The 69,596-nt window shown below is 47.5% G+C and overlaps 4 protein-coding genes across 5 annotated transcripts; all 4 read left to right on the top strand.

Moving 5' to 3' along the window:
• Positions 1-8,677: 8,677 nt before the first annotated feature.
• LOC119452855 (BTB/POZ domain-containing protein KCTD9-like) lies at positions 8,678-14,954 on the top strand. The gene is made up of 6 exons (XM_049667158.1): positions 8,678-8,687; positions 9,719-9,786; positions 11,082-11,231; positions 11,543-11,657; positions 14,056-14,189; positions 14,843-14,954. Exons 1-6 carry the CDS (start codon positions 8,678-8,680, stop codon positions 14,888-14,890), a joined length of 525 nt encoding a protein of 174 aa, XP_049523115.1. The 3' UTR covers positions 14,891-14,954.
• Positions 14,955-18,683: 3,729 nt separating this feature from the next.
• Positions 18,684-38,696, top strand: LOC119452735 (BTB/POZ domain-containing protein KCTD9). Of its 2 annotated transcripts, XM_037714689.2 has the most exons (9): positions 18,687-18,842; positions 24,975-25,055; positions 25,382-25,578; positions 27,245-27,312; positions 27,531-27,659; positions 31,269-31,418; positions 33,378-33,492; positions 36,631-36,764; positions 38,456-38,696. In XM_037714689.2, the coding sequence occupies exons 2-9, from the start codon at positions 24,985-24,987 to the stop codon at positions 38,501-38,503; spliced, it is 912 nt and encodes a 303-aa protein (XP_037570617.1). In that variant the 5' UTR covers positions 18,687-18,842; positions 24,975-24,984; the 3' UTR covers positions 38,504-38,696. The 2 variants fall into 2 exon arrangements, with proteins under 2 accessions (XP_049523033.1, XP_037570617.1); XM_049667076.1 differs by lacking the exon at positions 33,378-33,492 and having other exon boundaries at positions 18,684-18,842.
• A 4,099-nt stretch (positions 38,697-42,795) lies between these two features.
• On the top strand, positions 42,796-48,724 carry LOC119452734 (polycystic kidney disease protein 1-like 3). The gene is made up of 4 exons (XM_049667157.1): positions 42,796-43,071; positions 46,031-46,379; positions 46,581-46,801; positions 48,116-48,724. Exons 1-4 carry the CDS (start codon positions 42,796-42,798, stop codon positions 48,722-48,724), a joined length of 1,455 nt encoding a protein of 484 aa, XP_049523114.1.
• A 2,408-nt stretch (positions 48,725-51,132) lies between these two features.
• LOC119452733 (uncharacterized protein D806_0078-like) lies at positions 51,133-68,400 on the top strand. The gene is made up of 6 exons (XM_037714687.1): positions 51,133-51,579; positions 54,193-54,417; positions 57,140-57,511; positions 60,506-60,733; positions 63,679-63,924; positions 68,125-68,400. Exons 1-6 carry the CDS (start codon positions 51,133-51,135, stop codon positions 68,398-68,400), a joined length of 1,794 nt encoding a protein of 597 aa, XP_037570615.1.
• Positions 68,401-69,596: the final 1,196 nt, after the last annotated feature.

The raw sequence follows: 69,596 nt of genomic DNA, 5'->3' as shown, positions 1-69,596 counted from the left end.
AGCGCCACCACTCACGGCCTTGGTGGCGGATGTAGCCCATCCTTTCCGCCGCAGGCGTCACGTCTACACTTGGACTTTTTGGGGGTGAAGGCAACTGAGTGGGCAACACTCCCAGGGTTAGTTCTAGTAGGTAAACATAAATACCCGAGAAAGTGGATGGGAAAACGGCGCCGCGGTAGCTCAGTTAAGAGCGCGGCACACGTAATGCGAAGACGTGGGTTCGTATCCCACCTGCGGCCATTTGTATTTAGAGCGCAGCTCGATCTTAGGCGTCCGTTCCAGCGGCGAGCGTCGGCGTTTTCCCTCGCAATCGACCGAACGAGCACAGCGAAGGATGAAAGCGAACGCGGAGCGCAGCGGGAGATGAAAGACGGCGATAGCGAAGAGAGCGGAGGAGGAGGAGGCTAAGGCGAAAGCGTGGAAGAAAAGCGTAGTGATGCGCCCGACGGGCTTTGCGTCGACGATGGCTACGAGATTCCGCCAGAGTCGCGCGCGTCGTCTGTTCACCCATTATGCTAGTGATAAGGCATGCGGCGAGCGCGTCCATCGATATTATATACGGAAACAAAGCGGTGCATGAGCGGAGGCCTGTCTTCGGCAGTTGATGTGAATCGCGCCCACGCGTCACCCACGCTCTGCCTCTCGCGATCTCCCGATTAGCGAGGCAATCGCGCCACACTTCGTTCTGTTTGCAACGTGCCGCACGAGACAGATTGTCCGCGCCAGCCAATATATCGCGAAATGGAAACACGTATAGAGCTGCTCTCAAATTTCGCATTAGGGAGCATCGTAGTCGTCGGTAAATGTTTTTCAACCACTTTCATTTCTATTTATTTATCATTTCTTTAATTCAATTTCCCCTATGCTGTCCTCGGTGTCATTGTTTGTTGGGTTCTTATGATAAGTCAATTTTTCTCCGCAGACCAATCAATCAATCAGTCAAATCAAGTTCGCGCATACCGATTCTTTGTTCTTGCTAAAATTTCCCAGCAAGACCGAAATTTATAGTCCGCATCGCTCAATGTAACGTGACGCTGTTATTTTCCTGGTTTGTCAATCAGAAACTGCGAATTGGTCTTCGTGTCCGCCCCTCGCTGTGAGTAATGTTAAAAACATGGTGGCTATGTCTTTCCCGGCATCCACAGTGCGGCAAAGCATGTCTCGGCACCGCGACAGCTGCCACCAAGCACGAGGGAGGCAGTTCACAGAAAAGCACGGCGAACCGCACCGGCCCCAACTTCTACACTCTCAAACTAAGTGTGATTCTGAACGGTGCGGACCATAAAACGGGAGATCTGGTTTCGAAATTTGAGCAATTTTAGAGCAGCGGCAAGCGCGAAATTATTTTATTTTACCTGCAGAAAAAAAAAAAAAAAAACTCAAGTCTCTGTGTTACTTAACGTATAGCGCACGTAGCCTGAGGGGCAACGGTCGTTAACTTATATACGGCAAAATTCCGTGCCTTTCAGGAACATGGATGTCCTCTACGTCTCGTCTGGTGAGGACTTCGTTTCCGGTAAGCTGCAGCTTGTTTGTTATAGATTCTCGCGAAGGAAAGAGACCAAATTTCTTTTGCATTGCCCGCCTTATGTATTGCCGAGCGCTTATAGTAGCCGAACTTGCCTAACAACTCGGTGACATGCCTATAAGTACCAGCTCCTACATATAGCTTTGGCGAAATCATTTGTTAAATTGAATTTTAGAAATGATAAGCAAAAGGAGAAACCAGAGTCTTCGAAGCGATAACTTGACGCAAATGGGAAGCGAACACACACGTTCCGCATGTGTTTACACAACGTGTACACAATTATGTCGCGCTTAAATCGCAATACGTTTGATTTTATCGACGCCGACGGCAGCGAACGAGTAACTAGTGCCGCTCGCGGCGATGGCAGCGAATGCGGAACGAGTTTCATGCAGACTCTGTGCTTTTCACCGCAGGCGTCACGTCGTACGTGAGCTTACGAGCCGCCCGGTTGATGGCTAATAACAATTAAGCACACTGAAGACGAAGACGAAGGAAGACGTAGACACAACACAAGCAGCTGAACTAACAACTTTCTTTAAACATTTATTTAACGACTAACAACGTACGTTTATTCAGAAAACGAGTTAATACACACTTCAACCGTGCATTTTGCGGCAATGCACCGAAAGAACATGGCAAGAGGTCGTGTCTAAATTAGTTGAGTTAAAATATATATAGAAGAGAAACTGGAAAGATGACAAAACAACTGAATCAGTATAGCGCTCGCCTATCACCGATCTAGAAAAAGTGTTCTTTTTCTAGGACGGCTATCGAGGTCGGACTCGCACAACTTGGTCCTGCTTTCAATATGCTATAAGCCTTACAAATTTTATGCTGCAATTGGCCGACACAATGGCTTGTGCTGTGTCTACGCCTTCCTTAATTCGTATTCGTTTTGTGTGCGCTGGTGTTATTATATCCATGAACCAATGCCACCTTGCCCAGTCTTCTATTCACATTAAGAGCAGGCGACTGGCCAATGAGCGCTCGTATGCTAACTCGTGGCATCGGGACTGCCAAAACTCGGGCGCTCGCCTCTGCGGGAGCTGCGGGTATGGGACTGATGGATATACATATATATAGTGCAGGGATTCACCGAAACTTCGTCCTTCACGCTTTTAGAAGCTTTGTGACATCAAACGCTGATCAAGCTGTAAACGAAACATTGAGTTTCATAAACACAAGTCACAATGTTAGGCCCGTGTGCAGAAATTTACTGCATTCACGTGTCTACAATACGACTACCTTAGGGAGCATACATACAGCGCTTGCATGTAGGCTCCCTAGACTACCTTGAAACGCAGAGACATCTAGCGTTATAAATAACGCCACAAGAGCGTCTGCAGACACGAGCTCGGAGATTAGACAAATTCGCTCGCCACCAATCATTGACGTGACATCTGAACGACTGCAGCGCTAGAGTTCCCCTAGTGGTTTTTTTTTTAGGAAACACGCATACCTATAAATTTTCGTAGGAATGCGCATGGCCCCCCGAGAGCTGTGCTTGCTCTGGAAAACCGCACAGCATCCATGGCCTCCGTGCCTCACGCTGATCTCAAGCTATCGTAAACGAAACATTGAGTTTCATAAACACAAGTCACAATGTTAGGCCCGTGTGCAGAAATTTACTGCATTCACGTGTCTACAATACGACTACCCTTAGGGAGCATACATACAGCGCTTGCATGTAGGCTCCCTAGACTACCTTGAAACGCAGAGAGACATCTAGCGTTATAAATAACGCCACAAGAGCGTCTGCAGACACGAGCTCGGAGATTAGACAAATTCGCTCGCCACCAATCATTGACGTGACATCTGAACGACTGCAGCGCTAGAGTTCCCCTGGTGGTTTTTTTTTTTAGGAAACACGCATACCTATAAATTTTCGTAGGAATGCGCATGGCCCCCCGAGAGCTGTGCTTGCTCTGCAAAACCGCACAGCATCCATGGCCTCCGTGCCTCCGCACTCCAAAAACGTAGTTCCCGACAAACGTTCTCCTCTGCCATGACGTCACGGAAATGAACGAACGTAATTGGCTGGCGCGTTCTATGCGTGCTTATATATTTGCTTTGACTCGTGAATATCGGCGTGGAGTGCTGCTGCGTTCAGTAGAAATAAAGCCGCGGGGCCGTAGGTTGAAAAAAAAAAAAAAAAAAAAAAAACACCTCTTTAATCGTAGTCCTTACTCTTTTTTTCTTTTATTGCAACGGCAGTGCCTGCTCTGCCACCTGGCGACCCGGAGTGGGTTCTGCTCAACGTGGGCGGTCAGTATTTCGCCACCACCAAGTGAGTGATCATTATTTTGTGACACGCCATAGGCATGACGGTGATGCTTCACCGGGAAAGGGCATGTTTGTGTGGGAGGGTTGTCGAATGTCTGGATGAGTAGTTATGTGTACGTTCTGTATTTGTGAGCGGCGTACCGATGGCGGGTACTGGGGGGGTGGTGGGACGTTGACGGCTGTAACTACCCCCCCCCCCCCCCCCCCTATTTTACTTGAAGGTTCGACGCTTGTTTTTGTCTTTGTACGTACGCCTTCGCTTTATAACCTAACGATATATATATATATATATATATATATATATATATATATATATATATTTATTTATTTATATAGGGAGTTCTTTTAGCTGCACCGATTTTTCAAAAATTGCCTTTGGCACACGCCAAAGACGCCACCCTTGATCTAAATTATTCGATTAGGTGGTCATTACTTCTACGAGAAATAAAAAAATTCCTTAGTTGAGTAAATAAGATAATTACACTAGTTAACTTCTTAATTATTGACTTTACGGCACATATTTCAATCTACGAATTGTAGCTAGTGAGTATGCAAGGCTACCGATTTAGAACGAATTATGTATATGGCACCGGTGTTTCGAGATATGCGCCGTCAATCTAGCGCTAAGAGTGCCCCGTTCCACCTTTTTAACGCAATAGCAAGGTAGCGAAGCTTCCATCGAAGCCGATACGTTCAAAACATGGCGGCTTATCGGCGGTTCATGGGGCTTAGCGCCATCTGTGTGAGGAGGGAACACTTCCGGCGGAAGAAAAGATAATTTTACGTCATATCCGTTAAAAACAGAAGTGACGTCATTTTGTTTTCAAAGGCGCGAAACTTGTTTTCGGAGGCCTGCCATATTAGAGCTGCATATTCAAATGCCCCGCCATTCGACTTGATAGGCTTTCCGAGCTTTCAGCGCGGAAAGCGATGCATGAAAAGGTCAGCCGTACGGGTGTTGAAATCGCATCGCTGCACAGAACATACTTTCTTTGAAGGCCGACGAACGCTTTGGGCGTAGATTGCGTAATTACGTAGAGTGCTCGTCCTTTCGTCGGACGCCAAGCCCGCCGGCCAGCACTGTCGCACGAAAACAACTAAAGTGAACAAGTATCTGACGGTCGCAACTCACTACTTTTGACTGCACAGGTTAAGAAAGAATAAAACTACCCGCGTCACCTAATTCAGACAAACGTCGACATACAAAACAACACATGTGAGGGAGGCGTATTGTAACAGGTGAACTTTACGAGCGCGCCTTTCCACGCACTCCAAGAGCTGCGTTGCATTGCAAGTGATAGCGGCGTCAACGCCCGCCGCTACCGATGGTCTCTCTCACGGTGGGCGCTGAAAAAAGGTATTTATTGATAATGATCAATAGAGTTGTGTCTTTTTTTTCTCGCCATGCGTATATAAAATGGATTAGGAAGTTTATTTTCGTTGAATGAATCTAACTGCGTCTCGCTTTAATTAAAAGAAAAAACGCTTTTTTCTTTCTCAGTGTTTATTCCCTCCAAACATAGTCGCGCTTCAATCGCTGCTCCCATAACCACCCTTGCTGATATCGGTGACAGTTGGTTCTGAACCGCTTTTCGCCTGAAGCTTCGCGACCTATGTGGATCAACCTTGGCGATAGCGTTTAGGGCCCCGTGTCGCAGAAAATCCGGCGTCGGCAACCGGCGTGTGATCGCGGGTGGCGGAGAAAAATCATCCAACCACATCAACCACGCAGGCCCTCCACGGGGTGCAAGGTTTTGATGAACAAAAAATGAATTTCTCACAGTGAAATCCGTCAGAAAAATGGTAAAGTACGACTTTACCATTCGGCGTCAGATTCGCCGTCGCATTGTTTACCAATCGGCGTCGGCGGATTGTAATTTGAATGTACGAGAAAACCTAATTCTGCTACGAGGAAACTCAAACATTTCTACCAGACCTGCGCGCGTCGGGGCAAGAGCAAACAATTAATAAAATAATAATAAAAAATATGCCAGGGCCTTCACATTTTAATATAAGACCACTTATATTGCCCCTGGAAAAACGTCTTTCCAGCAATGCATTTCACTTTAAAAGTGAAGCCGACTTTATGGGGATCGGTGTAACCTTGGTTTTTGTAAGCTGGCTTTCCCATGTTCAGTGTTGCAGTGAATAAAGCCTGCTTGCCGTATGCGAACGATGCGATGCGAACAGGTCCCGATAATGCCATAGCGTTCTACTCTTAAAGGCGAAGCTTAAGTGTCCTCAAATTTTTAAAGAAAGCACTGTTTTATGCATTGAAGCGCAAAAGTAACTGGAACACCACTGCATTTCGTCAAACAGTTTCCAAATGCATACCTCAAAACTGGCGTAATCATTAAAATTATTTCCCAGTCGATATGCCATGCATCCTCACTAGCTACAATTTGTTAATTAAACAGCTAAGTAGCGTAATTATGTTAATTTTTCGAGTATTTTGATTTATCGTCGAAGTAATGCCCACCGCATCGAATAATTTAGATTAAGGATTAGGATTGCGGTATCTGCCACAGGCAATCTTAAAAATGTTGATGCAGCTAGTAAAACGGCGCCAACGCTTAAAAAACATATTTCGCGCAACATTCTAGCCTGCCTCCCCCGGACACAAATCCTGCGAGCTAATGTTCTGTATTTTCCTTATTTTCATTCAAATGTTTCCAAACAATGTGGTATTCGTTTGAGTCGTATAGAGCGAAATTATAATAACGAAGAAAAGAAAAGCACTAGGCTGTTCCTATGACGTGCGTACATGCAAGTCGCAGTTTCGCCCGAGAGGCGAAGCATAGATTGCGATAGCAAATTAGTGCACAGCTATACGGAGTAAGGATAGTAGCTTTATTGGCCGTATAAACATGCAAACATTCGCTTGCTAACTAAATTAACCAGCATCGTGTCACGTGCGCACAAGCACACATGAACACATCTCACTCAATGCCTGCGGACGCTCGCGGTCAGAACGCTGGAGTGAGCAAGCGCGGCGGCAGCAGCGAGCGAATTGACCTCCGTGCCCTCTCTCGCTTCAACGCGAACTAAGCGGCGAGAACGCAGTGCACACGAAGCTGTCAGCCATCGGCGCACATTGACTCTGTACCCATCTCAGATCGCTTTCAAGATAGGACCCGCGTGGTCGCACCATCCGCAGCCGGAGTAGAACCGTAGAATGCTGCCCCCCCCCCTCCCGGGCCTTGAGCGCGATAGAAGACGGCGCGCTACCTCCCCGCATTCCTCCTATGCGTGCGCGAGACCGAGCCAACATCCTCGGCCCACCTTCGCACGCTTTCACTCTCACCCACAGCATACGGCTTGCGGCCGCGATATTATCGCAGTTCGACTTTATACGGAACATCACGGTGACGCCGATGGCGGGTGTGCGCCTGGAGTGTCCATATATTTACTATCGCAATAATACTATACTTTAATATAATAAATACAGTTTTAATTGAATAATAACAACTCTTATAACCAACTGTTCCGGCGTGAATCTTAGCCGGCAACAGTTATAGATGTTGTATAAAAAATCGCAACAAAGTTCATTGAAATCAATTGAGCTGTTACTGGATGAAAGCATTACGGCGTTTTGCTTGTACTTGAACAAGGAAATAGTCGTCCCCTAGCTAAAGCATCCTGCTAAATAAATATATCTGATTCCTGCAGTTGAATTCGAGGGCGATTTGAAAGAAATTTGTTGCAATTGAGAAGGTTAAATTATAGCTTCTGTAGTAAGCATCATCTTCATATTGTTATAGGACCTCATAATTTAATAACAATGGCAGGACGCTAAAAAATTGAAGCACGCAGTTTATAAATCGCTAACTGAACACCAAAAGCAACAATCGTAATTGTATATGGCCGAGGTCCGTCAATAATAGTATAATTATTTATTAAATTTATAAATTGCATCTGTTAGAGAATCTGAAATAGAGAAGAGTGACATATGAATGTGTTACAGTGTTGACGATGGTTTTCGCAAGTCCTACTCGCAAATTAGTGGCGTAGTCGAGAGCCGTGTACAATACACCAATTTTGTCCGCTGTAGATTTATTGGCCTGCGTGGTGTGCATATTTGTGGTGTAGTTATCTAATACCGAGTTTCAGAATTGATAACTTGGTGCTTGATATTTTTTTTCAGTTTTGCACATATCAACAATTTTCTTAAAGGATTGACGGCCTAACAAACAGATTCTGTTTGGTATACAGTTACTATAGACTTTACCTTCTCTTATAAGTAACCAACTTAACTAAAACCGGTGCAGTGTATGTGGCGAGTAAAAAGATTTATCACTCCCCTCGTATTTACATAGGGTCATCCGATACTAAACCATCCTTTCTTAAATATTTTGAAGAAGAATATCTCTGAAGAAGAAAGTGCTCTGTTGTCTCTTCTGTCCCCTCTGATATCCTTGCGCTGTTAATGAAACTTTAAAGCATGTTTCACTAACAGGCCCAATCTTACCCCTTTCAATTACTCTCTTAACTAACTGCTCAGTCTTGTCCCAGGACCACGCTCACTTCCTCGGACCCCCGTTCCAAGCTCGCCGGCATCTTTTCCCAGGGACCAAATGCTGCAGACTTCAATATCAAGAGGGACGCTCAAGGCGCCTACTTGTTCGATCGCGACCCGGTGTACTTCAAGCCGCTGCTCAACTATCTCCGCTACAAGAAACTGGTGCTCGACAAGGCGGTGTCCGCAGCAGGCACGTTCTTTCCTTCCGGGACACCGCGTGGGCGCCGTGCGGATATCGGTTCTAGAGTGCAGCTCTCAGGCGCCTGCGGCGACCGTCGGCGTCCTACCTTGTAACCGAGCGAGCGAGCACAGCGAAAGATAAAAGCGAACGCCGAGCGCAGCGGGCGATGAAAGACGGTGAGAGCGAAGCGAGCGCAAAGAGGAAAGCGGAAGAGGAGGGTGCGGCGGAATAATGAGGCGGAAAGTGGAGGAGGAGGGATCGTTATGGTGCCTCGATGCGCTCGCTCGCCTCCGCTCCATTCGCAGGAGCGCGCGCATCGAGGCCCCCCTACGCGTCGTCTGTTCACCAAAGCGCTGCATGAGCGGATGTCTGTCTGCGGCGGGTGCTGTGAATCGCGCCAACGCGTCAGCCACGCGGGGCCTCTCGCGATCTCCCGATTAGCGAGGTAGTCGCGCCACACTTCGATCCGTTTGGAACGTTCCGCACGAGACAGATTGTGCGCGCCAGCCAAGAAACGTATACAGCTGCGTTCAAATTTCGCATTAGGGAGTATCGTAATCACCGGTGAGTTTCTTATTCTACGGATAAAAAAGGGCAGGGCATTGGTTAATGCAAACCAAGCAAATCATCACAGTTATTACTCTACAGAAACGTCATAGAGCAAATAGAGCAGGCATAGTTTGGCGAAAAAAAAAAGAAATTGCGATTGAAAAGAGTGAACAAAAATAAATTTAAGTAATATATGCTGATAGAGCACGAAATATTATAAGCAGGAATAAGAACGCGCGCGCACAGCACAGACAGACAGACACGGAATGAAACGCGTCATTTTAGGGATAACTACCTCCTATTGACCATATCCAGTTTGGGTGACATACGCGTAATTGTAACTCGCGCACTATAAGATCCATCGTCACCTTTAGGGACCAGGCCCCCGGCCGTATTCACAAAAAGCTCTAGCGCTCGAATTGTTCGAAATTCCAGCCAATCCTGGTGCTGAAAGTATTATTTTAGCGAAGAGCGTTTTGAATTCAGCGCCAGATTCGTATACGGCGTAATAACGCCGCATTCTCTAGTAAATGCGCGCATGAGGTGAGTCTACGTCAAGGCTTCTTTTTTTTTTTGTCGCGTTTCATCACGTGACCTATAAAACTGCGTTTACTGGAGTTCCGAGAAAGTTATTTTAGAAGAACCTGTTTCATTGCAGGTGTTTTGGAGGAGGCCAAGTACTTTGGGATCGAAAGTTTGGTCAAGGATCTCGAAGCCCTCACCAAGGTGACGCACTTGTGGTTTGCGCGCTGTGTTTGCTCGCAGGGTGTGACGCAGTGCTTTAACCACCGCACGGCTCAGAGTATTTAGTCAACCAGACACTAAAGGAAAACACACCCGCCGCTGCAGCCCAGTTACTGTGGCATCGGCGGCTGAGCTCGAGGTCGCGGGTTCGAACCTGGCCGCGTCGATCGGCCGCATTTCGACGACTTGGAAGTAAAAAATGCTCGGGGGCGTGCTTAGATTTAGGGGCACGTTAAAGAACCGACGACATAGAGCTTGGCAGCGCAGCGTCACACCCACTGAGCTACAGCGGCGGGTTCTTTAAAGTCCCGAAGCTGTTTGAAGCCAGAAAGACGAAGTCTACCGTATAGACTCGTGTAAGGGCCGCACACCCAACCGGGGGGGGAGGGGGGGTGCGGAATTTCACCACCTTGACTAAAAGGTTCAGTCCCGTGTAAGGGCCGCACTTCGTCAAACTTGGGAAAAAAGTGCGGCCCTTACACGAGTCTATACGGTATGCACGTCCATGTTGTACTAGTGCTCGTCTTTGCATGGTGTGCCGAACCACTCCATTCGCAGCTCCCCTATAACTAGCGCCATAGTTGCCCCTAGTGATTTTTGTAAGGAACTCTAGGCGATGTAAACGACTCGCAGGAGGAAGAGAGAACGCACAACAAGGGCGACGCCCAGCCCGGTCTCAATCCGGGCCCGGGAGACCGCGGAGGCAACCGCCCGCTTACTCGGGATGACGTCATATACGCCATTGCGAGAATGCCCGTTGCCGATCTTCGTTTCCAGGTATTTATATCTGCTTTTGCGAATCGTAGAATAATGATCAACAGTCGTCGAGTAAGGAAGGTCTTCCGTGGAGCAGGCGTTCGTATAGCCTTGTTGAAACGTTGGCTACAGGCACATTGCTTGTTCGATGACCGCTGGTAACCTTAAAGTGTCCATATTCCTGTGGACCTCGGTTTTGTTCCTGTAGGCACGGAATGTTCCGCCAATACAGCGCCAGGTATACATTTTGCATATTCATTCCAGCTTTTTTTTTCTGTGATTTATGCACCTGTTTGCAGATCGCCTCATCACTTAACTATTCCATGTAACCTTGTACTGGTATATTTTTGAATGAATCCTGGCTATAGAGTGTGGCATTGAATCCAGACGAATACGTGACAATGCTAGTTGTACTAACACAAATGATGGCAGTCAATTTAATGGAAATTGACCCGTCCAGCCAAGGAAATAATAGTTAAAGCTCAATGAATCAATCGAAAGTGCCCTGCTCGCGAACGCAGGCCGCTGACTTCACTGGCGCCGATCTCTCGAGCCTGGATCTGAACCGCATCAACTTCAAGTGGGCTAAGCTGCGCAACTGCAACCTATCCCACGCAAGCCTCGGCCACTGCAGCTTCGAGGGCGCAGACTTGAGCGGCGCCAAGCTCGAGGTAACGATGATTGTTCATACGGAGAGCGCTGCACTCGAAATTGAGAATTAGGGCTTCTTCGAACACCGAATATTCTGATCGAAATCGAAAACATTAATTAAATACCCGGAGCAGTTCTAATATTTTTCTCTCTCTCATTGATGCGTGCAATTCTTGCATTCTAAGCGAAATATCTCTCTCCCTTATCGGTTGTTACGATGTTCGTCTCTTGCCAGTTGATGTTCCCCGATGACTGAAAGAAAATATGATAGGGATGATGATGACCTCTCCAGGTTCTCCTCGTTAATGCCTGCGTTGCCCTTTTTTTCCAGAAAGCTCAGCTTCTAGGAGCAAAGATGAACAAGGCCAACCTGACGGGAGCCACCATGAAGAACTGCGTCCTGGGACAACAAGGCGATATCGCTTCCAACATTGCTAACCTCGAAGGTAGGCCGCTTGCTTCGCTGGGGCCTGCGGCATTGCAAGTTTTAATGCGTTAGCATTAGGAGTGTCAAAGTGAGCTCCTAAACAACACGTATGCTTTGCAACGTGGCAAACACGCTTTAAATCATGGATGCGGGACCTCAAAGAGGTGGGACGGAATGCTATCGCATTTATCTCGCATTTACCGCTCAATCGATCACCACTGAGTCTTGTTGTCGACGTCGGTATTGCCGACTTCCTTTTATTCGAATGTCCTTCACAAATTTTATTCCTACCCACCAAGATGCGATTCCAGGGATTCGATTCCCAGCCGCGCTGGTTGCATTTCGACGGTGGGCTAAATACAAAAGCTGTCGTGTATCTGGATTTAGATATACGTTTAAGAACGGCAGATGATGAAAATAAACCCGGAGCTCTCCGTTGAGGTTTTACATGCCGAAACCACGATCTGATTATGAGGCACGCCGTAGTGGGGGACTCGAGAATATTTGGACCACCTGGGGTTCTTTAACGTGCGCCTAAATCTAAGCGCACGGTTGTTGTCGCATTTCGCCCCCATCGAAATGCGGCCGCCGTGGCCGGGATTCGATCCCGCGACCTCGTGCTTAGCAGCCCGACACCATTGCCACTAAGCAACCACGGCGGGTGTTGCGGCGTCTATCATAGTCCCATATTGTTGCTTTGGGACGTGAGCTTCAATTAATGAACGAACGAGTAAATCAATCAATCAATCAATCAATCAATCAATCAATCAATCAATCAATCAATCAATCAATCAATCAATCAATCAATCAATCAATCAATCAAGTTTTGTTCTTCCGCTTCTTAACCTCAAATATATGGCTAGCCGTGCTGAAATGAACACTGAATAGAGGCATACATAACGTTAACATGTGTTAGTAAATTACGATCCTGCACCACTAACGGCACCACTTTTACCCGTTGGAGGAGCCTTAATTGGTAATCCAGGCAGTACGTAGTTACGGGAGAGGTGAAGCGAAGCCGTCTTAAATTGAATTGGACATTGTCTGCTCGGGTCGCGACTTACAGCGACATACCAGTACGCGACATACTACGTTGTGATCGCGAGCTCGAGTGGGATGCTGTGACCGCTGGTCTAACAGCGCCATGCTGCTAGTTCGATTAATTCTGATTTGAGACACCTTCCACGTAATAAGTGCGTCATGTATTGTGACTAGAAGTATGATACATAATGTTACATCGAGACATATAAATGTCTCCTGCGTATATTATGTGTGACGCACTATTTTTGTTGGCGAATGCGAGCAGTGGGAGGTCTAGCCTCCGTAAAGCATTGCTTGGTATACGTATGTAGGAAACAATATGCATATGTGATTATGCCGCCGCCGATGCCTTTTATTGCGACAGCACTTATATGGACACTCCGAGCGGATTTCTGCCATCGGCGTCGTCGTCGCCGTCGCCGCGAGGTTCCGTATAAAGTCCAAGGGCGATAAAATTGTCACCGAGCGCCGTGCGCTGTAGTGAAAGCGCGCGAGGGACGCGCGCTTTCACGGAGAGCGAACGCACGGCGGAGAGCAAACGCGCGTCTGCCGTTGTGCGAAAGGCCGGGGGGGGATGAGAGAGGGGGAGGGAGGGAGGGGAGGCGACGTTTAGCTGCGGCACCAAAGGCGTATCTTGCGACCGGGCGCAAGGGGAACTGGAATCTCGCAGGCGATGGGGAGCCTACATGCAAGGCTCCCTAGCAGGCGAAAGGAGGAAAGCGGGAAGGCAGTGCGGGGGAGGGAGGGGTTGCGGCTTCTGCTCTACGAGCAACTGCGTACTTTGCGCGTTCGCGCTCACCGTATCTTGAAAGTGTTCTGCAACACGGCTTCTACCTTTGTATTCGCTGTGCTTTCGCCGCTCAGTTTCCGTTGAAGCGATAGACCGCACGAACCTTCGCTCGCTGCTGCTGGCGCGCTTGCTCACGCCAGCGTTTTGACAGCGGTTGTCTGCGGTCATCGAGTGTGATCTATTCATGTTTGCTTGTGCGCGCTGACACCATGCTTGTTAATTGAGTTAGTAAGCGAATGTGTCCAAGTTTATACAGCCGATAAAACTACTATCCTTACTCGCATAGCTCTCTATTAACTTGATATCGCAATTGATGCTTCACCTTTCGGGCTAAACTGCGACTTCTTTGACAATCAACCTAGTATAACACTAGCCCGTGATAGCAATAATACTTTAGTGCGTTCTCGTTAAACTCATCCTCACAAGATAGCGTCACCAGCTCTTCTACTCGGCGTCTGCGTCTCCCGCATTCCGTAAACGGCGATACGTTAATTATGCTGTATAGGAGCATCTAACGCTCGCTACTGTCTCTTTAACAGAAGAATGTCCTAATAAACTGACTGACCCATTCAAACCGGCATCACAGGGGCCAACCTGCAGGATGCCGTGCTGGACGGGAGCAAAATGTACGGCGTCAACCTCAAGGGGGTGCTTCTGAGGAATGCCAGCATGGTAGGCTGTGACATGCGCAGCGCAGTCCTTACCGGTGCTACCATGGTGGTGAGTTGGTGCTTGATTCCGGCTTACAGTTCGTAATAATCGACACAAGCACTGTGTGAACTCTGTCCAGGCATCTCTGGGGCCTTTCTATGACTTCCTGTATACACTACCCGACTTGTGCACTATCTTACACGTATATTTACGTATCACGTGCGACAGCACAAGCACGAAGAATTGACAAATGCATGCACTGCCTATAGTTCTGGTGATAGCAGAACACCAGTGGCAGGTTTCACTCTAATATATTTTCGTTAGGCTAGATGAATGTACACACACACACAGAGAGAGAGAGAGAAAAGGTAAAGGAAAGACAGGGAGGTTAACCAGAGGTTATCTCTGCTTGGCTACCCTATGAATGTAGAGCCTTTGGGAAATCTATACGGGCTACTCTGCGCCTTCACCATATGTGTCGTTTGGCTGTGTGATGCGGTGCCCGTTGTTATATCTGCTCTGCGTAATTCTGGATGGTGAGTAGGTACAACATTTCAATCCCCAGGGCTCTGGAACTTACGGCATTCCACAGGAACTTACTTAAGCAGCCTGTAGTTAGGTTGGTGGAGGCGAGCAACATAGCCAATATACTGTCGACAAAAACTGTACCTCTTGTCCCTTTTCCCCTTCCTTGAGACACCATGCATCATTGAACTTTGCAGGACTGCAACTTGTCCAGCTGCAACCTGCAAGACGTGGTCCTCGGCTAGCGGCTGGCGACATGCGAAACGGCTTCCCGTGATCTCGGCCTAGGAGGCGCACCATACTGCAATAATCTAAACGTCCAGTATATATGGCGTAGATAAAACACCATGACTCGACGTGCCTACTTTCTTTTTTTTCATTTTTCAAGTTATTAAACATTCTATCTATCTATCTATCTATCTATCTATCTATCTATCTATCTATCTATCTATCTATCTATCTATCTATCTATCTATCTATCTATCTATCTATCTATCTATCTATCTATCTATCTATCTATCTATCTATCTATCTATCTATCTATCTATCTATCTATCTATCTATCTATCTATCTATCTATCTGTGTGTGCGTGTGTGTGTGCACGTGCGTCCGTCCGTCCGTCCGTCCGTCCATGTCCGTCCTCTTAAAGACAAACTACACGCACGCCGCGTGCCGGCGCGCGAAATCTCGCGCCCACGCGCCAGCACGCGTACGTGTAGTTTGGCCTTTACGTCGACCCAGTGACCTATCTTGTCTGTTATCTTGGGCCACTATTTACGTGCTTGTGGTCGGGCTGCCGTCGTGGTGATTCCATCGTTCAGTCATCCGACTCTCGTCATCCCTTCGTCGTCACGTGGTCGTCGTCATACAGTTGTCGCCATCCCATTGTCGTCATGCCAACGTCATAATTTCAGAAATGCCATTCCATTTGCCGCCTTCGTCGTTCTATACCAACGTCATTTCTTCTTCATGGTCATACAGACGTCGTCATGCCGTCATGGTTTAGGCCGACCCTGGCGAGCGAGTGTCATAGCAAAGTGGGCCGATCCCGGAGACGGCCGTATGTCGCACATAGCTAAAGCGATGGAAATCTCGGAATGATCACTGCATTTTTACTTGATTCGGCGTATAGCCGAAGCCATGAAAATCTCAATGACCGCTACAAATTGTAAACGAAGGCGTCTTCAACCTGTTTTTTTTTCTATCCTTTATATGCATTCTTTGTCGCGATAGCTAGAGTTCCCTAAAAGAAACGCGCACGAATGCACGCGCACAAAAAAAAAAAAAAAAGAAAAATTAATTGGTTATTTCATCGTCATGATTGTTTTTTCATCGTCATCGGAGCTGCCAACTCGGGCGCTCTTGTCTACGCAACGTTCGAAGATGGTAATGATGGGCATTACTTGGATTCGCCTAAACCTCGTGCTCCTGGCTTTGAAAGGATTTGCGACTGTGAACGTTGATCAATCTGTAAAAGAAAGAAACAGGAATAAACTAGATGAGTGCAAACAGTTATTCTTGAGGCCGATTTATATACGACTCGAATATCGCCAGAAGCGAATTGAATCGAATCAATAAAATAGTTTTCGAACAACGAACAACCGTTTTCACGATTACTATAGAACCATGTTCACATCCTAGCATACTGAAAACTTTAGGAAGCTTATACGATTGCATTGCTGATTCTGAGACGTTGATTATTAATAACACAAATAAAGTATTCTGAACTAACGCGCAACTTGTTCGCATACTCGGGACTCTACGCTGAATGCGATTGATAGTGGTTTAACCGGGAATAGGCTACCTATATGAGGGAAGTACAACGTGCTCAGCTAAGTAACTATATGTCTACCTATCTACTACAGCCACTGGGAAAAAATATCACTTTACTGCTATTTGTTTCATCGCCCTCATTTGACAGTTTAAAATATTCAAACATTGCTCGAAAAAGTTTTGGCTTTACAAATAGTGGCTATTCCATTCGAAGGCCGACTCTTGACAATATTCGATTAGCTATTACTTCGTATAATTCGAAACTTAATTCGAAATGTTCGAAACTGTAAAGTTTCGAACATTCGCTGCACGCTATTTTAAACACAATGAGCAATGTGCAGTGTAGTGCAGTGGAGTTAACAATGTGCGTCAATGCAGAACCTATTGAATTCACGCGTTTAGAACACGGCTTTGAAACGTGGAAAGATAAAGTGTATTAAATGACGCCACGAGAACGTCCGAAGCCACAAGTTCGAATGTTTGACGAATCCATGTACAGCTGCAGCGGAAAAAAGATTAGCACAAGTGGCCCGTGACCGGAGCAGGGAAATTGCGGTACGCGGCGCTCTTGTTCCCGTGCACACTGGTATCTAAAGTGTCGCGTGATTCATGTTTCAAAGAGGGTATGCCTGGCACTCTCGTTTTCGGCGTGCTACTAAACAGCAGCGTAGCGTGCTTCAATTGATCCGATCGGGTGATCGGTCACTTGTGCTAATCTTTTTCGGCTGCAGCTGTACTAACCGTCATTCCTTAGGAGCCGAACAATGGCAGCGCTTAAGTTTCCTCCAGCAATCTTTTTAGGAAACTGCCCATTGCGTTAAGCGGAATTTCGTAGGAAACGGAAGAGAGACGCTCACAAGCACCTGCGGGTACCGACTGTGGGACAATTTGTTTTCATTTTATCCTAAATTTATGTATAGACCCTCCAGAAATTTATATTAGCATTTAGTTGCCGAATGCTTCGTCTTGAATGATTGCCTTCACCCCCTTTTGGTATTTTGTTAGATGTATTTTTCAATCAGCTCAGTGTGGCCAGCCCCCCTGTTGGTACGAGCCATGCTCTGAGGCAACAACAGCAACTGCGGTTTTATTGAAACCTTCCCAAACCAGGCCCAAGTGCCAGCCCTTTCAATAAATATGTTCGTTATTCATTCCTCCATTCATTGAAAACTTCCTAAGGATTAACAGGGGCGTGCATGCGCTCTGGATCGCACACGTGCGCTTAGGCTTAGCTGAACACTGGTCGAGTACGAAAGATAAAAACATCACTCACAACATTTACCCGATCATTTCGAGGGTTAAGGCGTTGCAACCGTGGGGGCAGCTTAACAGACGCCGAAGAACGTCATAAAACTTTTTTACAGCGAAGCTATATACCTCTACCAGCCGAGGAAATTTTCGTGTCGTTGGCGTAAGCAAAAAAACGCCAGGCTAAAAATTCAATACAAACAGCATATCTCCTTTGAAATCAGGCATACAGCATACAGCTCAGCACTCGTTTTCAGAAGAAAAACCACAAACAAGCATCAAAACCACATGATGGAGTGATAAGGCGCGTGTGAACAGTGGGAACACCCTCCGACCCGTTTCAGGTAAAGATTAGGTTTGCAGCTGCTTCGAAAGGGGTTGACGTCATTCAACACCCTCGTGTGAAGTGTAAAACGTATACTGCATGCTAATGACGTCTGCGAATGATGCGAAGCACGTTCCTTCTCCCGCGTGTTTCCCGGTAAAGATTATGGTTGCGTAAGCCATTCCGAGTGTAAAAGTGCCCAACATCGTTGAAATCACGTAGTGACGTCACCACGGTCTAGCAACTCATTCAGTTCGTTCCAGGCTACCATGGGTAGACCACGGAAAGTAAAGACGCCAGAAGGATAGCGTGAATATAATGTCATTGTGAAGTAATAAAGGGTGTGGTTAAGTACATTTCACGTCTCTGGTTTCACTCTTTGTAGAGCCACGTGTGTGAATTCAAGTGACGTCACAATGGGTAATCGTTGTGGGTGTCGTTTACGGCTGCGCTGTCCAATCACCTTCACAGCGTGGATTGGTAGCCACAGTGTTTTTTTCTTTTCACATTTTAGGATGACGTGATTCGTTTTGAGCGTGCTATCGAAACCAGCGATCTGCTGCGTTCTAAGCATCTAGTCCGTCAGCAGCTTCTTACACAGGGCCGATTGAATCTCCTGCCTATCGCCGTTCTGGTGGCTCGTTAACTTGACAACTCGGTCACGCTTTCTGCAAGCTACTGGGTCTTATCGACTGCTGCTACTTACTGCCACCGCCACAGGCGTCGCTTCTGTGCCTGCGTTCGAGATACATAAGTTCCCTCGCATTCGTCCGCCGGGCTTCTTGTGCGAGTGATCGGAGCCAGTGGTCTGCTGCGTTCCTAGAATCATCCATCTGCATTTCCTACACAGGTGAATGGAATATTTGTATTTTCTTGCTAGTTCGTATTAACCTGGTCGCTCTTGTCGATGTGGATGCTACCTTTCAATCCCTCACTGTGATTAAAAGAATCACGTTATCCTAAAAGGTGAAAGAAAATATTTATTGTGACGTTCTTCGGCGTCTGTCAAGCTGATCCCACGGCTATAACGCCTTTACCATCAAAATGATCGGTGAAATGATGAAATGATCACTTTGCTGATATTAAGGCGTCTATCGAAACGAAAGCACCTGCTTTTGGAGACGCGTTGTAACCTGGCAAGGTCGCAGTGATCAGGGCTGGCTATTCTGGACATCAACGAATTCCGCCATATTGTCAACTCTGACTGGACCACAGGTCGGCTACGGCGTTTCTGATTGGCTCAAAATGTCGTCATTACAGAATTTGACAATACGACGATATTTGACGATGTCAAGACTAGCAACCCAGGTGTAATCGCGACAGTGTATTGTTGCGAGCTGAGAATGATGACGTAAATAAAGCCGCGAATTTCATGAGCACGGCACTCGAAGCAACCAAGTCGGGAAAAGCAACATTCTTGCAGCTGACAACAAGCGGCTCTAAGAAAATAGTTGACACGTTCGCCAACTGAAACGATACTCCCGCCTAAACAAAATAAATATAGGGATTGTGGCTGTGACACAAAGGGGACACTGCATGAAGATTGTCGAGATTCTCTGCGATAAAGTTGGTTGCTGTGTTAAACTTTGTGATATTGACACCAAGTTTTCAAAGAATGATCTCGAGGCTCTGGAGTACACGGTTTCACTGGAGCACGTGAAATTCTTATTCACGCTCATGAGCTTCTACCATCCGACAGCAAGCGGCTCTTCTCAAAGGCACGTGCCCTAAAGAAGCAAAAAGAATGGGGCTTTTCTGTGAACTGATAACGGTATTATCAAAGCAAGAAAAGCACTGTATGGCTGTGTCTACCGAATAGCTTGTGACGATGACCAAAGTGTATTCAGCGCTTAAGCAGGCGTGAACCGAACTGTCGAAAAAGTGTGGCTTATATTCTTCCTATAGTGACTTGAATATTTCTTCGTACATTGGTGTTTTTTTTTCCTATAGATTTTAATGCTCGTAGTCTTTGGAAGAATCGCGACAAGATTTCTGCTTTATTGGCTTCCCTTAATCATTAGTTCTCGATTAGTTAATACTGCTGTACCGGTAGCAGACCGGACGGTTGTTCGGTAGACCACCCTTAATTTTTTTCTCTCTCTCTCTCTGTATTAGTTGCTGCTCTGAAACATAATCACTCGGTGACGTTGACTTTGGATTCCTTAGCGATACCACTGAACATTACCATCGTACCGTCGGTCCTTATGGTGGTTCATTTATATTTGCTCTGAACAATATTCGTCACTTGATACTTCCAGCCTAAGCTAACGTAACATAAGCTTGGATACATAGCACCTGGATTTTGAGCTACTGGCTTAAATAGTTAACTGTACCAACACGTTGTGATGATCATGGATCATCCAATAATTCTTCATACCCTCCCGAACTTTGATGACGTTAGCCACGCCGGCTTGATCAAAACCGATGCCACCGATCACTTTCCCGTGTTCTTTTATTTTGAAAGGCGCCTCACTCATAACAGTGCACACGTGATATATGTTTCTTTAATTCTGGTAAATACTGTCAGCTCATTTCTGGAGCCGATTGACGATAAATATATATGCTGTCAATGATCCAGAAAAGGCATTAATCAAGTTGTACGACGTTAGCCAGCTGTCCCTTGCTAGTACCAATTGCCAAAATTTTGTCACTGAGTAGGATACTGTCACATTCCTTGGTGTGCGCTATTAAATGCGCATGGCCACACAAAGCTTTCAACAAAGTAGCGTGTTCTGTCTATCGCCTCTCACCGGATTTGCCCATTTTATATAGACAAGCACAGTGTGTACAACGCGCGCTGAAGAACAGGTCCGGAAATTATTTCACCACTGCACTCTGCCGAAAACAGCTGAAATTGCAAAGCAAACGCCGCACACCCTTCACAAGGGAGCCGCGCTCTCAGCCGAAAAATCGAGGTCAGACGTACAGTCGTGAGCAAAAGTTTGGGGACCAGAGTTTGTCACTAAATGTTTTTACTTTTTTTTTCTTCGCATCCTAGCTGCGTAAACGCTGAAATCTTGTAGTGCTGCCTAAGTGCGCCAGTTTGACCAGCGTCATCAACTAAGGATAATTCACGTTGCGCGGCTGTGCTAGAAGAATTTATTTTTTAGCTGATGCCGCGGTCTTTATTCTTTATTCAAGAATTACCCCGCATTGCCCGAAGGCATTATAGCAGGGGGGTTACAGGAGGGGAAAAAACATCTTCATTCGTACAGCACACTTGCTCTTCACACAACTGATTTCACTGCATGCACAATAGTTTTGACAAAAAAAAAAGGGAATCCGCAAGCAAGTTCGCCCTGGCACGGTACTCGCGGCACTTCAAACTTATGAGAGCGACTGTACATGTGCGCCTACGGAATTCGCATTGCTGAAACATCACTCACCGCGACACGTCACTTCGAGAATTATTCAAGCTGCCGACAGTTGTTTGTTTCATCTGTTGTTGCACTAGACGATTTAAACCTTAGAGAAATAATAGAACCTACAGAGCGAATGTTTTACACCATATCGTAGCGAGAAAGGCGTACTTCCGTCTCGTCTGCTTGTTCCCACGTCGTGCACAGAAAACGAAACTATCTCTAAGCGTGCGCGCACCGACGGATCCACTTCAGTGTAGTGCAGAAGCAGCCAGACAAGAACGCATGGGGTTCTTGTGCACAGCGCGCAAAATGGTGCCCAGTGCGAAGTGAGACAAACGCAACAGCTCGCGCCCGTTCGATTTATATGTTTCCTGCCTTACAACTAATCGCGCTCAAAGCTGATGAAACGAGGGAGCGCTGTGCTACGCCTGAAATCAGCCCTGCTGAAAAACTCTCGTGAGCGCTATGGTTGCCGTAGTTTTGAACATGAGGTAATGCACCGGAGCAGTTCGGGTTTACACCCCCTGTATGCTCGTATACCTGTGGTTCGCTCCCTGCTGAAACTGCTCAAACTGTGACCCGGCACGTCCAAACTGCCGGGAAAACAAATTCTTAAAGAAATACGTTGGAATGTCGCACGTATTTCATACCTCGTCACACGACCTAAAAACATGATTGGGCGGAACCACGAAAACCTTGACGAGCAGCACAAAAAATACGGACAAAGACACAAGTACAGAGGATGGGTGCAAACTTCCAACTGTATTCTAGAAGCCGTTACAGACGATTATAAATGCACATAAACACGTGCCACACGATTTTCCACAGGATATCAGTTTCGCAGGATATCAGGATATCAGAAGAGTTTGATAACTTGGAACTATGTTCGGCAAAAACGATACTCTGTGGAAACTTGTGTGGCACGTTCTGATGTTGTGCATTTAAAAGCATCTGTAACGGCTTCTGGAATACACTTGGAAGTTTGCACCCGCCCTGTGTACTTGTCTTCTTGCTCGTCAATGTTTTCTGCCATGCACCAACTCGCTCAAACAAAAGCTTTATTGGAACCGTGAAGTGTACTTCGTGTTCATGGCTTCTTGCAAGGTGTCCAGATGGGGTGGTCTTGCAATTAATCGAAAGAAAAAGGCCACAGGCAGGAAAAGCCATTCCAAGCAGTTTATTGCATGTGCAACCGAAGTGGTGTACAAGATGCCGCTCTCATGCGGTGGGGTAAAAATGTCGAACGGGCCGATGCCTCAACGACAGACTATGGGCAAGCACGCTAGTTCCCGGAAGGCACTGTGTGGCGGTGCGAATTTATTAGCCCACACCAAGGATATTGAGTTTATCTGGCCCTTGCACCAATAAGATTCATATATAATCATCTCTGCATCCTGTTATTCGATATAACTTCGGTGATTGGAATAATCAGCAAGGAAAAGATGCAAAGAGAAATTTTGCAAACATGTATGATAAAAAATATTTTTACTCGTGAATCAGTGTGCCTTCAGTGCACTTGACGGACAAAGCACGTTATCTGAACAGGTGCAAATTAATAATTAAAAAAAAACTGTCGTGACATTCTACGTGTCTTTCAGGGTGACGTACACCACGCTTATTGCGCCTTAACTGTCAAAATGATCGTTGATAGGACGTGAAAGCTGTTTTTAACCTATCGTACTTAAGGTGGCGGTCCCACTCCGGCGGCACGAGCCCCCCGTTTTCAATACTTTTGGAGCAACCATGGCGGCTCCTCTACGTAGGATGTAAAGTTAGCGTATATATAATAAAAAAGCTTAATTCGTGTAGATTCCAAACATATATAATATCAAGAAATAAATGTTCAAGAACAAGCATGAGATGCATGGTTTTTGCGAACTGTCTCAGTTGTGACCATATTTAGAAGAAACTACCGCATTTACTGCATTGCGGCTGGCTCTGTGGCTTTAGGACATATTTAACTATTTCCTAGACGCAGCAAAATGTTGAATTTTTACTTTTTGGATAATTTGCTTTTGAAGATTGCCAAATATCGCAATATTCTGTTTTAAACAGCCCGGAAACTACACGCTCAAGGAAGCTTGAGCGTGTAGTTGGCGTGTAATTTTTGATAAATTAGAGTTTAATGAATTTCCATTTAGGACGCAAAATTTCATTCATGTACATTTATTTCTAGATCATATGAATAAATTTCTTTATGTGATATATAGTTGGAATCTACAAGAATTAAGCTTTTTTATGGTATATACGACAACTTTATATCCTAAGTAGAAGAACCGCCACGGTTGCTCCAAAAGTACTGAAAACGGGTGGCTCGTGCCGCCGGAGTGGGACCGCCACCTTAACCAGTGCTCAGCTCACCTTGAGCGCATGCGCGCGTTTCCCAGTGTATTCGTGCCCTTGTTGCTGCTTAAGAAGGCCACAGGAGCGCGAAATAAAACATATACACAAGGAAAGAGACACGGGGACAAGCGCTAACTTCTAACTATTGGCTTTTGTAATTATTAGAGGAAAAGTCGTGACATGACAATAAAGAAAAAAAAAAACCCCGCAAATTCAGAAAACAAAACTATACAGAAACCAAAACCACGATACCATCTATGTACGCATGCCTGTGCTTTCTAAAAAGACTAATTATTTTTCGGACAATACAACCGAAGGCCTACTAACGCAATTATTTTCCCGCGCCATGCGCACGCAACCTCAGTGATAGTGCGAGTACATTCTGAATTTGCTGTTTATTTTTCGTTTTTTTTTTGTCACGTCACGACTTCCCCTCTGTGTATATAAATCCGGCCAATAAACAAGAGCCGATAGTTGAAAGTTAGCTCTTGTCCCAGTGTCTCTTTCTTTAGTTCGCGCTGCTAGTGGTCGCGCTGCTATGCCTTTGATGCAGAACCAACTTGCCCAATCTTTCACCTGCTTAGGAAGAGTTTCAATAAAGTCACAGCTGCTAGCGAGCGTCTGTCTTACCTTCCTTGCCTCGTATTTTTACTACAAATTACCCGCTCGGCGCAATCTTCAATATACACCACTATCAACCCAACAGTCCACCGTCGTAAGTTGTAGGAAGGTCTTAATGGCTGCGCTTTAGTTTCGAGTGCGCAACCAAAGAGTGCGTCATTATGATCTCTGAGGCCATGTGCTGAGCTCGTAAAAAACAGCGCAGCATCAGCGCTCCGTGCCTCCTCGCTCCGAAAACGTAGTTCACGATAGACGTTGTCCTCTACTGTGACGTCACGGAAATGAACAAATGTAACTGGCTGGCACATCTATACTTGTACAGTCGAACCCGGTTATAACGAATCTGAAGGGGTTCACAAAAAAAGTTCGATATATAAGATAAAACCTTTACAGCTGGATTTTACAGCTGTTCCATATACACAGTAATTCGTTATATGTCGATTCGATATATCCGGATATACCCGGGTAAACAAATTCGCTTTGAGTTGGACAGTGGTGAACTTGCCACAACTCTTAGGTTCTCTCCAACCGACTTGCATAGATCTCAGTGTGGAGTGCTTCAGCGCTCAGTATAGAAATGAAGCCGTGGGGCCGGCCCTAGGTTGAAGAAAACATTTTAAAATTTTTGTCTCATATATTTCTCGTTGTTTTTTTAGTGTGCCATCAATGTCTGTGCCACCTGACGACCCCGAGTGGGTTCTCCTCAACGTGGGCGGGAAGTACTTCACCACCACCAGGTGATCATTCTTTAGGTGAAACACGCCATAGGGATAACGGTGACCCTTTACCGGGAAATTGTGTATGTGGTCGAGGCTGAGGTGATGTCTGGATGCGTAGATATGTTTACCCTCTGTATCAGTTAGTCGCTTAACGACGGCAGGGAATGGGGGAGGGGACTGAAGGCTGCAACAGTTACTATAACCTTTATTGTCTTTTATACGCAACAATTAAAATTGGTGCAGTACATGCCGGGAAAGAAATGATCTCTCAGTTCCCATCTAATTTAGGCAGGAGCTTCCGAGCTAAAGCCTCCTCTTTTAAACTAGCTGCTGTTTTCTCCCAGGACCACGCTCGCCACTGCGGAGTCCCATTCCAAGCTAGCCGGAATCTTTTCCGAAGAACCACCCTCAGATGCCCTCGCAGTCAAGCGAGACGCGCAAGGCGCCTACATGTTCGACCGCGACCCGGTCTACTTCAAGCCGCTGCTCAATTACCTCCGCTACAAGAAGCTCGTGCTCGACAAAGGGGTGTCGGCAGCAGGCACGTTCATTCTTTCCGAACCCCGCCGCGTTAGCCTAGCGGCTATGACGTGTAGAGGTCAACACACTTGTCCAGGACGCACTCCCGAGGGCCAAAGCAGCCACCAAAGCTTAAGCCGACCAGCAGGTCGAGAGGAATCAATGGAAACTGTAAATGTAGCCACGCAACCTCACACGCAGCCGATATGGTGGCACATGTCAACTTAAGATTCGCCAGCGTAGTCCTGAGAACGTGGTTAGTGTGTTCTGTAGAGGAGTGTGTTCTGTAGAGGAGTGTGTTCTGTAGAGGAGTGTGTTCTGTAGAGGAGTGTGTTCTGTAGAGGAGTGTGTTCTGTAGAGGAGTGTGTTCTGTAGAGGAGTGTGTTCTGTAGAGGAGTGTGTTCTGTAGAGGAGTGTGTTCTGTAGAGGAGTGTGTTCTGTAGAGGAGTGTGTTCTAGAGGTCGCGGGTTCAATCCCTGTAACGGGGTACTCCTGAAGGGGAGGAATGCGAAAGTGCTCGTGTACTGTGCATTGGAGCACGTTAAAGAAACGTCAGAGGGGCGGGGTGGGGGGGGGGGGGGGACAATTACTGCGGCGTCCCCCTCCAATACTACCGCTGTGCCTCATAATCGGATCGCGGTTATGACACGTAAAACCCCAGAATTTAATTATTCTTATTCATTCCAGCCGAGATACCACGTGGATGCCATGTGGACACCCAATTTTATCCGTTTGGATAAGAGGGCATTGGTCTACGCAGACCATGAAAACCATCAGTTATTACTTTGCAGGAGCCGCATAGAAATAAAGCGTGCATTCTAGACAAGTTAAAGATGCAATGCACAAAAAAAAAAGAAAAGAAAAATCAGTCCCACCCGCCGTGGTGGCTCAGTCAGCTAAGGCGTTGCGCTGATGAGTACGAGATCGCGGGATCGGATCCCGGCCGCGGCGGCCGCATTTCGTTGGAGTCGAAAGGCAAAAACGCCCGTGTGCTTGCGTTATAGTGCACGTTAAAGAGCCCCAGGTGGTCAGAATTAATCCGGAGCCCTCCACCACGGCGTGCCTCATAATCAGAAGTGGTTTTGGCGCGTAAAACCCCAGAAAGAACCAAATCAATCCCAGGAGATAGAATCTGCTGAAAACAGAAATTGCTGTACAAAAGAGCCAGCGCAAATAGATTGAGGTAAAATGCGTGCGTATAGCACGAAATATAAGCAGCAATGCGAACGAGCCTCTACTGTCCTTACGGAATTAAACGCATTAATTTAGGGCTAACTAACACTAGTTCGTATTCGTTTCCATCGTCTTCAGTTTGGGTGATTATCGGTGTAATTTTAACTCGCACCCTTAGGTCAGAACCTACATCATCGTTAGTGACCAGTGTGGGCGTAATCGCGGAAAAACATCTTACGCTCGAAAGATAAAATTCCAGCCAGTCCTGTCGTTGCATTAGCGAAAGGGGCCGGCGAATGGAAAATAACGCTTACCAACGAAAAGATTTACCAATACGGGCCCAGATTTGCAGCGGCGTAACATCGCATTCGCGAGTAAAAACGCGTGTGGTATAGTTCTATACCTCAAGGCTTTCTTGTCGCGTTTCATTCCGTGAAAAGACTTCTATCATATCAAAATTGTAGCAACTGGATTATTGATAAAGCTTGTTTTAGAAGAATATGTTTTTATTTCAGGTGTTCTGGAAGAAGCAAAGTACTTTGGCATTGAAAGTTTAGTCCCCGACCTCGAAGCCATGAGCCAGGTAATGTGCCTGCGGTTTTGCGCGTTCTTGTTGTTCGCAGGGCCGTTCTTGTTGTTCGCAGGGCTCCATTAATTCTGCATCGATCATCTTTCCTTTTGTTGTTGTTTTTGCTCTCACACTTCTGACATTCGTTCCTCGTCGTCGGCCGTCGATCCATGTCGCACTTATCGTGGGTACGTGTGGCACGTGTTAACGGAATCAACATCTACGACTCGCAGAAGGAAGAGACGGAGCCCAACAGAAACGTCGCCGAGCCCGGTTTCGTCTTGAACCGCTACCGCCCACTGACTCGGGATGACGTCGTCCACGCCCTTACGAGAATGCCCATTGCCGATCTTCGTTTCCAGGTATGTCTGCTTTTGAAAGTCATACGCACCCAAGGGTCGAACAGCAGTCAAACGATAAAAATGTCTTGTTCGATGAGTATTTATCAACGTCATTGATTCGTCAACACTCCAGGCAACTGCGCTGCCCCAGCAACAGAGGTTACGCAAAGTGCATTGTTACGCTCAACAGCAGACGCAGTTGACTATAATTCCGTAGCTCAACGGTGCTAGGAGAAAATGAGTTTTGAGAAAGCTTTGTCTTTGCAAGGTACGCGCGTTATAAGGGGGCTAAGATTTAGCCGTTGACGACAATTTGGTGGAGCAGGCGAGTGTTTATCCAGTTTCAAACCTGATTTATGGCATTTTCGGGTTGTCGTTTCGGAGCGCTTCAAACGTAATCGTCTTTTTCGGGTGGTCGAAGAAGGGCGCTCCGACTGCATTCGGTTGGTTCGTTCAGACCGCTGAAATCCGATCTGGACCGCGCCGTGAAAAACGCCCACTGACGACGTCGGAGCAGTTGCGAGTTCATGGCCAGTTTTCGGTCTCGCGAGCAGTACGCACCTTCCGTCAGCACGCTTTCGCCGGTGTCAGCTCGGCCGTTTAAGCAGTTTCGTAATTGCGCTGTCGCGCTTGGTGTGCTTCACGTTGACGATGGCGAAGCAGCACAGTTTGAATTAAAGCGAATAGCTTTCTTTGGCCTTTTCGGCCATTCTCGTCGTCCGGAATACGGTGGTGGTATATAGCTCGTTCGTTTTGTTCGTTCGTTGATGCTATTGCATTGATAACTGTCGTCGCTCCCACCGTACATACAAATCGTGTGGACACCGGGGCATGAGTCCTTACGCGCAAATCAGCCGACACACGCCTACGCCCGAGCGCACGCACACCGGGAGCCACGAGAGGGCCCCGCCGAGCAGTTCCATCCCGAGCCCATACCATTAACCTATACGCACACCTTACAACACTATTGCCTCTCGCGAAGAACGCTACCGCCGCCTCACAATGCTCTGACGCGAGAGGAAGCCGTAGTACGACAAAAAACTCCGAACACGCATATAACCATATTTGAGTGTCTACCGCACCATGCAGCCTGCGCTGTATTGCTATAAATGCCCACACTGCGATCAATGCGCAACGCTTTACAACATGGTATGGACTTGCGCAAGCACACTGCAGCTCACACCCGTAACACACCCCACCACACGGCAATGGGAGGCAGCGCTGTCCAGCTCCGACTCGACGGACCAGCTCAACCTGGTCAGCCGAGCGAGAAGGGCAGTTAAGGCCGCTGGACTGAGGGGACCACCCACTGCTGAGCGGGAGACACGACCTACGCTCGTGTGCTCTTTTGTATGACGTTTATTCTCTCTCTCTCTCTCTCTCTCTCTCGATGGTATCTGCATAATTTTATTTGTTTATTTAAACCAAAGGCCACAGGGTACAAGCATGAAGGGAAATAACATACCTAGCATCATGCAATAACAACAACAGAGAGATAAGGAGTGGCAGGGCGGGAAACCATGGTCTCGCCTGGTCGGCTACCCGCACACAACCGCTGTCAAAACGCTGGCTACGTGACGAACGGCTAGACGACGTTGTCGACACTGCTAGGGGAGAGGCGGGTGAGAGCCCAGAGATAGTGGCTAGAATGCCACTGTACCAGAGAATCGGCGGCAGAGGCCAGCAGGGCTGCGCGCATGCGCCGCAGTGGGAGAGCGGGCACGCACACGCACAGTCTCGATACCCTCCTCGCCCATCACTCCCCTTCCATTGGGAAGTCGCGTTTGCTCTTCGCCATGCGTTCGCTCCCCGTGAAAACGCGCATCCCTCGCCCTCGCGCGCTTTCACTCGCACATACAGCATACGACCAATGAGTTTTTTTCTATTGCCGGACGCGATGGTCGAAAGGTGAGCCCTTAATAAAACAGCTTCGCTGTAAAAAAGCGGAGTGTGGCGATGACAGCTATGAGATGGCGCCAGAGTAGTGCGTGTCGTGTGGGAGGTCTGTTTGCTTCCCGAGTCAGAGATGGCGACACGCTGAAAGAATTTAGCTGGATGACGACACATTACTCTCTCTCTCTCTCTCTCGCTATATATATATATATATATATATATATATATATATATAAATTGCTGTGGTTTAACTTTGCCTAACCCTGGTTGATAGCGACCGCTTTACTGCCCTGGCAAGGCCCATTGTCGATCTGTGGCCAAGGTGTGGTTTCGCAGTGATATAGACATGTTTGCAATGAATACAATGTTTATTCATCATTTTTATGCCTATGAGGACACTGCAGTGATCAGTAAAGTAGTGAGACTTGGTTGCAACTCGCAGCAGGGCCCAACTCTACTCGGGCAACGGCGGCAATGTCTCCTTTCAGGGCTCCGTAAAGGCCTAAATATAGTCAGACGTAGGGTGAACGCACGCACACGTTATGTCACGTTGGCGAGAACAACAGCGACTATAATTCGACCGATGGTTCGACGTAGTAGCGCCGCCAACGTGACCGGACGCGCGGCCAATGCACTCTGACGCGCCCGGCGTCTGATGACGCTCTCCCGCGTGCCGATAACGTCGGACTATAAACGAGCCTTAACGCTCTCTTGTGGTTGGACCTCTAGCTCTCAAGGTGAAAAATGTTGAATCGCCGAAGGCTGCCCGAGGTAGCGTAATGAAGCCTTCGCTTGAAAAGTCCGGTGCAACTTTAGAAGGCAGCGGCATTTGCCCTTGAAAGGCGGATGCACACGAGCCTCCACCAATGGGCGCGCACTCTAGACTGACGTCATGAGCAGGAAGGCCAGTGACCACGTCGACGAAGAACCTGGCAGCCTGCCCATAGAATTGGGCCGAGTCGCGTCAGCGGGACTATTTGTTTTTTTAGTCGCGGAGGCAATCGGCTGCCGCGCTTCGGTCATCTGGCTTGTTAGGATTTATGAGCTCAGATATGCATCGTGAAATCGCGGCGACATTCTTAAAGAGGTGAAGAAGTACTTACGTATATTTGGATTTAACTTTTTTTTTTTTTGCCTGAAGTAATAGTCCTGCATCTCGTAAGCGTAAAAAAAAAAATATACTGGCAAGAAATGCTGCCCTCTGGCTGCACAAGGGCACACGTTTGCTGTAGTTATTTTTACGTATTTGTCGTTGAAACATTTCTTAGCACATTAACAATACATCTTTAGCGGATCTTTTATAGGCATTGGTTAATGTGCTAGCGCGATCTTCTTGACACGTTTTTGCGTATTCAGTATGTCCTGCATACTAAAGCTGTATTTCTGTACACCTTATGCTCTCTCTAATTTTGCATACTTTAGTTTGTCCTTGTTTTTAATGATTTATGCACTTGTTTGCAGGGTGTCGCAGTGCCTATCTATTTTTGGGCACCGCTATATTTCTTTTATATCTTGGGCTCTGCTATATACCGCTATATTTTAATGAATTCTAGCTATGGATTGTGGCTATGAATCCCGACAAGTACCTAACTACGCGATTTCTACCAACACAGAAGGTGACGGAAAATTGAATAGGACTTGAATATTTCCTCGTGAGAAATGACAATACTGCCCCCGTGCTGTGTTCGATAGTTAAACCTAATGAATCAATCGACAGTGTCCTACTCACGAACGCAGGGCGCAGGCTTCACGGGCGCCAATCTCGCTGGCTTGGACCTGAACGGCGCCAACTTCAAGTGGGCCGAAATGAGCTTCTGCAACCTGTCCCACGCCAACGTCAGCCACTGCAACTTCGAGGGCGCAGACTTAAGAGGAGCCAACCTCGAGGTGTGACGATGGCTGCATTACATGGATTTCACTCTACGTGTGTATACAGTGCGCTGCACCAACGCCACCTATAGACAGCACAAGGCCTGTCCATTCCGATCCACGAGGTCATGCGTACCTGGCCCGAAATTTGCATTGCCTGGCGTGACGAAAGCGATGACGTCGAAATCACCGCGGCTTACATCGGTGGTAGCATCCCCATTACATTCTATGGCTGTCAGGTCAGATAGCGTGACGTCATGGATCGGAGTGAACTGGCCTTGTGCTATCTAGGTGGCGCTGGCTGCACTCGAACTTGAAATCCAGGACTGCTTAGAACATCGAAATTTCTAGTTGAAACCAAAAACAAATATCGCGTTGACATCTTGCACAATGCTGAGGACTCTGTGCGCACATTGGTTTCCCGCCACCATCGTGAATGGATATGAGTACCCGCGAAAGGCAGGACGCACGTAGTAAGTTTGCTAACCACGTGGGCTCTGCTATACATTTTTCACTGAGTTTGTTGCGGTATTCATGACATACGCACAGCGTGTTCACCGCATAACGTGGCCCTGCAAACGCAGGCTTGGTCCCCCAAACGGGATAGGTATTGAATAGCTTGGCGCGCTTCCGCGCTTGCGCAAAAAAAAAAAAAAGATGGCGTCCTATACTATATACTAAAAGGCGGATGCGGCGATGGGGAGTGGTCTTGGCTGCAGGAAGTGAAACTTTTTGTCCAGTATTACGTCATTTCTGATTCGATCGGAGCAAATTAGACGAAAAAGAGGGAAGCAGACAAAGAAGCGTGGCATGCTGCGATATTTTATGCAATGGTGTAGCTACCCAGCGCGGTCATCCATAGCACGGCCGAAGTCGCCTCGCAAGCGCTGTAGTAAACAGGCGTAGCTGATATTCTTCTCGGAGGTGAAGATAGGAATACGAGATGAAAAGCTGATAGGTTAACAAGAGTAGCCGTCCAGTTGGCTACTCTGCACTGAGGGGAAGGGCAGAAAAGGGGAAGAGAAAAGGCGGTATAAAAATGTCTGCTCAAGCGCGACACTGACGACTACAGTCTTTCATCAAGACCGGATGTCCCGATTAAGAGGAAGGAGGAGGAGGAGGAGAGAAAGAGAAGGCAGGGATGTTAACCAGAAATGCGTCTGGTTGGCTACCCTACTCTGGGGGACGGGAAAGAGGGAATAGAAAGATGAGGAAGGATTACAGCTGTGCAGGTGTTGTAATGTAATGGTTTGCAGTGACGTCATCGTGGCTGCCATCTTGGGTTACGAAACCCGTCGAGAAGATGTGTAAACGAGGAATGTCGTAGCACGACAGGCCTGTCTTGCGCAAAACCACAATTCGTGTTGACAGCGATAGATTCTCCCGTGAAAAACTGTCACCAAGTCAAAAACAATACAAAACGTGTGCGCGATAATAGGGTGCACCGACTTCGTCATGGTCGCCATGTTCCGGTTACCTAGCATGGTGAGGAGCTGCATCGATGACGTAATGTGGCAACTCTCTATAGTCGCACGATGGATGCCAGAGGAAGGAAAACAAGTTGACGGCGTTGGATTGGGTGGTGCAATAAAAAATGAGGAAATTTGAAGGCATAAGACAACGAAGTCGGCTAACGCAAGATAGGAGTGCTTGGAGTTGTTGCTGAGTGAAGGCCTTCGTCCTGAAGCGGAGATAAATCAGCATGATGGCGATGGAAACGCAGGCTTGTTTCCTATGGTAAAATGCTTTTGCTGGTGCCAGGTGCCAACACCGAGGAAATACTTTGTGCAAAATGCTCGCAATTTGTTTTCTCTCTTCCCGCAGTGTGGGACATTTATTTCCTTTCTTGAGTACTCTACCTCTGTCTGTTAACGGCCATTGAACCTTGTCAGTTGATTACATAACGATGAGTAAACAAAGACGACAATGAACTCTTTAAGGGTCCTCTCGTTTATGCCTGCATTGCCCATTTTCCAGAAAGCTTTGCTTAACGGGGCAAAGTTGAAAAACGCCAACTTGTCGGGAGCCAACTTGAGGTTTTGCATCTTTGGACGAGAAGGCGATACCTCTACTAACATGGCTAACCTCGAAGGTAAGCCGCCTGCTTCGATGGGGATTGCTGCATTGCAAATTTCTTACAACTATTTTTATTGCGATAGCGATTATATGGACTCTAGGCGAATTTCCGTCGTCGTCGTCGTCATCATCATCATCCTCGTCGTCGCCGTGAGGTTCCGTGTAAAGTCCACGGGCGATAAAATCGTCGCCGCGCGCCGTACGCTGTATGTGTAAGTGAAAGCATGCGAAGGTGAGCTAGCAATCACGTCTAGCGCACACAGGGGCGGGAAGGAGGCGCAGCCTTCCAGTCGCGCACAACGCTATGGAATGAGGGTAGGGAGGGGGAGGGGGCCGCGCTTTACTGCGGCCGCGCAGGAAGGTTTCAGGGGTAGGGGGGGGGGGGGGGGGGGCGTTCTGCGCCGCGAGCGACCACCCACGCGGCTGCATCTTGAAAGTTATCTGCGGTGGGGGCACAGTCCGCCCTCCCTGCGTTTTCGCTGCTAAAGTCGCGTTGATGTGAGCGCCGGCACGACGTTCAATTGGTTCGCTACTGCTGCTGCGCTGACTCACTCCAGCGTTTTGACAGCCATTTTCTGTGGTCGTCGAATGAGAGGGGTTCATGTTTGCTTGTGCGCGCATGACACCATGCTTGTTAATTTAGTTAGTATACCTATGCTTACAAGTTTATACGGCCGATAAAGCTACTATCCTTACTTTGTATAGCTGTCCACCAATTTGCTATCGCAATCGATGCTTCGCCTTTCGGGTGAAACTGCGACTTTTTTTTGTACCTCGATATTGTCTAATTCCTCTCATTCAAATGTCCTTGGTATATTTTATTCCTACCGGCCTCGTACTGCTCAGTACGAGGTCGCTGGCGTGATTCTCAGCCACGCCGGCTTCATTTCGACGGAGAGAGAAATACAAACACGTTTGTGTATTTAGATTTACCTATACGTTAAAGAACGACAGGGGATGAAAATCAATCCGGAGCCTTTAATTACGGCGTCTATCATAGCACCATGATGCTTTAGAACGTCAAATTCAATGAAGGAACGTATTTCTCTCTATCTAATCTATTTATTAAATTTGTTTTTTTTTTCTTCCTGAACTCGACTATTTAGCTAGCAGTGTTGGAAATGATACTAAACAGGAGCATATATACAATTTGACTGTGTTGGTAAACACGCTGGTGCTATAGTGACGCGGACCTTAGACAGCGTCCTTGGTAAGCCAGGAATAACGCATAGAATAACGCATAACGTGTGACGATGCCTTCCTGAAGTTACCATTTCAAATTACAGTGACGTCAATGGATTGGACAGTCTCTGCTCGCGTCTAGTAATTTGTTTGCCAATAAAAAACCTGCGCATTTGCTCTTGAAAAGTAGGCCCTCTAAGGTTGCCGTATCTTTCGAGACACTGTTTGGCTCGTGGTTTTACTTAGTGAAGAACTCATCACGATCGGTTCTCGCCGCTCGTTCTCCCACGTACTCCGTGCGCTCGGCTGCTAGAAATTGCCGCATGCCTATCACGTTCTGTTGGGCCTATTTCCCATGAACCTTTCCTTTATACTTTAATGTGAAGCTGTGTTTGTCTATCCCCCCCCCCCCCTTCCTTATTTTGCATGATTGGCTGGTACCAGGCAAAATGCATACCAGCACCGGATATCACTCTCTGTGCGCTTGCCAGCTTAAAATTGCCGCTTGCCTATCACATTCTGTGGACATATTTTCCACGAGCCTTTCCTTTATAACTTAATGTGAAGCTGTGTTTGCCTATTCCCCCCCCCCCCCCCTCCTCTTTTTTTTTCATTTCATGATTGGTTCGTACCGGACGTAATGCATACCGGCACCTGATAACAATGCACACTGATGCGGCCCGAGGAGGCAGGTGATGTGCTATCGCCTTTAGTGTAAGCTGAAACGTGCGAGCGGTGATGGCGGCGACGCTCTCGAGCAAAAAGTGGAGTGTTTCGCCGTTATAGTAATGCTCACAACCCCGTTTTGCAGTGCAGTTTTCAATCTGCGACGCTTTCAACGGAGTAACTAATGCAACTAATCGCACGTTACCACAATACAACTTGTGGACCTCAAGTTTCGTCAGATAACGTACTTGTGCATCTTTGTGATTCCAGTATGCGACGTGCACTGTGCTTTGGTCGCGAGCTCCAGCGGTAGGCTGTGTTCGCATAAAGCGGTCACTCCGCTGGTTTGTCGAGAGATAGGTTCAGATCTGATCTACAACGCTGCTCCCATGTATTTTCAGTCATATATTGCGACATAAGAGTGTGAAACACAATTTTACATCGTATTGCTCGACGTATGCTTACATCGTTCCTGCATATATGCAATGCACTATATTTTTTTAAAGAATGCCTGCCCTGAGAGAAGTCACTCTTGCCTTCGCACACTGTAAATCAACTTACACCCTTCAGAGTGCTTTCTGTGTATCACTTACACCTTTACGCCCGTAAGGGCGTAAAGGTCGGAGGTATGGACAGGTTTGCATCGTTAGGGACCCTTAAGGGTGTAAATCGGTTTACAGTGTGGCGTTGCCTACTATGCATGAAACGGAGTATATGAATCTGTGATTGCTGTCGCCGATGCCTTTTTCCGCCGGCGGCGAAGTATAGCACATGGCCCGTTACAGAGAGAGAGAGAGAGAGAGAGTAAGCGAGAGAGGAAAGGCAGGGAGGTTAACCAGAAGTCAGTTTCCGGTTTGCTACCCTGCACTGGGGTGATGGATAAAGGGGTTGGAGAGAGTGCAAAGAGAGAGAGAGAGCGAAAAAAAAAACAGAAAAAAAAAACACAGGCGTAGGTAACAAAGGAGGCGTTCCAATCACAGACGTTCACACAGGCCAGTGGACTTCAGGAACCGCAGGAGCGCTTGCATAGCCCGTATACAAGAATACGTTATGGTCATGGCCTCCGAGAGTTGCGCGCGCGCCAGTCGGCACGCGAAATTCTCGGTCATGTTTTAGCGTTCACGTTACATTCAACATCACAAGATGGCGCCACCAGCTCGGTCAAGAACATCTGCGTCTCTTACGTTAAAACACTAATAACGGTAATGCGTCACATCGCAGCGGAACGTCAAACGCCCTGGGCGGCTTTCTGGCGATATAGAAATGTCCGCGTTAAGCGACTGACCCATTGAAACCGGCACCGCAGGGGCAACCCTGTTTCATGCCATGCTGGACGGCAGCGAGATGTACGGGGTCAACCTCAAGGGAGCGAATCTCAGGAGAACCAGCATGGTACGCTGCGACATGCGCCACGCATGCCTCGTAGACGTCAAGCTGTCGGTGAGTTTTACGCTTGACTCGGGTTGTACACATTTTAATAATCTACAATAGCCGTTGTATGAACAGTCCCGAGTCGTCTCGTAGGCCGTAAGTGCCTCCTAGCTACACACAGCCCTACACGCGAACAATCTCGCACCAGACGGCCTACTTTGCATAATAAAACGCTCCGTTTTACCGTTGTCATAACACCCCACATGGACTAGGTGTTTTAGTCTTTCTATTTACGGAACACAGGTTTACAGGAGGTCTATATGTAAAAAAACCTTGTTTGCAGCGCCGTCTTGTGGCGGATATATTTGAGCATAGGAAGCAGAGTATGGCGTCCGAGATCGGGGGCGCTTGGTGAGATCGCACGCACCGAGGGGTTTCGGAGGCCAGGCTAGAAGCATAGTTTCCGGCAAAAATTGCTAGAGTAACGTCTGACGCTAGTGTCTAACGGAGCTGTAAGAGTCCCAGTTCCGGCTGTGACCAGCATGTTAATGATGGGTTCAGCATGGATTTGCCTGAACGTCTTCCTTGTGGCTTGAAGCAACTTTGTGACCTTGCGCATTGATCATTTCGAGGAATATATTACACTACAATTGCAACAATCAATTCGCCAAGATTACGCCGATTATTACAACGAGCAGACGCTTGTCATTATGCGTTTAGCAAAAGAAAAAAAAGTGATTGCTTGGAGACTTATAAAATATTGAGAGTAATCAGTAACGCGCCACAAGAACGTGTTAATGCAGAAGCACGAAGATTTGAAAAAAAAATATTGATGTACGGACTCGTCGTTCCCGCGGCAGTTGAACAGAAGCAGGAGCAGGTTTCCCTTCGGTATTTCGTTAAGAAACTCCATGGCTTGAGGAATGTACAGTCGCCTTCGATATGGGCTGGAACATGGTGCCCATTGGTCGAATGGGTACCAATACTACACGGCGGCGCCGTCATAACAAATAAATATATGGAAGAACTAAACACCGTTGCAGTTTTTGGTACTAAATAAACCAATTTCAACGCGATAGCGTCAAGGGCCCCGTGTCGCAGAAAATTCGGTGTCGGCGTCAGCGGAGCTTTCCGTGAGCGAAAATTTCCGTATATGTTTAGGTATATGTATATGCCACGCCTTATTATATGACATTCGGTATATGCGGGTTATATTGCTGCACCATTCTATCACTAAAGTTGCTCATACCTTGTCTTACATTCGTGACAAAGTTATTCCTCGGAATTTTGAAAATGACTGCCCACGAACAAACGTCATGAAACAAAACTCCGACAGCGCATGGCTTTATGTTAGATCTTCTCATACTGAAATATTAAAAGGGCGAAACAATCAAAGAAAGCAGAAAATTATGTAATTATTTTGGCGCCGCTGTGCCTTGCCTCCGGGATCAGCCCACGCTAGAGGCCGTCTTTCTATCAGAAAGTGGCATATACCGCCAGCTTTTCCCGGTGAACATTACGGTTACATAAGCTGCAGTTGCCGGGAAGCGTGAGAAGCAGTCAGGGATCTTTGAATGCTATCGCGTTCCACTCTTAAAGGCGAAGCCTAAACGTCCTCCAACTTTTTCAATGTCAGCACCTTTCGTACAGTCTTGGAGTCTCTTTGATCACGGTCACCGCGTTGCAGCTAATATTGAACGTGACTGCACCTCTCTACCCGCTCCCTCTCTTGAGGCCCCTTGCATGGTTGACCTTTACAGGAGTGCGACTTGACCACCTGCCAACTGGAAGGCGTTCTCCTTGAATAGTGGTTGGCGACCTGCGTAGACGTGTTTCCGTGATCTCGGCCGAACAGGCGTCCGACACCACAATCGACCAAATGCAATCACTCCAGTATACGGCACCAGGAAATGACGTGCTTGCTTTCTTTTAAAAAATTTCACCCCTACGGTGTTCATTGTACGCGGGCAAAGTGAATAAACCTACGAATGTGTACCTTTTTCTCTTATCTCTGAATGCATTCTTTGTCGCGGTTGCCAGCGTGCCCTTACATGTAGGGACATTATAGATCTCGCTGCCAACCATAATGTCGAATTATGTTACGACGCAGTATACCGTGTAGTAATCACTGCATTCCGGTGGCAACTTTGTAGCAACACCCAGTGCCCCCAGTATCTTGGCTGCAACTTCGTTGCAATGACTATCCATTAAACGGCTGTGCTCGACTGGGAAGATATCTGTTGCAGGATGATTTATTATATTTTAGGCTACATACCGCTTCTGTCACCTTGAAGCATCCATTCTCTGGGATTGGCCAACGATGGGCGCACACCAATATTACCATACGCAGTGCGGAAGTTGTCTGTTCGGGCACAAACCCAGTGGCATTACCCACTTACCGTATAGACTCGTGTAAGGGCCACACTTTATTGCAGAATTTTGACAAGGCGCGGTCATTACACGGGACCGAACCTTTTAGTTCTATATATATATATATATATATATATATATATATATATATATATATATATATATATAAACTTGCATTATCAGGTTAACTTAGTCATCATGCCTGTCCACAGTGCTGAGACATGGTCTATCTACCACGCTACGCGAATGAGCGCTATATCATCTACTTTTCTTTTTGGATAAGTCCTATGATAGTAAGTTATAATTTGCGCTCACACTGACATTCTGAAATCTCCAGTCTGAACCATTCGTTAGGTCATATGTTCCTCCGGGATGACCGCTCAGCTGCCTCTCACTTGCCATAGCAGGCTACACTTCATGCATGCATTGTGTTGTGTCATGTTGTCTGAAGCCTGTTGTTTGCCATTTGTCTAACCAAAAAGAAAAATGTCGCGAATGCGTGCATTGAAATCTCGAATACGGCAGCCGTCATTGGCCGAGCGCATACCAGATGGCGCCACACTTCAACGCACCAGCTAAGGACAAAATGCGCAGAGTCTCCACCTGAATTGAATTGGATTCTGGGATTTGACGTGGTGAAACTATACGCTTTGATTATGGGGCACGTTGAAGTGGGGGACTCCGGAATAATTTTGACCACCAGGGTATCCTTTAACGTGCCAACAATGCACGAGACACGGGCGTTTTTGCATTTCGCCCCCATCGAAATGCAGCCACCGCGGCCTGGATTCGAACCCACGACCTCGTGCTTAGCAGCGCAACTCCATAGCTGCTAAGCTACCGTGGCGGGTGCAGTCACTAGCACAAGTTCATCAATGTGCGGCTGATGGGTGGCTGATTGATAAGTCAGTACTTCAATCAGAAAGAGAGACATACTCGTAGAACCATTATGAGAGAAAAGCTGAGAGGCTATCCTTGATTATACTTCATCTCAGTAGTTCCTTGCAGCACTGTGAAATTTCCTAGGTAAACTTGTCTGTGGCGCGAAATGCATTTTGTGAAAAGGGGACAGAATAGAGGAGACAGTGAAGCGCCAACTGTCTCCTCTCTTCTGTCCCCTTTTCACAAAATGCATTTCGCGCCACAGACAAGTTTACCTAGGAAATATCAGCCCCAACTTGCCCAAGAAGAAGTTCTTTTAGCGCTGTGGAAGTTGCAGGACTCTTTAGCCAATAGGAAGGACGAACGCCCCTCAAGATGTGCTCATCCACACCGTGCCGTCTGGTCCTGCAGCGTCTGCTTACCATCCTGACCACACATGATCCATGGCTGGTGGATTGACAACTTTTCTGGTGATGTAAGGATAAGCTGCGCTTAAATGAATGCGACATAGGGCTTCCTATCAAATATATGGTATCTCAGTACTTCCTTGCAGCCTCCTATATGAAGTAGTAAGGGCGAACGCCTTATTATAATGTCCAACCGCGCCACATCTGCTCGGCGTATATTTGGCGTTTGCTCGTCGCCGTCATCACGTGCCCTACTGGAGGGGAGTAGTAAATTAATGATGCAGTATACAATTGGGCATTCAGAGCGTTCCACATCGTCAGTGCATGACCAGATCTAGTGCTGTGGCGCCATCTGGTAACTGGAAATAAAACCCCTTTTGCGACTCGGCGCCGCCTCTGTAGTCCTAGCAGTCCAAAAACAAACTGTTGATCTCAATAACGACAAGACATACCTACTGCTTTGCTCTGAACGGTAGATGAGACTAAAGTCCCTAGATAATTTGTGCTTTCTTTAAGTAGAGACAAGCTTTGAAGCACAGCCGACGAATCTCATTGGGCGGCGCTCATTCCGGCAGCCATGTTCTTCCTATAAACGCTGTCCCCCCCGCAATCACTTGCACGCTGCTGCGCGAGCAGCGTAGACAGCAGTGGCCGTTGACTGCCGCGTGCTATCTAGGAAGATAATGACGGCCGACGCCGCTATATGTCGCTACTTAAAAATAAGTAAATCTAGGGACTTAAGATGAGACTAACCAATGACTGCTTTTACGATTTATTTCTTACTGTCAGGCCAGAAACGCAGTAAGAAGCGTTAATTCGGATGGCAGTCGGGGCTGTATGGGCGCTGCCATGTTTCTGCATAACCACGGCTTTGGGTGCCTTTTTACGGTTGCTGGCGGTAACCGTCGCAGTAATTCGAGGTATACGACGTGCATGCGCAAAGGACCAAGCCTGTCACGTATCGCCTTAACTTATCATATACCAAGAGGAGATAAAGCTCCCTATTCCCACTAAAAATCAGACAGTGACGTCCGGAGCTATATTCCACTGCACAAGGATTTTGTCTATGTACACCTGATACCTTCGGCAGGGCTGCAAGTTACGTGTGAGATAGAGCATAGTATGTTATAGACTGCTACTTAACGTTGTGGTAGAGGGAAACGGGAACATAAGAGAAGAATAAATTGATAATGATGATGAGAAAAGGCACGAAAAAAAAAGTAACCAGAAACATTTGTTATAGTCGTATAACGAGTTCACTATATCTAAAAGAACCCAGAATGGCCTTCGTGAGCTGGCCCGCAGAGTGTTGTGGCCACGGACCTAAAAGAACGTTGGTTAGAAAGTGGCCTGTTGTCGACGCGTGCCAGGCATCCTTCAATTCTCATTGTCGCAAGTTAGTCATCAGTGAAAGTCGGTCCGTCGGTAAATGAATATCTATTCAACATCTTACCGACGTTTATTTTATGTCTCATCGTCGTATCTGCTTCGTATCGTATTGTCTGAGGTGAATGTATTATCGTATCGTCTATATCTTATCGAATCGCTTTGTCATCTTACCTTACGTCAACGCTACCAAGTGTAAAGAGACCTCACGTTGCCATCGCAAGCCAGTATCATCATCATCAGACTATATTTATGTCCACTGCAAGACGAAGGCCTCTCCCTGAGATCTCCAATTACCCCTGTGTTGCGTTAGCTAATTCCAATTTGCGCCTGCAAATTTCCTAACTTCATCAACCCATCTAGTTTTCTGCCGTCCTCGAGTGCGCTTCCCTTCTCTTGGTACCTATTCTGTAACTCTGATGGTCCACCGGTTATCCATCCTACGCATTACATGGCCTGCCCAGTTCCATTTCTTCCGCTTAATGTCAACTAGAATATCGGCTATCCCCGTTTGTTCTCTGATCCACACTGCTCTCTTCCTGTCTAAGATATTTCGTTCCATCGCTCTTTGTGCGGTCTTTAACTTGTTCTGGAGCTTCTTTGTTAGCCTTCAAGTTCCTGCCCCATATGTTAGCACCGGTAGAATGCAATGATTGTACACTTTTCTTTTCAACGACAGTGGTAAGCTCCCAGTCAGGATTTGGCAATGCCTGCCGTATGTTCTTATTGCGTGTAGTCTTTAGCGTGTTTAACGGCCAAGCCCAGGAACTTCCTTTCAGTTGAGAATCAAGCGAGGAAAACGAGATAGAGTTCGAGACGCTCGAGCAGGCTCGCGCCACGTGGTGAGACGAAGAAGAAGACGCCATCGAGGCTGAGCGGTCACGCCGGATCGAGTACTCCAGACAGCCCAAGTTACAGCTGACAAAAGGAGGCGAAGGACTCAACGAAGAAAAAAGGCATTCCGTGCTGTGGGCCCCCGAGGCCGGCCCCAACTCCACACGAGTACGGGACAAGCACTTCGAACGTGAACGGGCGTCCCGTGGCCGGTGCTGGTCATGCCCAACGACCCCTACGGAGACCTGATAGGGCTGCTGCTGGTGCTCGCTGCCGCGCTGTTCCTGGCGGCCGTGGTGTGGCTGCTGGTGCGCAAGTACCGCGCCGAGCAGTCGCACAGCTTGGACTGCACGCTGCCCAAGCTGGCCAGCCCAGTATTGACGCCCATGATGGAGTCGTCGCCCATGATGGAGGAGGACGAGCAGCAGTCGCTTGCGCTCGAAAACAAAATGCAGAACGCCAGGGCACCCATGACTCCAAGCGTCGATACCATTCACGTAAGACCACTCACCGCCACTTCCTATCTATCTGTCTTCCCTCATTTCAGTGCTCATTGTGTGTCATTTTAAACTCGATAGAGTTAAGGGCCCCGTGTCGCAGAAAATCCGATGTCGGCGTCGGCGTCAGCGCGGGTGTGCCGTGAGCGAAAATTTCCACATATGTTTAGGCATATCTATATGCCACGCCTTGTTATATGGTCATGCGGTATATGCGGGTTATATTGCCACACCATTCTATCACCAAAGTTGCTCATACCTTGTCTTACATTCTTGTCAAAGTTATTCTTCGGAATTTGGAGAACGGCAGCCCACGAAAAAATCTCATGGAACAAAACGTGGACAGCGCATGCCCTTTATGTTAAATCGTCTCAGACTGAAATGTTAAGTGCGAAACAATAACAGAAACCTGAAAATGATGCAATATTTTTTTGGCGCGGCTGTACACTATACATCCGGGATCGGCCAACGCAAGAGGCCGCGTTTCTATCAGAAAGCTCGCCTTCGGACATAGCGTTCGCCGCCATCGTTTCCCGGTAAACATTACGGTTACACAAGCTGCAGTTGCCGGGAAGCGTGAGAAGCAGTCAGGGATCTTTGAATGCTATCGCGTTCCACTCTTAAAGGCGAAGCTTAAGCGTCCTCTAATTTTCTTTCTTCCTTGCTTGCTTGACTTCTGTCTTTTCTCCTCTTCTTTCTCTATTCTTCACTAATTTCTTACTTTCTTTCATTGTTAAAATTTTGGTTTTTCTTTAATCTCAAAGCGAGTTCACATGAAAGCTGTGGAGCTTCGAAATTCAGAGCAACATACTGATGAACATGCTGATGTAGCAGAGCATTGAAGTTGATACGTATTGAAAGGAAGAACAATACGTTAACTCCAGTTCTAGCATGGTAACATTAACCATACTGTGATAACGGGTTTGCAAGACCTTTATAAGGTTTTTCTGCGCAGCTACCCTTCGCTGGCTTATAGGCACCGAACGCACAAGGTTTCCATACTGACGGATAGTAGCACCAGAGTAAACCGCCTAAGCGGGAGAACCACATATTGTAGGAAATAGTGCGCTTTCGCCATTCATTTAGCCAGCGTTTATCTCTATGCAAAGCGTTTCCACCTTCTACATCTATTTAGTACAAGTGGCCTGCTTCTGGGCAGTTCGGGCATGGCGCGCGCTCCAGATCAGTCATGGCCCGTTTCTGTGGTAGCCCAAAGCGGCTAGTGCCGGCAGATCTTGTAGGAAACTGTGCAGCGCTCGGTGCCCATATAGCAACTCGCTGACAATCGTTTTGACATGTGGCCGCCTGGACATCGATATGCTTGGGCCAATCCAGGGCTCTTGCTCACAGAACTTCTCTGATATGAGCATGCGCTCTTGTCAGCCTTCGTGTTCAGGCACGCCGCACATGATAGAGCGATCGGCGTGATAAGAAGACGATAGTCACCCCGATCGCCAGTCACGGGCGGTGCGATTGTCAGATTCACAGCTTCAGCAGGGTCGAGATTTTGTAGCGGTTCCTTCCGCGTCATTCTTTGCCACTCCTAATCATTCATCGTTCACAGTCCGTTGATCCCGTCGATTCGGCAGGTGGAGCGCCGTTCTGACCACTCACGAAGCGTGAACAGAAATGTGCATTGTCATAGAATCATTGCAATATACCGGCCCAGCTTTATTACGATTGTGGTATAGAATGCTTACAGGGTCAACCCACCACGATGAAACAGTGGTCATCATGTTCTTCTGCTGACCATGGAGCCTTGGATTCAGCGGTATGCAATTACGCTCGGGCACTTACGTCTGCGAGTCAGAGAACTCCAGGGGGCGAAAATAATTCCGGAGTTCTTCACTGCCATAATTCCGTAGCCTAGGTGCTGCTGCGAGGGTTTGACGGCGATAATAATTACAGTACATTACATGCAGTTTTTGTGTCGCGTGTCGCAGCTATATCATGTTTATTTGCCAGAAAGTGTTGCGAAAAAAAAAAAAAACTCATTCTCCCTCATCAACGATTCACCTTTACATTTTAACGGTGAAGGTGCTAGGCACGGGACAAACCAAGCACCCATCATAAATTCATAAGAGCATGAAATTGTTTTAGTGTGGAAGAGTAAAGGCTATATTGCCTCGCACGTTGTTTTTATTAGAATTTATCCAACGCAAGGTAATCTGCACATAATCGCCTCTACAGCTAGGCTTCTGCGACACCAAGGTTACTCCGCTCGACAACTGCGCATTCTCTTGTCATCACTGTTTCTCTCGCCTGCTTTTAGCCTCATGACTGGTCGCGCAGAGGGAGAGAGAGAGCTTGTTGCAAAACGCACAAATTGCCGCCTTGATTCCTTTAGCCTTCGTTGCTCTGTTAGAATCCTTCCGTCTGCCCTCGCGTCCACCGCTCCATGCAAACGAGACTCTAGAGCACCTTATGTGTCACTGCCCATCCTTGACACTCAGCGACGTACTCTACAAGCTAAACTCAACCTGTTGGATAATAGAGCGCTCTCGGAAGAAAATATCCTTGGGCCATGGCCTACACATTCTCGCATGCAATAGAGCACCAAAGCCCTTTTGCACTTCGTGAGGAATACTGGATTGTACGAACGCTTGTGACAGCGGAGATTCCTCTGCGACTGACTCTGCGAATGACTGACTCTGTTATTTTTATTTTATCTCATAACCCAGTCTTCCCCTGTCCTCCTCCCCAAGTGTAGGGTAGCCAACCGGGCACGTCCTTGGTTAACCTTCCCACCTTTTCCTCTTCGTTTCTTTCTCTCTCTCTCACACATATTAGGTAGCGATAGCGAGTTGGACGTTAATTGCTTTGACTATCGATGATAAAGCTACTGGTATATGATGACAAATGCATCCGTTCACCGCGTGTATTCATCGACAACTCTGCGAAAGCTTAACACATTACCAACTGCATAAGACGGCGATACTCACGCTCACATTCTACTCAGGTGCTCGCAAAGGAGTCGCTGGCGGCTGGAGAATCGTCGGATCGTCTCGCCGAAACCCATTCGAAGTCCACCGTCGCATCGAAGTCGGACGCCGGGGCCAGCCAGCAGCCGCCAGCGAAGCCGCAGGACCACCCGGAGGGACATGGGCCACCCGAAGGAGCGAGCGAGCCCGTGAGTCGACAGAAAAAGAGGCACCGCCGGGACGCTCCAGGAACCGAGGATCAGAGGAAGCCACCGTCGGTCGCGAAGGACGAGCTCAAGATGGAACGTCGGGCGTCCGCGGTTCCCTCTGTTACCGGAGATCATACAAAGCCGACGGCCGAGCTCAAAGAGCAGAACGTGTCCAAGGGTGGGCGAAAGAAGAGAGCCAGGAAATCGTCTGGTACTTTCAGCGAGAAGTCAACTGTCGGTAAGGAAGTATTTCACTGTAAGCTCGCTAATAACTGTAGGCAGCTTCTTAAGATGCCATCTGGGCGTGATGCCGGCAACCCAGCAATTAATCCGTACATTTATACACAACCCATTTATAAATTCACTTACTCATTCACAGCCTCGACCAGGCGCAAGCAGAAGCCCCGCCGCCAGGAGGCGACGTCTGTGGCGGATTCTGCTAAGCCTTCCACCGCTAGAAAACCGGAAGTGATGTCAACCGGGCTTCCTACACAGGAGGCGCCAGATGCGACTCCCGGCACCGCAGATCCCGGTATCGCAAGCACGGTTCCCACTCCCGCTTCTATCGACTTGGCCACCGCAAAGGAGGATGACTCAAAGGTAACCGAGGTTTATCCTTATAGTGAAGCAGCGTGAAACAGGAAAATTATGATTTGCGAGTTGCTTCATCCAGATGGGCACGAAATCTTTGGGTGCTATCATGTTAGAGGATGATCCCCCGCATACCCAATGATCACAATCGCTACTTGACTGAAAGTTCTTCCCTATTCCGCTGCGAGTTCAGGACAGCGGCACGTTTAGATCGACGTAGACGCGGTATTTCAATAAGGTCCCTCGACGACACCCGCATTCAGAAGTCCTTTTAGGAGCTCAGATCCACTCCGATGCCTTCGAGTAGATACTGAAACGGACTGGTCATGAAATCTCGGGAGTGATGCTTGGTTTGCGTTAATCTTGCGCAACACAAGAACTAACCGTCAGGGACCTGCAGAACAGGCAGACACGAACGCTAAAAGCTGCCACCCTAGAAACTAGGTGGATAGCGGCCGAAGACAGATTAATGTGCAAAAATTAGAGAAGATGAAGCTGAAAGATTGAGGGAAAAGGGCGGTTGAGCATATCTTTTAGGGCGAGTACGAAAGAAGTGTAACATACATTGCCCTTCGTGGTAACAGTACGCACGGCTCTACAGTTGACTCATCGAAAAGTTGATGGAAGGCATGCTGCTTCCCGCTGGTAATATGTAAGAACGATCATGTGATCCCGACTGTGAAGCGTCGGTAAAAGGGTTATTCTAGATGTTAGCGGTGTGGCCATCTTCGCCGCGCATACTGAGCTAGTCATTGCAATCCTAGCCCGACTGTTCGCATAGTACGAATGTATGCCCTGTCATTATTGCCGTTCTTTATGAAGACACAGTGCTATCATTACGCTTCCTTTGTTGGACTTCACAGTTACAAGTCTTGATTTCCTGTACGGCGTCTGTCTGAAACAGTGCAGAATCTATAGCGAATCTGCTTTTCTTGGAAAGATGAAAGGCTGCGTACAGATCAGCCGATGCACTTTGCAGGGTGTGATATCACAGCGTCTGCAAATGAACTAGCGCCAGAAATGTTGCCAAAAACAAGCAACAACGTTACTAATTATTGAGAAGTATGGGAGAAAAACGAAATGGAGCACGTAAGTAACGGTTGTATGTTTGAACAAGATGGTTTGTATTTGATCAGCCATTAACAAAGAAAGACAGTTATTGTTAGGAGAACGTTGGCGCCCAAGTACAACGCAACCTTACATTGCTCTCCCATATTTCCCATAGAAGTCTGCACGCCAAATTACTCAAGTCTCAAATTACCACTTTATATTCACTTTCAATTTCAATAATCCGTACGCGCCACATTTCGACCCACTACGCAGGCTGCGGAGTGGTCATCAAATAAGTCCGCTGAAAGATCGCTGCAGAGGAAGACCAGGAGGCAAGCCCCCAGCGCCAACTTCACACGTGTCCCTGACGTTGCCCAAGATGCCGGGGGCAAGCCAACCGCCGGTGGGCTGAACCCAGCGTTGCCTCCTGTCACTTCCCAGGCAATCGCTGCTAGTGACAAGGCGACAGCGCAGGACCACGCTCTGCAGTCCACGTCAGCTGGAGCCGTCGAACTAACGCAGCCTAAAGATGTCTCGACGGCTATCGTAGACGCTACCTCCTTTCCACGGGCATCGCCTTATCTGTCTCCCGATAGCAAGATGACGACGGCGACAATCTCGGGAGGTACGGATGACTTCAGGTCGGCGTCATCTTCGCCCGCGCCGAAAGATGCTGGCAAGGTGGCCTTGGTGCCCGAGGTAGACGCCTCATCAGCGTCGGTATCTACCAATGAGACCGACATCAGGTCGCCCTCCGATGTCCCCACAGCCACCGCCAAATCTGTCTCTAACAGCGCAGAAGGCATCGCCAAGCCCGTGGCAGCAGCAACGGACGAGACAGTTGCGCCGCAAACTTTGCTGGCCATTACTGACAAAAATTAGGCGCAAGAGATGCAGTCAATGGCCTACAGTGCCTAACGGCAGCGTCCTTAGTTTCTTTTGCGCCTCGACTACCAAGCCTATATTTTTCGGATTTGTCTACGGTATTAGACAATTTAGCGCTAGGCATAGATCGGCCCGGTAGTCCGCTTGCTTGGCGATAAGCTCTGAGCTTCCACAAGAGGACGCTTTCATCGAATCGTTTGACGACCGCTCAGTGACTGACGCACAATGTGTCATCTCGCAAACTTCGAATTTTATGTGCTGCTTATTTCACTTTAAACAGAGTTATGATGCGTATTTCATATTTTTGCTTTAACGTTGTCTTCCATACTGTACTTCTGGTTTCACTTGTTGGAATTGTCATAAAGAAGACTTTAATTGTGCTTTTTATTACATTTTATTCGTTTGTACACACGTCTTTCCTGCATGTATCAAAAGACACTTTCTTGTTTCGATAGTTTGCCCAATGGCAGAAATTATGACAAATTCAGGCTGGCTGGTTTCGGCAATATAATAAGTATGGCTCTGTGGTTGGGGATTCATGACTCAAAGCGCCAGGTGTGTTTAGTGTCGCGCGACTTGGTCAATATTTGAAGCTATCGACACCAGCACTTGTTGAAGCCTTCCTCACCTGGTAGAAACCCACAAGTAACCTCCACGACTTGTGATCCGTCGGCGTGTCGCTGACGGCACGCCGGAATAAACGACTCCGAGTAATTATGGTCCCCAAAAGGCACACTATACACATCCGTCACTGTTAAACCATACATTCTTATGGAATGTGCAGCAAATTATTGTTTGCCCACATGTCAAGCTTATTGCATAATACTTCGAATATGTCTGCATTCGTCTTTATTTTCTTTTAACTGTTCTTGGCCATTATACTGTCTGCACATATGAGTGACAACGCAGACCGAGAGAGAGAGAAGTCATAAGGGAAAGGCAGGGAGGTTAACCTGGAAGAGCCCGGTAGGCTCGCCTGTCCTGGGGAAGGGGGAAAGGGGATTGAAAGAGAAGGAAGAGAGAAAACGAAGACAATGTTTCTTGCAGAGAAACCGACCTTTATCCTGCCTTTACCCAGGCTCTTTACTCAGCCTGATGTCCATGTTGAGTAAAATTGATTCTGATTCTGACGTTGGGCTGTTTCATTAAGTTTGCTAAACGTTACGTGTCTTCAAAGCGGTGTTTTGGTGCTGATGAAGACGACGACGGCACCAATGACACTAGAAGTTCAACGACTCCTCCTGCTTGTTTCTTTTTTTGACAGCGGAGTTGTTTAAGCCGACCGTGAGTCCGTGGAGCGTGTACAAAACCTCGCAGAACGATGACGTCACTGCGCGTTACCTAGCAACTACCTCGTGGAGCGGCGTGTGCTTCGCCTCCTCTCTGTGTCGTGCACATGTTGCCTTGACATGGGACGTTAAGGACAGGGAAGGAGAGCATGCGCGTGGTGCGCGCTATGCACGGGAGAGAGAAAGAGAAAATAAGAGCGAGAGAGAGAGAGAAATTGTAGCAGCACCAACGAGGGAACTCGCAGAGCTGCTGCCGACGCCGTTTGCGTTTCCCCATTTCCCCGTGTTCACGCCGAACGCGCGCAGTGTCCGTGACTGTATACGGCAGGCGCCTCGGGCGGCGGCTCGGCAGGTTTCGACCACCACGCCCCGGCAAGTGTGGAGGCGCAGCTTGGCCGTGACGTCACCGGCGATATAAAGCTCGGAGCCGCCGCGATGGTGGCAGAACTCTCGTTGACTCTGTGGCGAGTACATGTCGCCTTGACATGGGGCAACAAAAGAAGAACCGGACACCTGAAGCCGCTCATCTTGAAGCGCGTCACGTGGCCAAGCGAGAATCTGCGCGTCGGCGGCGAGCCGATTCGGAAGACCGTGTCTGGCGGCACTTAGCATTTCCTACCAAAACTTAGCCATATGCCCAGTAAAACCTGGAAGAAGCTAAGTCGATCACCAGCTCCGCTGTTTACTCCAGCTTTGCACCACTAGTGCAACCTGCCCACGTTTTTTTTTTCGATAGCTATCCTAGTTTTCAGAATAAACCTTGGCCAATCCCCCCTCGGAGGTACGTGTTATTAATGCGTAAGTATTCTTTGGCGAGTACCCAAGCAAAATCTTTGTATCCCGTGACGCCGTATATCGGCAAAATGAATGCTTGTTTGCTCAAGCTAACGCACGTATAATAATGCAATAGGCGATGATTGGTAGCGCCAGTAAAGAAAAAAGACAAGAATACTTCTGACCTTAAAAAATCTTAAAGAAGAAGAAGAAACGGCGGTTGCTGCACGCGCTTGAGACTAGCGCTTTCGCTGCCATCTACTTCGCTGCCGAGAAGAACGTAGACACGCGTAGGCATTTCCTACGTGTCCTAACGCAAACTCTAGCCGGTCTCCGAGAGATATGACTACCACGGACCCGTACAGCGAGGTTCTCACGATGGTCGTAATCCTGTTGGCCGCCATTGTGCTGTTCGTGGTGATCTGGGTGCTGATGCGCAAGTACTGCCCGGCACCTTCCGGCCAGAAGGCGTCCGTAGACGGCGAGGCCCCGAGCGGGGTCGCTCAGGTCCCGCATCTGCAGCAGCCGACCAGGACGGGAGACGCCGCGCCGATTACGCAGCCACAGTTCCTCTCGGATCATAAGACGACCGAGCCGACGGCTGAGGTGACGTCCGACAAGCCTCGCAGCGGCGGATCATCCGTCGAGCCGCTGGCGGACGGCGCCATGTCTCCCGGACGCCGCTTTACGAATGCCGCCCGCAGGGCTTCAGTGGCCGTGAGTCGAGCCGTCAGAGAGCAGACGGCCAACATGCTGGAGGCCCTGTCCTCTGGTCCAGAAGGGGTTCAGGTAAGGGCTACCCCGACAGTCTTCTTATTTTTTTTTTTTTTGCGAAGGTGTCCAGGAATGCGTTGAATCGGGAGTCACGACTTTGACCGTGTTCGGACAGCCTTATGTTCCGGATGCGTATGTACGTACTGTCGTGATCCGGTTTTGGGTTCGTGGTACGGACACAGGCTGCTTGCCAGAGGGTCGCTTTCCTACGCCGCTTGGGCGCCTAAGAACGTGGTAGCTAGCCTGAGCTATACTGGGCCGTCAAACTACGCGATAAGTGGACCCACGCCATCGTCCGTCTCTATTACCGAGAGCTGCTTGTTGGTGAGGAGATGGGGTCGGGAGCTTGAGGAAAACGAGTACACTTATTTTATATATTTATAACTTGCCACTGGCTCTATGGATACGGGGGTACACTCCATATCGGAGCACATTACGTGTCTGATCGCAATACATGTCTGAGCACACCTAATGTACGAACATACTGCAGACACGTCCGAGATTTGGGGCGCTATAACGTAAAATGATTCCAAACTGTTTTGATTCCAAACTCCTGACGCCAAATTCATGTAACCACCGACGCAAGCATCGGACAGTGACCCGCAGCGTTGTCTGAACAACCCAATCAAACACTCTCCTCGTTCACCTTTGCTCGCGTTCAAAACCAATAACGTTGTCTACACTCAGCGGTTTTTCTTATCTAATTGGCTGACAAGAGGCGAGGAGCACGCTCTAGTGGAGAGGGTTTCGATGGGGCCGAGCCAGCACAGTGCAAATAGATAACCGCATGAAGAGGGTGGTGCCGGCTTCTCCGATTGGTCCGCTTCGCCTTACTTAGCTTGCGGTGGCTGGTCGAAAATCGCGGCGGCGTGCAACGGAGTGATAAGAATGCCGCTACAACGGAACCTCAGCAAGTAACAGTTGGCAGAGCGATGTCTTATGCATGCCACAAGGGCTCGATAACCTTTTACTGCCACGCAAAAAGGTTTATCATGCGCAAATAAATACATGCTCATGGTCAGGTGCGAGTATAGCGAGGGCCTGAGCGATCAGCGGGCAGCCATCTTCTATTCCTTTCGGAACGGGGCAGTCTGTGGCTATTCAGGAAAAAAAAATTCAGTTTTGTTCGGCATATTAATGCATTTGTTTTCGCGTACCGATCACTTTCACGTGGTGAGTTTTCGCAGTTTTGTGAGGTCGCGTGACAGACAGGCGAAGTGGGCGTAGCCAGAAAACATTGGACCAACAAGCAGAGGGCTCGAAAAAAAGGCGTCGAATCAGGAATGATTACTTTTCTTTTGCGCGGTTTAATCATGCATAATCAGTGTGTACACGTTATATCAGATGGGGATCGCTATCGCGGTTTTCGTGGCATCGCGTGACAGACAGACGAAGTTGGGAGGGGCCCGAAAATGTTTTGACCAATCGTGGAGGTTGATTGCAGAAATTGGAATAAAAACAGTTTGGAATCATTTTACGCTATAGCGCCCTTGGTCGTTAAGGCATCGTTTTCCCTAGGTCACTAGAGGAGGGAATTCCATTACTCTGTCTCGACCAATCAGAAGGGTCGAAGTGTTCGCGGCATTTCTCCCATGATGTCGCACCAACTTGATGAACTCCGCCTCTGACGTTGCGCGATTGTCCCCGCATGCGACACAACCACGACGCAATTAGGAATCTGAAGTCGATGGTGTTGCCACGGATGTCGTCGACGTTGGCCCCTTGCATCAATCAGCGTGATTTCCATGACGACGAGCTTTTAGCGAGTCGAGAAGCCTAGCCTAGACTGTCATTACCGCTTCCACAGAATGCAGTGATTGCGGTGGCCAGAAAGGGGGCATTCTTATTTTGCCTGTCAATAATCGGCGCCGGGCCCCGTTATCGTCTGGGCGGGCGCTGGTGAAGGCAGGTTGTGAAGGGATGCTTCAAAGAATGCCCATTGCCGCTTTCAAGGGTAGCAACGCAACACACACACACGTGCGCGCGCGCACATTTACATAAAAAATATGGAGTTTTACGTTCCAAAACAACGATCTGATTATGAGGCACGCCGTAGTAGGGGACACCGAGAATTAGGACCACCAGGGGTTCTGTAACGTGCACCTAAATCTAAGTACACGGGTGTTTACGCATTTTGCCCCCATCGATATGCACGCCCATTTTGTAAATATATTTACAAAATATCTACAGTGAGCTGTAGCACTGCCAAGATGGCGGAAAGACAATCTCTTCAATCGTCGTCTTCTTCACCCAAATGGTTAACGTCATCTTTGTCCAATTGCGCGCAGTCTCGTAACAATATACATGTGCGCATTGCCACGTAGGTGACGGTGAGCTGCCTGGCACGCAAGCAGAAAGAAAGAGACACTGCGTCGCCGGTAAACTTAAAGAGAGTTTATTGGGCGAACTTGGGGGTGCCCTAAAGCAAGAAAACAACTCGCTAACGGCGAAAGCAGCAAGCGCGCCTACGGCGTTCGTCGGACTGAGTCAGCGCAAGCGGTGGTCTCGTATTTCTACACTTCGCGTCCATGCATGGTCGAAACGCGTCAAGCGACGCCGCCCGCGTTGCAGCGACGCGAGCTGCGTTTGCTTCCTGTCGAATTCTATTCTGTGTCATTACTCACACAGACACAGGCCGTCGAGGATCACAAGAAACCCGAAACCGAGGAGCCGCCGCCCTACAAGCCTCGCAGCGGCACGGCGTCCCCCGAGATGGCGGAAGAAGGCGCCGCGTCGCCCGGGCGCCGCTTCGCGAACGCCGCCCGCAGGGCTTCGGTAGCCGTGAGTCGCGCCGTCAAGCTTCAGACGACCACTATCCTCGAGTCCCTGTCCACCGGTGGTGAAGCAGTCCCGGTTAGTATCCTACCAATTCGTTTTACAGCGTAGCTGCTTATGGCCAGGGTTCCGCGCATTTTTCGTGTCCGTCAACAAAAACTATCATCATCAGCAATCAGCTTCCACAGCTGGCTCCATTGCCGCTCATCATTCCAGCGGAGAATTTCACTTCTCATCTGTCGTCGTAATGGGGAGGCCCCGTTAATTTTTTATTTTATTTACGGAGGTATGAGCCATTGATCTTACCTGACGGACACGTTTAATACCAGAGGTGATATGAGAATGTGTGTGCGTACCTATCGTCACGATCGCCACCGACCGGGACAATAAATATGTTCGTACCTTTGCTCAAAATGCTGTGTCATCTCTGTGCCGTGTGCTAAACAGCTTCGCTGGTCATCCAACTTCACAGAATGCAATCGCTCATGATTTATTAAACCCCCTTGGGTCCTATACGGACCGTGGGGACCTAGGGCGCTTGTGCTGAACACAGAGTTGTCACTTCACCTTTCTCATTCATAGCTCAGCATCGTTTACCCAAGCGTTGCGCGAACCAGGTATAATTATACTGATTACTATTTGCAAGTTATATACAGGGTGTCCCAGCTATCACGCAGCAAGATAAAATGTGTTTTTCCGAGTGCGAAAGGAGCCCGCGAATACACGCAGAATTGCCGCGCGACTGGTCCCTCAAGGCACTTTGCGTATATTCGCGGGCTTCTTTCACGCTCGAAAAAACACTTTTATGTAGTACGTATTGAGCAACAAAAAGCTGTATCGGGAGTTTTTCATGTTGCTCTACAATTTTCTCATTGACACTTTGACAATTAGGACAGTACTTTTCGTGTTAGATAATTAATTACAGTTAGCTAATTAAATCTCAGTAACGAAAAAAATTAATCGCGGCTACTACAGTGTACCGAAAACAATACGCACTAGGTTTAATTGCTTCGCGTAACGCTGTTCTTCTTTTTTAAAATCGTGCTGCGTGATAGCTGGGACACCCTGTATAGAACGCAATTGCAGCGCTGACCAGTTCAGCCGACAGCGCGACTCCCATGGGCAGCACGCAATACGCATGTAAACTATAGCGTTATCCCTGGCGGCAGAAGCGCCGTCCCACGGCTCGTCTAAATATCGATGTTAGGGGAGAGTAATAAGGCTTGAGGAGCGCGACATGGCACAACGCATCCTGGGAGCGACTGGGATGATTTCGTACGTAATTGGAGCCCGGGCAAGTGGGGCAGCAGTCGGTGTGTGGGCCTGTTCTACCGAGATAATGTGTCCCGCATGCGTTGATAGATTAACAGACAGATTCTAGTCTAGCTGGATAGAACAAAGGCTTAGTCGGGAGTCGCCGGCAAACGCTTTGAGCATATGCGGCGGAGCACCTGGAAAGGGCTTCTATAGCAGTGAGGAGAAGTGCACTACAGTACAATGATGGCGAATGATTGCGTAATACTTGGTAGGTTGCGGCAGCCGAGCAAGTGAACACGGAAGTGGGGCCATGGCGTGTTGGGGAACATGTCCGCAAAGCAGCCTGGGCTCGTGCCCTCGCTCCTCCACAAACAGTGCTTATGCGACGGCGTGCAGAGCGCATAACAATCCCTGTCGGCAGCGCCATACATGCAAACTAAGGTGAACGATTCATCCAAGTGACAAACCATTTATGCGGTTTCATGACTAGTCTTTCCCCTGGTTGCACAGTATACATTTTATGCTATCATCTCTCCCTCTAATTTCCTTGTATACAGGGGGGTCGGGTGTCCTTTCATTTGCCCTAATATTTAAATGAATTAACAAACACTTACTATTGCATCAAGCGGGGCCAACCTGTTGATGCATCCGACGTGCTTAAAAGGAACGCTGCGCCGAAGCTTCGTCAGTCGCCGAAATGCCGCGTGCCGAGTAGCGTTGCCTGCGAGATAGAAATGATGCGATGATCTCCGAGGACACGCAAAAGCAAGGTTAAATTAAAAAAAGCACTATTACTAGAGGGGACTCTTGTCTTTGTACGCGAACTGCAAGCATGGTGGTTCAGCTCTCATTGGGGATTTTTCACAATGCCTGGATTTGCTTAAACGTTGTTCTCTTGGCTTAGAACAGCTTTGTTAATTTACAAATTGATCATTTTCAACTATACGTATTGTTATAATTGCAACAATTTGCAGTGATTACACTTGCGCGCTGAGACTAATTGTCTTGCTGTGTTCAGAAAACCATGCGTACCTGGAAATTCACGAATATGTGGTACGCAACAAACCCTTGTACTAACCAATACTGCATTGTAGCTGAAGGGTAGCAGAATCATAGTTCTCTTTAGTAAGTATTACAGGAAAATCTGCGGTTCAGTCGTTCGAGGAACTCGTAACCGGTAGATCGTCATCTCTCGCAGAGCGCATTGCGAGCGGACGCTGTTGAGGCCGCTGCAAGTTCAAGGGTCAAGAAGTGGATAGAATCAGGTCAGACGCACAGTTGACGGGTGACCTTGGACCGAGGAAGAAGGTGATGGGGATGTCGGTGCATAGAGAGCGAACCACGAGGTCACACTATTGCATTGCGGAGTCACCCAGGAGAAACACAGCAACCTGCGAGTTTCTTGTTCTGTTATTTTTTTTTTTTGGCCACAAGTATAACTCATTTGCTTTCTTGCCTTTTCACCAAATGCTACTATTCCGTAGTTATCAGCGTACCTTGTACTGTATGCAGCACCGTTTAGATCAGTTCAATTATCTCGCAGGCGCGGGCCTTTGTGGATCGCAAAACAAGTCCAACCAGGGAGCCGCAGCCAGACAGGCTTCGCATCGCCGGGGAGTCCATTAACGACTCACCAGAGGGCGCCCACTCGCCTGGTCTTCGTTTCGCGAACGAGGCCCGCAAGCCTTCGGCGCAGGCCTTCGCGGATCACAAAACATCTCAAGCCGAGGGGCCGCAGCCCGACAGGGTTCGCTTCGGCGGGGAGTCCGCTAACGACTCGCCAGAGGGCGCCCATTCTCCTGGTCGACGCCTCACGAATGCGGCCCGCAAGCCTTCGATGGGCGTGAGCTGGGCCGCCAAACAACAGACAACCAATATGTTGGAGGCCCTGTCAACCGGTTCCGAAGCGGCTAATGTGAGGGTTACCGGCTTTTCCGTATTTTGCGGTGCCGAAAGTGTCTCCGAATACGCCGAATGCGAGTCCGGGACGATGTTTTGTTGAAACAGTCACTTCTGACGGGCTTACGCAGATTGATACAGTTAAGACAGACACAGACGGATTGACGGTCGGTCGAATTCTGTCTGGTCTTGTCTGTCTGGTCTGGTCGGGCCTGGTCTGGTCTGGTCTGGTCTGGCCTGCCTGTCTGTCAATCTGTGTCAGTCAGTCTGTCTGTTTGTCAGTCTGTGTCCATCCGTCCGTCTCTGTGTATTTGTATATGTTTGCGTAAACTAAGTATATCTGGCTGTTAAAAGGAAGACGTGCAAAAGCAAGATTTAGCCTTATTACGCACCTTGGAGGCACATATGACAAACAGGAGGCTTTGGACAAAAGTCTTCAATGTGCAACGCAAATGCTATAACTTGCGCAGTGCAGTAAAGCTATTTGTCTGAAGCTTGCGGTGTGTCACATCTGCCTCCAAGATATGTAATCACGCTGAATTTTGCTTCAGCACATCTTCCTTTTCATAACAAGATATAAATGATATTCACACTGATTTATTTCATATTATATGAAGTCTCTCGCCTGATAAGCCCCTATAGTTAACGCAAAAGCAAACAAGAAATCCGGAAAAAGACGTAAGTGCACGCACCAATGTTTTCGAGACAAAGGCCGTCATTCGTCGAATGTGTGCTAGATGGCAGCACCATGCGTCGCCACAACTTCGCCACGGTGATAACAGCTGCGTTCTCACTAGCGCATGTTCGTCAACGTGCACCCGAATTGGCCACTCAAGATCAAGGGAACGTACGGTCTGAGTCAAAAGTTTACGGACAGAGGGACCTGAGAAAAAATTTTGTTTTCGCGCAATTTGTGGCCATACCGAGTAAAACCATGTGATACAACGTAGTAAACGAGACGAAAGGGGGAAACTGAGGAGCCGGATTTTGTTTAGTCCCAGCCACTTGAAGTCAACAGCTGGTAAAGGAAAGCATAGTAACAAATGTTTAATGTTTTAATTGATTGAATCGATAATGTCATTGGAAATGAAAGTGCACAAAAGAAACATAATGGCGCCGGTGGGATCCAAACCCACATCCTTCGAACACTTCGTGGTTCGTACGTACTACTACACCCTGGAAATCTCTATACCAGGTATGCCGAAGCTGCGGCAATATTCAGCGTTTTTTTAGGTCTTGTGGACGTTGAAGTTTTGACGCTAACTGTACGTCAGTGGCACCATTTGTTAGGAAAACCTGAAGTTCGCGTTGTAAGTTTTGTCGGGTGCAGTTTTATTCGAAGGGTGGGAAACGCTAGAACAGTGAAATCTCGGAATCGATCACAAATATTTGAGAAAAACGACCTTCAAATACCGAATCGAGTACCGGATATTTTCCCATGTCTAAGCAAAATGAAGCGTAAAAATATGCCTGGAGTCTATTTAGTAAAAAAAAAAGAAAAGAAAACGAAATGCTTATTTGTATAACCTGATACACGCATGTAATGTCGCTCTTAACTAACGTCCGGTGAATTGAGTTTGCAAATGACAACTGTTCTTCGTTATCTTTGCAACACTGCATTAAAGCAATAGAACAAGGGATCTGCGCCTCTCCAGATGCGCGTAAAACGTTGTGTTCGTTGAGTGAAATTGGGGTGATACTTGAGCACCCCGCACTATATTAAAGCCATGCAGACATAGTTATATTGGAACAGAATGCGCTTTGCCTAAACAGAGACAGTAAATTCGTAGTCCGCCAGGAAGCGAGGTATTCCTAATGAACCTGTGGAAGTTATTCAGCGCAGGCTATCTACTCAGAAACAGGTGCTTCTGCTAAGTAACGAAGAAACCGCGGCTCTCCTGCAGCTGATACATACCTCACCATTGGCACTGATCTGCCACCATTTGTCACTGATCTGTCACCAACTCTCGCCATTTGCACTGATCTGTCACCATTTGTCACTGGTCTATCGCCAACTGTCACCATTTGCACTGATCTGTCACCATTTGTCACTGATCTGTAACCAACTGTCACCATTCGCACTGATCTGTCACCATTCGCACTGATCTGTCACCATTTGTCACTGATCTGTCACCATTTGTAATTTATCTGTCCTGCCACCAACTGTCACCATATGCACTGATCTTTCTCCACTGAGGCACCAATAAGTTTTTGAAAAAAGATAGGCGTGCAGACACAGAGACAAGATAGGGGCAATGGAAAACGCAAACGCCGTTTCCCTCTCCTTGTGTCCGTGTCTGTGCGACTAACTTTTTTCTAACCTGAATCCCTACAAACTAACTCTCTGTCGGTCTAAACGAACAAGTGCTTTCATTCCTTCTAGTCGAACAAAAACAAATATTCCACAACTTCCGAACAGTGAAACCTACACTCAAATACAGCTAGATTAGCGAGCGCTATTGGATTAGTATTCTATCATTTCGTATATTTACCACAAGAGGAAGAGAATAGACGTAGTTACGAGGGGATTTAGTTTTGCAAGAGGATGCCGGGAATTACTCCGCCGAACTTCTTATAACGTGTAGGGGTGGATAACGGGCACATGGATAAGTAGTTCGTCAAAACATACAGATGTATTAGAACTCGACCAAGCTCATTGTGTATCTAATGAGGTTATCAACGGAATTACCCATTAGATGACCTTTAGCTTTACTTGCTAACACTTCACTACTCCTTCAATATATCGGTGCCCTTAAAAATGAAAAAAAAAAGACTTCATTAGGAGCTGAGACAGCTTTCTCGCGAAAGTCACTGCGCGAAGATCAATTCCCCCACGGAAGCCCGTGGAGATACTTTATAAGTTCTCCATACTCCTAGCTAATAAGCCGTCTTTTCTCACACGTGAATACCCTCCAGTTTTCTTGCCTCTTATCGAATTATCATCTACGGTAATTAACGCACCTTCAAAGGTGAGCTGCGTTGTTTAAATGAGTTCTCGTTATCTCAACAGACACAGGCCCTCAACGAACGCAAGACAATCGAAAAAAGCGAGGAACCGCCGTATGACAAGGATCGGCGCGGTACTGGGACCGCTGACCACCCGGCAGAAGGCACTTTGTCCCCTGGACGCCGCTTCGTGAACGCCGCCCGCAGGGCCTCGGTGGCCGTGAGCCAAGCCGTCAGGGCGCAGACGACCAGCATCCTCGAGTCGCTGTCCACCGGGGTCGATATGGTCCAGGTTAGGCCTATGCCTATGGACCTTGATTTTTGTCAGATGGTCTCTGAATGTGTTGAATACCGAGTTGTTACTTCACCTTTCTCATTGATATACCCCGGATGCGTTAGATAGATCGATTCAATTTGATTACGCAGGCACATAAATTATATTACATAGAAAGTCTGATAGATATTGTTACGTGGTCGTGACAGGGTTACTGCGTTCGCCAGTCGACTTATGTCACCGTCAGAGCGATCCATTACCGAGAGTGAGTGTCTGGCTCTTGTCTGTCCGGTTGCGAAATTCCGTCCCAACTGTATGGCCGGTCCTTTTGTATTGTTACTGACCATCACGCATTCTGTTGGTGTCTGTCCTTAAAAGACCCATCTTGGACGATCGGTTTTGCAGCTGCAGGGGTAGTCCTATTCAGTGGATCGTCCGTAGTGTACTGTTCACCCATATCTTGTGGAAAAGTACGTATATATCGGCCAAGCGGGATGGTGTGTGAACACAAGACTTATGGAACACAAAAGGTCACTGAGGGGTAAAATTCATTCCCACATTAAATGGCATTGAACACAGCATGGGTGCCTCAACGCTTTACGATGACACTACAATTCTTCCGCACCATAAGAATCAGCTGACTAGGGAATTAGTGGAAACCTTTCACATTTACAAGAGCAAAGAGGGTTGTATAAGCCAACCATCTGTTCTTCTGAGCCATAGTGTGGTCGCCTTTTTGTAAGGCCACTTGAATAAATTTGTAAATATAGATGTGCTAGTAGTACAACGATTAATATATAGGATTGCACAGTGTGTTAGATCCGTTGCCTGTCTTAGACACCCGAGTGTGCGCGGGTATGTGTTTTTGAAGGTGCTGTTAATCGTGCCTTGCACATCTTTGACGTCGTAGGCTGCGCGGTATAAAGTTGAAGTGTTCGTTCTAAAATAATTAGTTGCGAGTGCAGCGATTGTCGTGTATTCTTATGTCTTTCCACTTTGTCCTGGTCAGTGTGCTGCTTCACCAATACGGTATGAGGATGTATATGTCTTTACACATAGCCACTTTATGACATACGCAGATTGATGCCTGAAGTCGCAGTGCAAGTTGCCCATATGGACCTTTTTACAACAACATAGCCATGGGCGCCGCCATATTAGCTCTCGTGACCGCGCCCACCATTGAGCGCCTTCTGATTGGCGCTTGCTAGCTTGTTTACAATGGTCACCGCGGCCCCAAGCATGGCTCAGACAGCAGCTATTTCGGCCACCACTGCGACCATTGAGATGGCGTAAGATTTTGGCCAAAGATTGCAGAGGCAGCTTAAGTATTCCTGTCATTTATCCATTCTGTCAGCGCTTCAATCTCGATGGTGCGCAAGCTAACCGGCTGAAACACCGAATGTAGCAGCCTGATGTTTGCTTGTACTCTCTGTATTCTAGTCTATGCGGTGGTATACTTGTAGGGCTGTTACGGCTGTGTGCCTGTTGTCTTCGTTAACTGTATTTATGATATCTTCGTTCAGGAATAAGCGTGTGTGCGCGCTCAGTAGATGCCTGTTTGCGACCGGCTCCGACCACGCCTTCCTTCTGCTCTTCCACATTTTATATGAATGTTACAAAGTGATTACCGGGCTCTCGGCGTAACGTTGATGTAGTGGCGGGTGGCGACTGATGCCTGCTTGCTCTCGTTTCGGAAGGCATTCAATGGCGGCGGGCCTGTAGCGCTCCCTTGTGCACGCTGCGCAAACTGCTTGCTGTGAAAGGCCTATACGCAAGAAATACTTTTTCAAGTAAGAAACAAACTTTGTTTAGAACTTGATCGTCCGTGCTCTCAGCCATCTAGCCGAACTTTCAAGGGCAATGACAAAAACCCTGTTTTTGACACAGGTGTCCAGCTTTTGTTTCAATGTGTTTTTCCCCCTTTGACACCGTCCCCCGTCGGTCGACAAGCGGGATCCAACAGAATCAAAAGGTCACGTGCACACGCTGTGATGTATTTACCGTGGATGCTTCTCCAACGTCTCACTAGGGGCGGCCGCTATGCTTCTTTCCTGTCAAACCTTATGCAAACTTAAACTTGTTAACGGATCAACACCTCCTCGGCTTTGTGCTCAAAGACTTTGGTAAGCATCAGCACAGACACACGTCGACAATCCAGAAAAACTATGTCTTTTCGTTCTTTCGGGAATTCCGAAATTGTCAGTCATAGGTTTTTTTTTTTTTTGTTTTCTAAAACCACGCATGCTGCAGCTGAACTGACGTGGCAAATCAGGCAAATCAGCCGGACGGAATTTTTTTTTCGGCGGCTGCTCCCCTTCAGCGAAAGCAATTTATTTCCGGTTCAGCTCCGGGGCGACAAACATGAGATACCGTAAATTGATTTCCACCGGATTGTGCCATAATGTACAACCTAGGTATAACGGCATGCAAAAAAGAGCATAAGTTTATTTCGCACAATTACTCGATGATGTTGCTAGACTGAATGAAACGACCCATAAAAGGTAGTCGCGTCAAGTTTCAGCCTGCGAGCAGTAACAAAAATGACATCGTAGAAGTACACCCGAGAAGCAATACATAGAAGCAATACGTCAGAAGCCCTGCATCAGTTACATTGTTCCTGTTGTACCTATTCCGCTTGGAGTTTCTTCGAGGCACAATGTGTGCTTTCATATTTAAATTTCGGAACATTTGTGGTGAAATCAAGGCCGTTTCGAAAGACGTATGGATGTTCATTTGCGGAAACGCTGTTAGGTTTTGCACCCTCCGCCGCGTTTTAGAGGGCTCAAAGAGATCATTTTAATGCTTCTTCTAGGGTTGTCTTTTGATATCAATTTCCGAGTATGTTTGTGGTACCAAGGACATTCTAGGCAGGGTAAAGCGTAACAGCTAAGGCCGATCTCTTTGCCTCTCCTTGAACAAGATATCTGCCGCAATCTCACTAAACCTTCACTGTGCCTTCCCAGGTTCCTTCGGGCGAGACTACCCCCACGCGCAAAGCCTCGGCGCCGACCGAGCAGGGAGGCGAAGCGAAGCCTACGGTGACCGTTGCTCCGGCCAAAGATGGCGGCGTCGCGGACACTGACGCCAAGGGGCACAAGTCTCCGTCGATTCCCGGTCCCCAGAGCCCGGTCAGATCGGCGTCGATTGCGGCGACGCTCACAGGCAAGCCGGGGGACGTGGCAAAGGTTGAGGCTGCCCGGGAGAAAAAGGTGAGCTATAGGCAACAGTGATCGCATTGTTTAGTTATCTACGTAACTAGTTACTGCTACCTAGCGTGTGCAGGAAAGGTGTCATTGCAGATAGGACGCATTGAAATTACTTATTTCACAACATGTCCTGTGATCGGATATCAAATTAATGTCAGAAAAAAGTGACCGACACCGAACCAAAAAATCTGTGGTTAACATGTGTTACACGTTTCGGCTTGCCTACGGAAGCCCTGTTTACAAATAATGCACGATGTTTAGGCTGTCACAATATGCCGAAACGTCTAATGCTAAGGAACCACACCTTGATGGCCAGCGTCTTTTCTTTCAAGATAAAAATCAAGTTTGATGAAAGTTACTAATCAGAAAAAAAAAAGAATGCAACAACAAACATCCATCGAAAGCAATCATGTACACTTGAGAGCCGCAAGATAAATGTTGCAGTGGAGTCACAGTCAGCTATGAAAGTCCAGAGAACATGAGATTTCAGATTGAATCTGATTAACCACGATGTCTGGGCACATTGCTTAGAATTCAATGTTTCGTAATGTAGTAACCATATAGCGCTGCACATTAATCAGATAAATTATAAGCATCATCTCTTAACAGAGCAGAGTAGTGCAGACGAAGGAGTGAAATGAATTACCTTAGCTATTTTACCGCTTCACATTTAACAGGAAGCTTAATGTTGGTGTGAATTCCTATGTATTGAAAACAAGGTCTTATTAGGTGAGTTCACAAAGAATTGGGATATCTGGGATGTGGGTATCCGGTAACCACATTTAGAAGGAAAAAAAAAAGGACAGCCCTCTTGCGCCTACAAAGCGTAATAGCGAGTCGCAAGATGCACAAAAATGTAGGTCTCAACGAGACAAGAAACGACAATTAGTCGCACAATAGGCAAGAATAGTGGTACGGGGATAACTCGCGTCAATTTAGTCAAAAAATGACAAAATTGCAATAAACCCCTGTAAAGCGTGCACCGCCGTGGACATACGCATGTTGAGGGAAAGCCCACCTAACCTTTTGGCCAGAAAAAAAAAAAAGATCAATCAAGCATCGACGCGAAAAAAAAAAAAAAAAGAAAGTAAGGTCTGCGGGATTGTGCATGAAATACAATGCTAATAAGATACCGAAGGAGTGAATAAGGAATATGGAGAAGAGCCAGAATAGAGATAAATAATCAACTTATTATTGTCGAATCATTTAAACCACCACGTACCTCGCAACCTTGCCTCCTTTAACATCGACACTTGGTTGAGGCTTTATTATTTTAATAAAATAGGCGTGAAACACAGGAATGCTCTCGCTGTACCACCACGGCCCATTCTTGAATGAAAAATGTTTTATCTGATGAAAAAGTCTAAATTCTACTGAATATGGTAATTGGAAGTGTTTTAGCGTCAAGTTTGCCAGTATGAACACTGCGCATACTAGGTAACGTTCAAAAAATCTTCAACCAGAATGTTTACAGCTCCGTCTTCACTAAACATGGAGATCAGGACTTCGCAAACTATGCTTGAACATCCTGAAAAAGACAATTATGTTGTATTTTTGCAACTTACGCCAAATCTTTACATTCATTACGTGAGTGTTGCAGCTTCCGTATCCCCAAATTACTGGTATAACTGGGAGTGGCGTGTATTATATCAGTTTTGTTAGCCATTTTTGTTTTGAGTTACATGCGTTTCATTTAGGAGCGCCAGAGAGAGAGAGAGAGAGAGAGAGAGCTCAATTACACCGATTATATCACGCCAAGTTTTGACTTGGTGACCCATAAAACTTGGCAAATACGGCACATATGCAGCAAAAACAGAACACACAGTTACATAACACGTATAACATATGTTAGAAGTCAAAACATACAAATATGATGCCTGGATTTACACCTTCCCCGAAACCACTACTAGGTCGCGCCGTTGTCGTCAGTCTAGCTGTGGCTACCAATACGCTACCACGGTGGCGATGTAAAACACAGCATTTTGAACTTATCATAGCATCGCTTTTAAAATCAAGGAACTTCATACACGGGAATATTATGCGGTTTTCATCACACGTTTTGTCCGATCGATTCAAACATGAATGAGAAGAGGAGGAACCAAAGGGCTAAATTTTTTTTAATCAGAACTATGTAAAAAGGCAACAGACAATGAAGCCATGGACAGCATAGACATTGGCTGTGGTTGAAATTGAGATGTAGAAACTAATTAGGAAAATGGTAAATGAAACCATCATTGCTGCATTTAAAAGAAAAAGCTAAATGTAGGGACTGCTGATAGCGAATTTGGGATTTAGACCACCAATATTTTAATAAAAGTTTCTGAAAATGGAAATAATCAAAGAACAAGTCTGTCAAGTTTACAACTGCGAAACTCAGCAATGAAAAATGATATCACAATTCTGTAAAATGTATCGAATAGTGCATTTAAAGAGGACAAATTGATGTATTACACGTAACTTTCAAGCTTGCCACTAAAATACGAGTAAGACTTTTACAGCACTGTTGTAAACAATGTAATAACTTCACGTGAAGTATAAATTGATATGCCAGATTTGTCCACTTTGGATGCTGTAAAGGATGCAGTTGACAGATCTGTGATATCTCTTCTTGGTGCAGAACTACGAATTTGAAAACTTCGTGTTTATGTTTTTTTAACTTGACAATATTTAAAAATTTCACGCCCTAAATTAAAATTCTGCTACAGCCACTAGAATTAAACTTTTTCTCTTAAACCCATCAATTTCCATTGAAGTCGGCTCAGTGGTTATCGCAGAAAAGCGTTTCTGCGTTTTATATGTACTTCAGTAGGTGGCATCGGAAAGCTTCCTCTTAAAATATTTTGATAAATCGGTTAAACGGATTAACCCATACTCGCGTATAGCGAACTTCAATTTTGGAATGCGTTCGTTGCATACAGATTTGTTGTCTTCAGCGAATAAAAGAAACAAAGAAACATTGCAATGTTTTCAATACAAAACAACGGAGAAGGCAGTAATTTTTTCCCTGTGCCTTAAAAATTTTCTCAGGATCACTAGAAAGAACACTTCAATAGGATTGCGCATCGATATGCTTACGCATGGCTTCTGATACGTTTCCGGCACGCTTACGAGCATGACAAAAAAAAAAAAAAAATCCGCCTCCATTCCACTCTGTGAAAGTTAATGCACAGCGAAGCTGTTGCCGGAAGTGCGTACGTCACGCGGCCGCACGTGTGCGGAAGTGCAGCATACATGCTCATTCCTCTAGGCCATCCGCGAAGCGCAAGTGCCTTATTGAACTAATGCAATCGTTGAAAAGTAAATTGCTTCAGATAATTCGTAAAGTACGACTTACACACAAGCTGCAGATGTGATAGCTTGGGATTCTGATTCGAATATACGGGAATAACGGCATCGTAACGGGGCGATATTGCCCGATGACGTAGTCAGACGACGAAGTCACGTCAAACGTGACGTCACGCGATGACGTCTTCGTCGAGTGACGATGCCACCTGATGACGTCACGCGATGCCTCTTGGAGAAGCAACACACTGCGTGCTTCCCGCTGCTTTGCACTGTCTCCGGGATCGGCCCACATTGCTGTGTGAGCGAGGTCCGCGCTCGCGCACACGAGAAATCCCGACCCACTGGAGCTTAAAAGCTTCGCTGCAAAACTGTAAACCTCATTCCCCTGAGCGAAGAAGCCGCCGTGGTTGCTCAGTGGCTATGGTGTTGGGCTGCTGAGCACGAGGTCGCGGGATCGAGTCCCGGCCACCGCGGCCGCATTTCGATGGGGGCGAAATGCGAAAACACCTGTGTACTTAGATTTAGGTGCACGTTAAAGAACCCCAGGTGGTCCAAATTTCCGGAGTCCCCCACTACGGCATGCCTCATAATCAGAACTGGTTTTGGCACGTAAAACCCCATAATTTTTTTCCCCTGAGCGAAGCATTCACGGCAATGCAGTTGGCTTTATGGTGCCGCATGCAGACGTGCGGAATTGTATGTGCCCAAAGGTTAGTTCGTTATGAGCAGGTTACTCAATACAAGTACCGGTCAGGAAGCTTCGCGTGCTCTAGTAGAGAACAATTCGCTTTTGCCTGGTCTTATTATATTTAGGTTCGACTGCCCTGTTCGCGGAGTTTCGTGAAGTGCCGTTTCACGATTCAATTTCATCTAGTGTTTAGCAAATGACTACGCTCTCTTCTTTTCCGCCGACGCCAGCCACTGGAAGGGAAAGACGAAGCCAAGTCGAGCCAGCCACCGCGGCGGAGTGGTTCCGACGTGGCGCCACCGAGAGACTGCACAGCAGCGGCCTCTGGCGGCGGTGGAACCGAGGCCAAAAAGGGCGCGCTAACGCCGCCTGATGGCATTAACGTCGCGGCGGGCATGTCCAGCCCACGTGCCCATAGCTCGGACCACTCGCCCGCCGACGAGAGTGCGCTCCAGTCAGCCGGAGGCAGCGTCGAACATCGGCAAGCCTTCCCACCGCCATCGTAGAAAGTCCAAGAAGAAGTCTTTGGCTGGCGGCGCCGCCAGCGGCCACCTCGCGCATTCACCCGTTTTGTCCGATATCAGAAAGTCCAGCGTTAAACCGCCGAGCGCCAACCACAAAGCCTAAAAAGATGCAAGAGTTATCGGGCAACGACCCCTTATATTCGGCGCAAAGGAAGGTGACAACGCGAAAAAAGAAGAAAGAAATATCCAGATTGCTTGTGCGTGCTGTATCACGTGACCCCAACATCCAGCGTGCTTATTGCGAAAGGTTTTAAGACAAAAAGCCATATTATGCGCAGATCAGCGTAGGTAATAACGCTCACGCTTCAAGCGACTGTTGCGAGTTAACGTTGTAACCTGATTACTTAGCAATGATAGTAAATACTTTCGAGTTTCTTGTTCCCGCTGAAAGCGCATGTGTTCTTTCTGCTTGACGAACTTATTTGTTGTTTGCGGACAATTACATACCGCGCTCATAACGACGACAGAACGACGACAGATACGCAGACATGTACGGCCAGTAGGACACTGAAATCACGCTTTCTGTGCTTTTTGCTGTGATTACGATGATAGCATGCATTCTGTGCACTTTCGGGAGGCGAAAGCATCCAAGTGTCTGTAGGTATGCTTCCTTTCTTTTTTCTTTATTTTGAGTGAGTATCGTTTACGTCCCGCCGGGTCCTTTGGTGAAATTTTGCCGCGGCCGGAATTTTACCTATACTGTGACACTAGTAGTATTAGTAGTTATCTGATTGCGTGGTGATTGCCTTTACAGTATACCTGCAGTCACTGACAGGCAGGTTTTTTGCTCTCGCTAGTTGGGAAGAATAAGGCGGCGACAATACGATACGTGGTTGCGACGTCTATACGGTATGTCGTCGCAGTCTTTCTAGCGCCTCCCAGTGTGCAAACACTGCTTTTTTGAGAAAGCATGTGTTTGGAAAGTGGTAATAAACGATAGGCCCAACCACGCTACAAATTTATGTTTCGATGTCTTCGAAATTGACGTTACTACGGTCGTCTTCGTCTGTGCGGTTACGTTTTGTTACGCTAAAGGCATCGAGTTTTCATAACATTTCGCTTATTACCATATTCAAAGCTTGCCATAAAACGGGCGAGTGGTTGCTGCACCCGGAGAGATGGTTGCAGAATTAGTGAAGATGACAAGATTAAAGGCAAATAAAGGAAGATAACGTACA

Source organism: Dermacentor silvarum, chromosome 5 (assembly GCF_013339745.2).
Source record: "Dermacentor silvarum isolate Dsil-2018 chromosome 5, BIME_Dsil_1.4, whole genome shotgun sequence".
Lineage (NCBI taxonomy): Eukaryota > Metazoa > Arthropoda > Arachnida > Ixodida > Ixodidae > Dermacentor > Dermacentor silvarum.
This window is presented reverse-complemented; position numbering and strand designations above follow the sequence as displayed.

Excerpts from the sequence above, each read along its gene's own strand:
- LOC119452855 (XM_049667158.1), top strand. Across the intron at positions 11,232-11,542 it reads TGAGCGGCGCCAAGCTCGAG|AAAGCTCAGCTTCTAGGAGC; the intron begins GTAACGATGATT and ends CTTTTTTTCCAG. Across the intron at positions 11,658-14,055 it reads CAACATTGCTAACCTCGAAG|GGGCCAACCTGCAGGATGCC; the intron begins GTAGGCCGCTTG and ends CCGGCATCACAG.
- LOC119452735 (XM_037714689.2), top strand. The coding sequence starts at position 24,985 with ATGTCTGTGCCACCTGACGACCCCGAGTGGGTTCTCCTCAACGTGGGC. Across the intron at positions 25,579-27,244 it reads CAAAGGGGTGTCGGCAGCAG|GTGTTCTGGAAGAAGCAAAG; the intron begins GCACGTTCATTC and ends TTTTTATTTCAG. Across the intron at positions 27,313-27,530 it reads ACCTCGAAGCCATGAGCCAG|AAGGAAGAGACGGAGCCCAA; the intron begins GTAATGTGCCTG and ends TACGACTCGCAG.
- LOC119452734 (XM_049667157.1), top strand. The coding sequence starts at position 42,796 with ATGCCCAACGACCCCTACGGAGACCTGATAGGGCTGCTGCTGGTGCTC. Across the intron at positions 43,072-46,030 it reads CAAGCGTCGATACCATTCAC|GTGCTCGCAAAGGAGTCGCT; the intron begins GTAAGACCACTC and ends CATTCTACTCAG. Across the intron at positions 46,380-46,580 it reads AGAGCAGAACGTGTCCAAGG|CCTCGACCAGGCGCAAGCAG; the intron begins GTGGGCGAAAGA and ends ACTCATTCACAG.
- LOC119452733 (XM_037714687.1), top strand. The coding sequence starts at position 51,133 with ATGACTACCACGGACCCGTACAGCGAGGTTCTCACGATGGTCGTAATC. Across the intron at positions 51,580-54,192 it reads CTGGTCCAGAAGGGGTTCAG|ACACAGGCCGTCGAGGATCA; the intron begins GTAAGGGCTACC and ends TTACTCACACAG. Across the intron at positions 63,925-68,124 it reads AGGCTGCCCGGGAGAAAAAG|CCACTGGAAGGGAAAGACGA; the intron begins GTGAGCTATAGG and ends CGCCGACGCCAG.